Source organism: Brachypodium distachyon, chromosome 4 (genome assembly GCF_000005505.3).
Source record: "Brachypodium distachyon strain Bd21 chromosome 4, Brachypodium_distachyon_v3.0, whole genome shotgun sequence".
NCBI classification, from domain to species: Eukaryota; Viridiplantae; Streptophyta; class Magnoliopsida; order Poales; family Poaceae; genus Brachypodium; species Brachypodium distachyon.
This window is the reverse complement of record NC_016134.3, coordinates 11,685,685-11,756,822: the sequence shown is the minus strand read 5'-3', so window position 1 is coordinate 11,756,822 and position 71,138 is coordinate 11,685,685. Positions and strand designations below refer to the sequence as shown.

The 71,138-nt window shown below is 46.2% G+C and overlaps 5 protein-coding genes and 1 long non-coding RNA gene across 8 annotated transcripts; 4 read left to right on the top strand and 2 right to left on the bottom strand.

Annotated features, from left to right (window-relative positions):
* The first annotated feature begins 18,774 nt into the window (after positions 1-18,774).
* On the top strand, positions 18,775-21,446 carry LOC100841979 (laccase-19). The gene is made up of 2 exons (XM_003577246.4): positions 18,775-18,998; positions 19,405-21,446. Exons 1-2 carry the CDS (start codon positions 18,894-18,896, stop codon positions 21,073-21,075), a joined length of 1,776 nt encoding a protein of 591 aa, XP_003577294.1. The 5' UTR covers positions 18,775-18,893; the 3' UTR covers positions 21,076-21,446.
* A 1,222-nt stretch (positions 21,447-22,668) lies between these two features.
* LOC100841676 (laccase-19) lies at positions 22,669-25,214 on the bottom strand. The gene is made up of 2 exons (XM_003577245.4): positions 24,998-25,214; positions 22,669-24,670 (listed from the first exon to the last, which is right to left on the bottom strand). The coding sequence occupies exons 1-2, from the start codon at positions 25,100-25,102 to the stop codon at positions 23,000-23,002; spliced, it is 1,776 nt and encodes a 591-aa protein (XP_003577293.1). The 5' UTR covers positions 25,103-25,214; the 3' UTR covers positions 22,669-22,999.
* Positions 25,215-33,202: 7,988 nt separating this feature from the next.
* LOC100841469 lies at positions 33,203-48,259 on the top strand. The gene is made up of 4 exons (XM_024454536.1): positions 33,203-33,217; positions 35,282-40,493; positions 46,826-46,988; positions 47,980-48,259. The coding sequence occupies exons 1-2, from the start codon at positions 33,203-33,205 to the stop codon at positions 36,638-36,640; spliced, it is 1,374 nt and encodes a 457-aa protein (XP_024310304.1). The 3' UTR covers positions 36,641-40,493; positions 46,826-46,988; positions 47,980-48,259.
* LOC100834426 (probable LRR receptor-like serine/threonine-protein kinase At3g47570) lies at positions 42,644-46,064 on the bottom strand. Of its 2 annotated transcripts, XM_014903004.2 has the most exons (3): positions 44,266-46,064; positions 43,321-44,187; positions 42,644-43,194 (listed from the first exon to the last, which is right to left on the bottom strand). In XM_014903004.2, exons 1-3 carry the CDS (start codon positions 45,971-45,973, stop codon positions 42,806-42,808), a joined length of 2,964 nt encoding a protein of 987 aa, XP_014758490.1. In that variant the 5' UTR covers positions 45,974-46,064; the 3' UTR covers positions 42,644-42,805. The 2 variants fall into 2 exon arrangements, with proteins under 2 accessions (XP_014758490.1, XP_003575766.1); XM_003575718.4 differs by having other exon boundaries at positions 43,321-46,064.
* A 12,495-nt stretch (positions 48,260-60,754) lies between the features above and the next one.
* On the top strand, positions 60,755-61,779 carry LOC112272501. The gene is made up of 2 exons (XR_002966414.1): positions 60,755-60,921; positions 61,261-61,779. It is a non-coding gene; the product is annotated as an uncharacterized LOC112272501 (long non-coding RNA).
* Positions 61,780-66,505: 4,726 nt separating this feature from the next.
* Positions 66,506-69,714, top strand: LOC104584466. Of its 2 annotated transcripts, XM_014901984.2 has the most exons (3): positions 66,506-67,817; positions 67,899-69,117; positions 69,187-69,714. In XM_014901984.2, exons 1-2 carry the CDS (start codon positions 67,240-67,242, stop codon positions 68,245-68,247), a joined length of 927 nt encoding a protein of 308 aa, XP_014757470.1. In that variant the 5' UTR covers positions 66,506-67,239; the 3' UTR covers positions 68,248-69,117; positions 69,187-69,714. The 2 variants fall into 2 exon arrangements, with proteins under 2 accessions (XP_014757470.1, XP_010237486.2); XM_010239184.3 differs by having other exon boundaries at positions 66,512-69,117.
* The last annotated feature ends 1,424 nt before the right edge of the window (positions 69,715-71,138 follow it).

The following is a 71,138-nucleotide window of genomic DNA, read 5'->3' as shown; positions in this document are numbered from 1 at the left end:
TTCTGTGTATCCAGGACCTAGCTCAATCAGGTTATGGGCAGCAGCGCCTCTGCACGTCCAGCTAGCCTAGCAGGCGGGCGCGCTAGGCGGCGACGGCGGCAACGACACACGCCAAGGCGAGGGCCAGCCGGTCAGGCGCCGGACCTCGAGGCTGCGTGTCCAAGGCGGCGGCAAGCTCCACAGGCCCGCGTGGGCAGAGCAGACCTGCTCATCGATCCAACATGCACGAAGATCAGCGTTGGAGATCAACACTAATCTCTCTTACGTATACTTGTTGCTCTCCTAGGTGCAGCTCGTCTTGTTTCTCTCCCAGGTGCAGCTCGCCTGCATGCATGGCAACACATGGTGCGGCTGAATGGCGGCCACTGCCCGTCCATGATGTTGTGGCCTAAACCACGTCCAAGATTAACGATGGCTCTTTATAGGGCTATGAATCTTTATTTTTCAGGGTACAGAGAAGAACCATACACACCATCCATCATCCACTTTGACCAGAGCCAACGGCTGTGCCGTTGGCATTGCCGTACACACCGTCGGGATTTGGCAGCTTGTTCGGCTGCGCTACCAGCATGCCCATTTGTCATCAGGCGAGACGCGGCCGCTCACGGCGTCCCTCTGCATGGTGTCCATCGAGACACCGCCATACACGGTGTCATGCTGGACGTCGCTGCTCCACGCAGGGCAACGACTACGTCATTGACACGTAGCCGTCTACTCCAACATCTACGCCGACACTCTTCCCCAACATCGTCCAAGCACCAACGAGGCGAGGCTTTACTCCACCGACGACTGTCCTTCTCCGATGACGTAAGTATGTTAGTTGCTTGCACCGACGAGGTGCTGGCAAGTCATCTCGTCCGACACTGGTAAGGCGGTCATCCCAAGGCCTGGCACCGACAAGGCGAAGGCCACCCATCCTGTACGTCTAAGCCGATGAGGCTTAGACATCTTCTTCATCAGACAACGACAAGCCGGTGGTCTACGGGTAAGCATCGTCGGAGCCTTGGTATACCGTCCCACCCCTCCACTTCGCCTCCACGTCCGTCTACACCAAGCACACGAAGAAGACAAGACTCGAAGACGACGACCATTGCAGCAGCTTAATCGAAGGTGTCTCGCGGCTCGAGCCATGGGAATAATTAAGCGGGAGCTTTACGAGGCCCCGTGAACCAAGATACCACAATCGCCCATGTCATATTGGCCGCGCTTGCAGGTCACGAAGCGCACTTCATTATGGGAAATTGTAATGTTGTTTCTCTAATCGAGATTAATAAAATGCATATTTCTCTATGTTTTATTTGTGTATTTAGGTACACTGGCATGCCCGCATTTTATTTTCACCGGCGCAAGAAAGATACTTCTTAAGTATTTTTCGTGTCAAACAGCCAGACAAGCTAGAAATCGGTGAAGTCCACAAATCACAATGTACTGGCTGAAAAGGGAAATATGACACATTGTCTGAAAGTTTGAAAGGAAGACGGACATTTTTGCCCGCACAACAGGCATGACAAGTGTGTGATAAGCTACGAAAATTACACGAACTGAAAGATCTAAGTATGCTAGATAGGTTGGTTCGTCCAGGGTGGCCAAGACGCTGGTGCCAGAGATCAGTGCTGGTGGCGGCATCAAGGCTGGTAGCAGTGGAGGGCGCCGTGAACGGGTAGAGCTCCTCGTCGGAGTCACATCGGAGGATAACCTGCGCGGGTTGGTACGTTGGTCCTTAACAGAAAAACCAGCATCGTCAAACTCGACAGAGATAGGGTTATCACGGGTTAGTCTACGAACAGAAAGAAGATTCTTGACAAGAGATGGAGAGACGAGGATGTTGGGAAGGGAGAGAGATGTGGAGTTGGTGGGTAGAGAAAGGGTGCCTGTGTGAGTGACCGGTAGCGTGTTACCATTACCAACAACTATGCGAGAGCGAGAACTAGACGAAGACGGAGAAGAGACCATACCAGAGTGCGACGCCATGTGAGATGTGGCGCCGGTATCCATGTACCACTCGGGCGCAGGCTGCGGCAGCTGCTGCTGGAAGGAGAGGTTCTGCAGGGCGTGAATAAGCCCTGCCTGGTCCCATTGCGGAGTCGAGGAAGACGGGCCGGCAAACATGGACGCGCCAGTAGCACTGGCATGGCCGGCGAATGCCGGCGGAGGCGCGGCCGGCGCCGGTGGCGCCTGTGCGCCGTATGGACGAGGACCGAGGACGCCGGCGCCGGCGCCAAGGGACCGGCCATGCGTGGACCATGCCGGTCCAGGGAACCTCAGGACGCGGCGCGCCGTATGCCGGGGCCGGCGAGTAGAACGCCGGCGCGGGCGCGTAGCCAGGCGGCGCCGAGGCGTACATGGGAGGCTCCGGAGAAGCTGCGGGCTTCTGCTTGCCCTTCCCGCGGTCCTTGCTCTTCTGCTTGGTGGGCGCAGGGGCCGGTGCGGCTGGGGCCGGCGCGACACCGGCATGGAAGACGGCGCCCGTGGGCACGACATCCTCCTTGGCCGCGCGGGTTTCCTCTGCCAACAGAAAAGAGCGCACGTTCCGGAACGAGGGGAGGGGTACCTCGCGCGTCAGAACCGGAATCAGGTGGCGGAGATCGCGGTGAAGGCCGCGAAGCGTGCTGTGGACGAGCTCCACGTCTGACACCGGCTGGCTGACGTTGCGCAGACCGTCGGCGATGGTCTTCAGGCGGGCCCAGTAGTCGGTGACGCTCATGTTCCCCTGCTGCAGATTGTGAAATTCGGCGTCGAGGTAGACGGCGCGCGTCGTCTTGTTGTCGAGGAAGAGATCCTCGATCTTGAGCCACACGGTGCCCGCGGAATCCTGAGGCGCGATGATGATGGCGAGGATGTCGGAGGAGACCGTGGTGTAGAGCCAGGAGACGATGGTGAAATCATCTTGGAGCCACTTCGGGTCATGGCGGTGAAGGGGAGCGTGATCGGCGGTGTGGTCCAGAACAGCGAACTTGCCGAACACCTTGCGGAAGAGGATGCTCCAGAGGTCGTAGTTGTCCTTCTGAAGGCTGAGAACTTCCGGTACGTGCTGCTTGATGATGGTGTGGGTGATGTTCTCCCGCGGTGGCGGCGCCGCGGCCGAATCCGCGACAGGAACACGCAGGGACGGCGGAGCGTTGTTGTGCGCCGCGAGCATGTCGGCGAGAGCAGACAGGGACGCCATACGATCAGCGCGAGCAGGAGGGGAAGAGATGGAGCACCATGGCCGGGCAGTTGCGGAAGCTGGGCTCACGACTCACGGGAGGAAGATCGTGAGGGAATCTGATACCATGTAGAACAGTGGAGAGATTGAGCAATGCACCTTAGGTGCTTCCTGTTGTATTCATCTCATATATATATATAGTACAGCCGGATGCAGTTACAAAAGAGAGAAGAGGCAGGAGGTGGCCATCGTGTGATGGAGAGTGGGGTGACTAGACTATCGTGCATGCTACGGTGTACAACTCTCAACAGCTCCTCGTCGCCATTTTCCTCCTCTTCCGGGCTAACCGCGCAGCAGCTGCCGCCGCGGCGCCGGAGTGAGTAGGGGCGGCTGCAGACGGGCGCGCGGCAGCGGAGGCGGAGGTCGAGCTCGAGCCCCGTGACGTCCGCCCACCTCTTCAGGGCGACGCGGAGCGCGCGCAGCCGCCGGGGCGCGGCGGCGGCGGCGGTGTGGCGGGCGAAGAGCGCGGCGGTGAAGGGCGGCTCGTCGGGCGAGCGGTGTCGCCGGCCGTAGCTGCCGTCGTGCTCGTAGCTGGGGACGGGTCCCTCCGGCTCCTCGAGGGAGACGGAGTGGACTCCGGCGGCGGTTGAGTCCAAGTCGGGGTCGACATGCCAGGCCGGCCAGGGTCATATGGGCTTAAATGTGTTATCGGATTTGAAATTGGCAAGGAAAGAAATAAGAGTGTGTATACGAATTGGCCGAGGTACTGGAGTCCGGCCGAAGCCCACTTAGGTGATTAAATCACGGCCCATTGTTTGTGTTTTAGAAAACAGGGAGCTCCTCCCGGGCCCATCTTTATTAGACGAAACCACCCAAAACAGGTTCACAAATGTGTCCACTTATCAAACTGCTACGTTCCTCTCAAAAATAAAAGTAAAAATCAAACTGCTTTGTTCTCAACAAGAAAAAAAGCTAGAGCAGCAAAAGAGAGAGTATCCGTATTCAATTCCACGCATCCCTAGTACAGTTTTTTTTTGCCGGGGGAAGGGCGTTTATATATTACTCAAATAACTCGTCAGGACTGGATCCCAGCCAAACCGCTGTTCTCCCATCAAGCCTAGCAACATTGGCTAAAGTGTGACTCGCAATGTTTTAGCGCAGTTTTAGCGACTCAACGGGCATAGGCACGAACCCTAACCGCCGAAAGAGAGCCATTTGTTATCTTTTGCTGATACCCCTAGTCTCTGATCGCTGTTTTGACAAATCAATGTCTGGCAATAAGTTTGTGTACCTTTTTTGTGAGGTTTGAGTGCTCTTGGTGACGGCGCCATAGCGCGGAAGGCTACGGCGTATGGCATAATGGTTCTCCCGGTTTCATCCTTGTTCCGGTGTAGTGCAACGATACTTCATGGAGCTAGCGGCTCTCATGATTCATACTTTTGTTATTTTGTCTTCCTCCTCGTCAGTTCGGTGACAAATCAATGGTTGACTACCTGCCTTGTAAGGGGTGTGCCTCGGTTACTATGCGTTCAACGATCTTAAGTTCTCATCATTCGCCGTTCGGGGTATGAGCGACTCACGCGGCTATTCAAAACTTATGAGGTTAAACTTGGCTAAAATTTAAGAAACCTGGTCAAAATTATTGGGGACTGGCCCTCCCAATAGGAAATTGTAAAAAAAATACGAAAATAAAATAAAATAAAATCTCAGTATCATTGGCCCCTTCAAGTATTGAAAATACATTGTTTGCCCCCAAACAATATTGAAAACTTGGGTTCGCCAATGTTCCTTCTTTTATCATGCCCCGTTATCAAATATTATACTTTCTACCAGAGCAGAGTAATTGAAGAGACAACAAGAGTTGACCCACACATACAAAGTTTTCACATACTTTTCTACCAGAGCAGAGAACTCAGGTAAGTTCTAAAACAAGTTCTTAGCGACTAATTTAATCTCCTGAGGGGAAGACTACTAAGGTTCTGTTACTATTTCTGGATGAATTAGCCATCCATCTTTCAACCTTGCTATTCATGCATGCATCCTCCTATTTCCGGCGTCAATGCGCAGCTCTTCGAGAGCCATGGCATTCTTGGCGAAGAATTTGATGGGCTTCATCCCAAAGCAATTCGACTTTTCCGGGCGGAATTTCAAGCCCACGCATCTCAAGCTACTTCGCAAGCAACGGAACGATCGCCTACTCAAAGCAAGGAGATCGGAAACCTCTTCATCATCACCGTCGTCATCATTGCCGTCGCCGTTACTCCCTCCTTGGAGGGATCCTACCCGCCCATGGACTCGTCGAGATCGTCTCGAGATTTCCTTTGCAAGAACTCGTGCACGTGCCGAGATTCTTTGGATGACTCGCCCTCTGCTGTGTTCAGGTTGATCCGGAGGTCACGGAGCACGGGGCAGCAACGGAGCAGGTTGGCGATGGCCACCGCCGCGGTCTTGCCCTTGGGCTTGTGCACTCCTTCCAGCTCGAGGCACACAAGGTCGTGGAAGCCGTTCTTGCACAGGAGCTCGGTGCGCTCCGCTGCACGGACGATGGCGATATCCTTGAACCCGCGAACCGCCAGCTTCAGCTCCTTGGCATGGCGGAACTCGTAAAGGAGTTTCCACAAGATGGCCGTGTCCCCGGGTTGAGAATCCTTGTTTAAGTCGCCGTCAGAGATGAAGCGTAAGTCGGCCCGTGCCAACGGCGTCGCCCGACCACCGAGCCTGCAGCCGGTGAGGTCCAGCACGCGGAGGGTCTCCCACGGCAGAGAACCGAAGCAGAGGTTGCAGGACGCCAAGCTGTGCGACGGGTAGGGCTCGTAGTTGCGCGTGAAGCCGCCGCCCTCCACGGCGGCGAGCCGGAGCTCCTGGACCCGGCGCGATGCCCGGTGGGAGAGCACGGCGGCAAACACGTTCGGGTCCAATCGGTCCAGAAACGCGCTGATGCTGTCGCCCCAGCAGGCCTCGACGCGGAAGGTGAGCCGCGTGACGAGGACGCCGTCGGCGGCGGCGGCCTCGAGCGCCGCCATGGCCGCGGAGAGGAAGCCGGTGTGCAGGGCAAAGAAGCGGGCGTCCTCTTGGCCTGAAGTACGGTTGTACCGTTGGACGTCCCTGGGGATGCGCGCCTCGGGGTTGACGGCGGCGGAGGCGCGCCAGAGCGAGCGGAACCGCCGCGAGAGCGCGCCCGTGGACACGGCCTCCTTTGAAGGGGCGAAGTGGAGCACGCGCCGGAGGAGGTCGTCTGGGAGCTCCGAGAGGCGGTCGCCGGCCATCGGCTGCTGCGGGAGAAGGGGATCGATCTGGACGGAGACGATGGGATCGGAGGGATCTCTGTGGGTGGGCTGCAGCAGGCCCATGATATGGGGCCGTTTCGGGTTGGACTCTGAGTCTGAGTCGGCTGCATTTGCTGCAACGGGGCGAATCGAAACGGGCTGCTCTGTGGGCCTCTATATTTCTTCGACGCGGTCCACTTTGCTTTGGGCCACGTTCAATTGGTTTCGGCCCTGGCCGGTCTGGTGTCACATGCAAGGCCTATGTGAAAAATGAGTGCCAGGTGATTAGATCTTGCAAAAAAGCAACGTTGTAATTAGCGTGGGAATTTGTCGTTCCCCTCGCCTCTGGTTCTATCTCGGCGCTACGAGGTGGGGGGGAACATCAAATTTTCCTACACGTTTCAAGACTTTAGTTTTATAGATTGTGCGTTCCTCGTCGGCGAAGTTATGGTGGAGGATTCGGCGTCGTTGAGAATAAAGGTACTCTGGTTCTTCCTCTTCTGCGACGGCACCTTTGCGGGTGATGCCACAGAGTCAGAGAGTTTTTCCATCCGCACGTTCGGTATGTCCGATCTCCGATCTTGTGAGATTTGTTTGTGTACTCGCAGACCTGTTCACACGGATCTAATGAGTTTTTGTTGGTGTGTCGTAGTGCTTTTATTGGCATTATTTTTTGTGGCTTTGGATTTCTTCTTTGGTGTTCTGATGAAGATTGTGTGGTTTGACGACTTGTACCTGCAGGGGGTCATCCCCGGCCCAAATACGTTCAATGCTCATGGCTTCTCATCTTTTTTGATGAGCGACTCAAGGGGCTTTCTCAAACCTTTAAAGGTAGTCAAGTTGGTGCAGGTGTTCGAATAACAATGTCGTTGCTCCAGTCTGATTGCAGTATCTTTACCGAAGCCTTGGTAGTACTTTGTGTTGCGAAGATTGATACCATGAAGAAGAGTTATTTGAAAGACTTCAATGTAATTTTTAGTTATAAGAGTTACTTTGTAGTTTTTTGGGGTTTTATCCAAATCATTGTACCTGTAATGGATGTTGAATCTGAATAAAATTACAGGTGATTCTCAAAAAAAAATGTGAAAAACGAGTAAAAATGTTTTTTATTTTGCTGATAAAAAGTACTCCCTCCGATCTTAAATTGTTGTCGAAATATTACATGTATCTAGACGCTTTTTAAGAATAGATACATCCATGTTGGCCAAATTTGAGTCAAGATTTAGAATCAGAGGGAGTAAAAAAAAGCTTGCTGGTAGTTACTGAATTGTCTGGCTGGGGATCCATTGACAATTTTTTTTTTTTCCTGCAAGACTTGCATGAAAAAGGGTCCCCACTTCAGCTAAATTAAATAAGCTGCTAGAACCATTGTGCATGCATGGCCAATATACGGATGGAATGAGACGCAATGAAATTAAGCTGATTAGGGATTCTCGTCTCGTCAATATCTCTTGTAGATGGTGGCCGGACACTATACCTTGACTAACCGTAGTTTTAATTATTACTTTTGGTGAAACAAGTCAAAGTTAATTACTCCCTCCTTTTCATACTTGTCTCAAATTTGACAAAAAATGGATGTATTTATTACTAAAAAGTGTCTAGATACATCTAATATTTCGACAAGAATTATGGAACGGAGGGAGTAGTTAAGAATTTTTTTTAAAATATTTCTTACAAAGCTTGACGTATTTGGTTTCGTTAAGACAAATAACTCAAGTGATATGTAATTATTGATACGGAATCATTACTGTAAGAATTTTAGAAGAAGAATTTATTGATATAAATTCCATGTATGCAAAAAAAACACATATTAATTTAATATTTTTTTTATCAAAAACTTGTCTTAAGGAACCAAAATATGCCAACCTTCATGAAATGACTAACTGAGGGAGTAGTAACTTAGCAGCAGTTTAATTTGACCTATATGATGAAAAATATAATTTAATCCGAATCACACTAAGTCATAAGTCATGTGGGGGACTAATATACATGGTGATGGAAAATTTCAATTCGACGCCAGCAGTAAACTGACATCTAAAGTGCGTACGTATGCGCAGATGGACTAATTTGATTCTCTCAACGGATGAACCTTTTCATCTCTAGTAGTCTTCTTTTGTTATAAATCCGTAGAGAACGAGTTGTTTAGAACAATTAAATGTAACACATTATGAGTTTATTGTTCAGAACAACCGCAAACTCTTCAGGTCATGTCATGACGCGTCTAAAATTTCAGAAATCGTATTTGATTTTAAGAATTTCATTATACACAGAAATCTTTTATATCTAAGTAGAAGTAACCCATTACTTGATTTCTCTAAACATACAAGCATGCCAAATCATCACATAATTAATTTGTTCACACTTATTTAATGAAAAACTCATACTTTTGCACATGCATGCATGTTACTTCCATCAAGCTATCCCCACTAAATGAACAATGTACAATTTTATTATATGTTTTCAATTTTGAATACTTTATGTTAACTAAAAATTTCCGCAATAACGTGCGGGGCATCATCTAGTTAAGTTAAACGAGGTCGAACATCTGGCCAGGCAATTTGAACATCGGTCAATAATTGCCTACACATTGCGGAAAAATTTAGTAAGATTATATATGTCATCTTTATTTCCTGCCTTCGAGAAAAGAATGGTTACGTAGCTAAGAACGACTTGACTAGATCATGTAGTACCTGATCTATCCACTATTTCTCCGTTTTGACTTGTTAAGTACATGCTTTTTGCCGCCACTACGTTTGAGAAGACATGTTGCCGCTGGCAAATATCCATTCGTATCACGTAATTGCAGCATATCTCTCAGAACCTTTTCTTCAACTGATGTGACACATCGAATTATCACGACTATTATCCACTGTTAAGCACATGTGGACCCATGGAGAGGAACCTAGTGTTGGGGTTGCTTGTTGTAATGGAGACAAGAGAGCCAACGGGTATGGATATGGTGTACGTGTTGACCATATCCATCGGTCATGGAAGCATCTTGGGGGCGCCAGATGGATGTGGTTGAAGGAGACATCGAACATCTTTTTCCCCTAGAAAATGGATTATGAAAAGTCTATGCTATTTTTCCACCAACGGTATTTGCAAACCGTCTGTACTGGCGGAAGATAACCCGTTCAATTGATGGAGGTTTGTCCGTGTAACGTACAGTGAGTTAATTAGTCGCGGACAATGTTTTGGGCGACACACGTGCTATAATATTTGTTCCTGCATGTGTAGGAATATTTTGTCAATCTTGGAGAAAATCTGATCAATTTGTATTTTCATCAGTTTTTTCCATATGCAGAACGACAAAAACAGTGCTGTTCCGATTGAATTACAGTATCAAGTTGACAAATTACTGTCGAATTACAGTAAGTAATATTTCGCATTCTCATGCTTTGAACCGGCGCGGCAATTCTATAACATGCATGTACATACGGAAATACGCATGTGTACATACATATGAAATACAGTGTTTATATACCCAACATGCTTTATGTTTTTCCTGGAATTTTCGCTCACGGGCACAAAATTAATGATCAGTAAAAGAGCAAGTGTGTAGACCTACCTTTATTAATTAGGGTTTGCTTTTCTCGCTGAATTTACACAACATCCGTGACGCAAGCACAAAGACGAACCTAGCTAGCTAGCTCGTTGCCTCTCGGACCAAACCTTTTAACAAAGTTGACCGCTTAATGTTAAAATGCTGAATCAAAGCTAGCTAATTATATACTCCCTCCATCCCATATTAAGTGTCTCAAATTCTCCCAAACATGGATGTATCTATATCTAAAAAACATCTAGATGCATGTAATATTTTGACACTTAATATGGGACGGAGGAAGTATTTTTCATAAGTCAAAGGTATACATGGTCCATGGGATATCATCCTCCTGCGTACGTGTCTCAGCCCGGTTTAATTTGACTTACCTATGGTGAACACAATATTTTAGTCAGACTAACCAAGTCATGTCGGGCCGGCACATCTGCATGCATATGGCAGCTGTATACTAATTTTGACCACGAAAAAATCAGAGTGACTATATTGTTATAAAGAACAACTAATCACTTTGACTATCGATCGACCTGTTTATCAATTGTTTTGACTCGTTAAGTACAGTTACTCCTTAATTTGTGCTGGCGCAAACGTTTTGGGCATTGATTCAAATTAGTGTATTCAGACAATTAATGCAGGGACGGAAAAAATATTTAGTTACAGAGGAAATAAAGAAAGAGCATTTCAGATTTGAAGTGCGAAAGTGGGCACAAATATTAGCAACAATTTCACCATTTCATCCGGTAGAAACAAAAAAAAAGAATAAATATGCATGTTTGAACGTCTCAGTGCACAAAATTCAGCATTTATTTTCCCATTGCACGTTTCGTGTAGAGTACTGTCATGCTATAGAGATATACGGTTGAAACGCTAATACTCCCTCAGTCCAACGAAAGATGTTTCAAGTTTGTCAAAATTTAGATGTATCTAGACATAATTTAGTGTGTAGATGCATTCAAATTTTGTTAAAATTAGACATCTTTTGTTGGACGGAAGTAGTAGATTCAGTCAAAAATTCTCACGGTCCACTCGATCAAAACCGATACATGTACATGTAACCCCAGATATAACCTGTCCAAGCCAAGCTCACAACGCAACAACAGAAGAAAAATAAATTCCACGGCAACTTTTAGTATTAGCATCCATTTAATAGATTCAGTCAAATTAACTGGTGGTTTGCATCGATCATTGCTGAACAGTTAACACGTACACGGATCAAACCGGCTTTCAGTGCTATCACAAATTTTCAGGTTCACATGATGATCGTGACTGATCGAACGTGATGGGTTTAGCTCCCAGGCTGACACATGTAATTACTTTTCTGCTAGCTAGCTTGCCCCTTGCCCACGATGACACATGCATTATTATCACATGCCAATGTACAAGTTCAGCTCCCAGGAATGAGGCTTGCTGGTCACCCATTTTCTATTGAACCGCAAAACGACATGATGCATGTTGCTAAGATTGCGAAATGAGGCTTGGCGGGTAAGTTGCGCCGTCGAACGAGAACCGTACGAAGATTAACTAACAAATACTATATTGACCAGGCCAAATGTCAAATGACTAGATCATCAACAGATAACCGGCAGTATTAGCTAATTCATGATCCATTCTTACCTTAGACACAATCAACCTACACATCACCAATCTGATGCTGAAACTGCACTTGGCTAGATTCTACGGTATATATCCATTTGGACTTGTAGGCGAAGCACTAGCTAGCTAAACAAGTCAAATTTGCTGAAGTAACTAAATTCTCCAGCTGTACGTATGTATCGGGTGAATAAAATGCGTATTCCTGTCAACGTGAAACATCCTGTCCCGTACGGTATCCGATAGCAAACAAAACATCTTATCCGTACACTTGGAATTAATTAATGACCACATTGCTGGGTTGGTACATCGGTAGGTCAAAAAGTCTTTGATTTACCTTTCAAAAACAGAAGAAGTCTAGTCCTTGCTTATTATATTCATTTTCTATTGAAAGGAATCGATCAATTGTCCCTATTACATTACCAGAAATATTATTGTACCCTACGTAACCAAAGTTAAACCGAAGAAATGATTAATTCCGCCTATTTCTCGCTATGTCCATTATCATAGATGGCCAGGATATGATTTGATCTTACCAAAGAATTATTTCAGCCATTATGGGTGACGGTCTCCTCGACGACTTGAGTCTGCTTAGATTTGCTATTTTTTTCTTAATTTCGATGTAATAAATATTTTGTATGGTACTTTTGGCTGCATATGTTTCGGTGCAGAGCCTTACTCATCGATATAACTTGTGAGATCAATAAAAACTTTCATTAATCTTCTGAAAAAAAAGTATTCGACCTGTTACCAAAGTGCCTCCGTAATATATTTCCCCATGTCTAAAGTCCACCAGATCCCGTGTTAATTAACCCCGTGTGTGAAGTACATTTCCTCGGCGAAATAGTCATTTCGTGTAAACTCTAGCTAGTTTACCAAACTCAATTACATTTACATTTCTCCGATCGAGCGATCCACACTTGTCTTGTCGTTCTCATCAAGAGTAACTAAGCTAACCTCTCAAGGCAAAAAGGGCTAGCCAAAAGCCATCCTCCTATCCTAATTGGTGCAACCAAAAAAGTATACGTGCCAATGATGCTAATCTTCCTTTGACATGATCTTTCCATGAAGCAGCAGCAGCTAGCTAGCTAGCGAAACACCAACGGCGGGGCGGGCGGGTAGACCGAACCAGTATCATCGAAAGCGCCTGGACAGAGTACGTGTCTGAGTTGGCTTGCCACGTCAGCCTAGGAAGTGGGACCCATCTATCAGAATGGAGGGGATTCGGGTCCAATTTTAAATGAAGTCATTGGTGGGAAAATTTTCGTTAAATACAATCAAAGATATATAAAAAAAGGACTTGTCTTGGTCCAAATACACAAATCTGTAAGAGATATTTGTGGAAAGGAGGAGTAGCTAAAAATAATTAGCTTTGACTAAATCGGAGCAGTATACCTGATCTATCCACTATTTGTTCGTTTGACTAGTTAATACATGCTTTGTGCCGCCTCTCCGTTTGACAACTGCTGGCAAATATCCAATTGTATCACGTACTCACGGGAATCTCTGAAAAGTTTGTGAACCTTTTCCCTGTGCAATTTCTTCAAATGATGTACCCGAGTCGAAACGACGACTATTAAGAGTTTAAATTGTTCTCCGGCTCTTAATTAAGTCAAAGGCATCCACTGTTTGAAATTAGAGTGCCTGGAATTCTCATCGTCCACTACTCCACTTGACCGAACTATACAATTCTTAGAGACAAACTATACATGCATGAACCTTCCGGGGCATGTGCAAAATACAAAGGGAGAGTTAGTATGTGGCCGGAACGGCTTCGGCCTTCTTCTATATAAAAAATAGGCACAGTTTCCAGTGTGTTTTCCTACAAAAACACGTATTCGCTTTGGATCTGTTTGTATTAGTTCTCACAATAGGTCCGAAATCTGAAAAGGTTCTGCTCAGAAGAGGTACGTTTTGTCAGGGTGTGCGCCAACGAACAGTTCTCTGTTAAATACCCTAGATCTAATTTGCCAGAAAAGGTTATTTTCAGCAAAAAAAAACACTTCAAAATGCAACTAGAACTAACTAAAAGGCATAGCTAGCTATCGGAAGGCGGATGCTGCAGTGTACCCTGATCGACCGTGACTTGGTACTGGTGTCCTACTAAAACAGTAAAAATAAGCAAGTCGTTATAATACCTTCGGTCAGCACATATACAGCTTAATATGATCTACGGAAAAACATATTTTAATCTATAGCAACTAAGTCATGTCGGCATAACACATGTACATGGTTGAAGGAGAAAAAAAGGCAACGTATCCAGTGAAAATGGCTATTGGGTGCAAATCTTCAAATTTAGTCCGTCAGCCATCGGATCCAGAATAGACGGCACAGATGAAACGTGTGAACCAGCCGGTCACTTAAACTCGATTTTACAAATAACCCCCAACTAAAAACACCGATCAAGTTTTTCTCTCGACTTCGGTCTTCCATAAACGTTTCGTCTTCAACCTTCACTGCCATGGAGAATCCGGCCGGCCGCGCCAGCTGCCCCCTGCCCGCCGCCCATCCCGGACCACTTACGTCTGCTCTCCTGGACCACGGAGCGGTGTCCGCCCGTCCTCAACGGCCGCCACGCGTGTGTCCTAGCTCTCCGCGAGGCCTGCCATCCAGCGCACTCCGTCCGGCGGCCGTGAGACACCGGCCTCAGCTGGGTCCGAAAATGATGCACTGTCCTCCAGCGGCCATGATTCTCCCTCACGAGCACGTGTCACTGCTGCCACTCGTAAGCGGTGGCCTCTGCTGCTCCTCCGTCCCTTGCGCCCTGCGGCCCTGCCATGAACAAGACCGGAGAGAATACCCACTGAAACCACGTAGAGGTAAAACTACGATCAAGATCTAGTGACCTCAGCCTTCTTGTTCCGCTATAACCTACCAAAAGAGCCATCAGCATCACCTCGAATGCTTAAAAAAATGAATTCAACATGTTCTTAGAACAACTACAGTGACATAATTCAGGTAAAGTTCTTTTCAATATCAGAGAAGAAAAAAAAACTGAAAGATAGATGAACTGAAGACCATCTGTTTGAACTTTTCATTTGCATGATACACTGAATTCAGATTCATTGTCATGATGTAACAAAACTACTTTAACATCCACAATTTCAATATGTACAACAACAACACAGCAACAAAGAAGCATCAATTTGCCTGCACATCCACCATTCAAGAACAGCAAAGCAAAACATTCAGGTTCAGGTACAGAACATTTTGTCCCAAACAGCAGACTGCAGCTTCAGGTTGAGGTACCGGAACAGGTGGCCGTCGCCACGTAGCTTCACCCAGACCGTCGGGTGGCCGTCGCAACGTAGCTTCACCCAGACCGTCGGGTGGCCGTCGCATGAAGCAGTGCCGCGGCCAGCGGGTCTCTGTTGCGTTGGGGCACCGCCATGCCAGGTCGCCGTTGCGCGGGCCATCGTCGTGCCTGCCGGGCCTCCGTCCCGTGAGGGAAATTCCTGGTCGTTCGTGCATGGGGATCCGACGCCTTGCGAGTGCCAGGGCACATGCGCGAAGGTGGTTAAGGGTTGGTGGACGGCGGGGGTCGAGGGTAGGAAGACGGCGGTGGTCGAGGGCGGGCGTACGGCGGTGGTTCTGGCCGAGGAAACAGCGGTGTTCCAGGGCGGGCGGACGACGATGGTCCAGCGCAGGCGGGCGGACGACGGTGGTCCAGCGCAGGCGGGCGGCGCTGGTGGAGGACGGGTGGCGGATCTCCATCTGTGAAGGTCGAACTTGAGTTTGGAAGGAAAAACTTGATCGGTGTTTTTAGCAGGGGTTATTTGTAAAAGTGGGTTTAAGTGACCTGTTGGTTCCCACTTTTCATCCATGCCGTCTATTCTGGATCCGATGGCTGTTGGTCGAAATTTGCAGATTTGCACTCAGTAGCCATTTTCACTGGATACGTTCCCGAGAAAAAAACAGCGCGTGCTAGCTGTAATTTGACCCACAAAAGTGCAAAAAAAAAAAGTGTGTGACAGCGTACATGAACTTCAGTTCTCTGACTGGTTGAGCCCTTTTCAGTTTTTTGCCGGAATAAATATTTTGTTACATAATTGGTTTTGTTGTAATCCACAGAGAATGAGTTGTATATAAGTTTAATACGACAGGGCAATTTCTTTCAGGGTAAACATAGGGATTTTTTTCTAGAATACAAACATAGGGAAATAATTGTAGGTAATAGGTCGAGTAATTACCTGCAAGATAGGTGTAGGGAAATTGGTAATAAAATGAAATAAAAGCTGAAGTATCAGATAGTCAAAACTAATTAAAGGGAAAAACGTATATTGCTATATGACATTATATATGAACAAGGTAAAACTATCACAAATGAAAACAGGGACAAGATATGTAATAGTAAGGCTGTGCAGGGTTTGGTAGTGGGCGGATTATGATAATTATCTAACATTTTCAACTATATTTTTCCTATTTTCTCATTTATCTAACAATCTTTTATATGATTTCTTGTAGTTTTCTATATCAGATAATAAAATAAGTTCAGCAACAACACAAAAACTGAGCGTAATTCTTCTTAAAAAAAAGTAAAACACTAGTCCAGAAAATGGATTGTGAAAATATCTATGATATGTTTCCACAAAGGGTATTTGTAAACCGGCTAATAACTAATAAGTTGCGAATGAGAACCCCGTACGATTAATTAATAATGTATATAATAAGGTTTTTCCTATTAGTGGCAGGAAAAAAAACCAACACTGTGATGCGTGTTCCATGCATGTGTAGTAGGAACATGTGCCAAAAAAAAATCCACACGCGATCATCGTCCGCGTGCAAATCACTGTTCACAGTACGTAATCTTTTCGCATTTGCTTCTGAACCGGCGCCGCGTAACGTACGGAGCTGTAGCGTAGACCGTCGAAGACGTCGATTGTCCTTGTACTGTAGCGCAGAGCCGACGACGACCGACGACGACAACGATGACGGTTCTATACATACGTACACACGCATGCATACATAAGAAAATACATATAATAGTTAGTCCCCTTTAATTTTCCTATGCCCATTGATCAGCAGACGTACAGGTCAATTTTAGATACAGTACCTGCTAGCTAATTAATACGGATACGTCACCTGCAGGCTGACGATTGACTCCTGGTATCCCTGACGGGTACCTCCATAAATTTGCTAGTAGGAAAAACCTAACCTAGTTTACATCGATCTCTAAATGAGTCAAAATAACCTAGCTTACTATTTTATTCTGAGTAACCAAGTCATGTCGGGCCGGCACACCTGCATGCATATATAGCAGCCGTATACTATAATTTTGACCCAGAAAAAACAGAGTAATTATATGGTTTAATGAGCAAAATTCAGCATTTATTTTTCCCATTGCTCGGTTGCACGTTTCGTACGTACTTATGTCATAGTACTAGAGCTATAGGGTTGAATCTAGCTAGACCCAATAATTCTCATGGTCCACTCGATCGAACTCGATCAAAACCGGTTGTACGTGCCTAATCGAAGAGAGAGCCTCTCCAAGCCAAGGTCAAAACGCAACAGTAAAAAAATTCCACGGCAAACTTTAAGTAGTGGCATCCTGTTAATAGATTGAGTCAAATTAACTGGCGGTTTTGCGTCGATCTCTCTCCGATCATTGCATCAGCCGGGTTTCAGTGCTAACACAATTCACAAAAATTCAGTTTCACATGATGAGCATGAGTTATTGACAATAAAGGGTTTAGCTACTCCATCCGGCCAGAATTACTTGTCGTTGATTTGATACAATTTTATACTAAATCTAAGAGAAGTATTTCGGACCGAAGGGAGTATTTAATTACTTTTCAGCTAGCTATGCCCCTTCACCAAGCTGACACATGTATCGCATGCCAATGTACAAGTTCAGCTCCCAGGCTGGGCCTGGATATGCCAAGCTTGGCACGAGAGCCCAATCCATTTTTCTATTGAACCAAAAAACGACATGCATCATCGACTACAACCGCACAATGAACCTACTTGGCGGATAAATTGCGCCGTCGAACGAGCATGCACCAAGATTAACTGCATTAGACCATGAATTAGTATGCTAAATGTCAAATATCTAGATCATCTCAACCGGCCGGCAGCATATACTAATTCATGGTCTTAGAAACAGTCAACCTATATATTAGTAATACTTACCAATCTGCCTCAAAAAAATACATTACCAATCTGAACTGAAACAAGATTCGGCTAGAATCTACCGCACGGCATGCATGGTCACCTGTCAAGGAAAGGTTAAACTAAATAAACGCTGGTGCTATCCAATTTGACTTGTCAACAAAGCACCAGAGAGCAGCATAAGTCAAATTTGCTGAAGTAACTAGATTCTCCAATTATACGTACTTACGTATTCCGTTACGGAATACCTATTCATTCCTTTCAGCATAAAACATATCCTGTGCTGTACGGCATCCGATACCAAACAAAACATCTTGTGTGTGCACTTGGAATTAATTTATTAATTAATGATCGTCACACCCAAGACGAGTGCTGGGTTGGTAGAGGTAGGTGAAAAAGTCTTTGCTTTACCTTTCAAGACAGAAGAAGTCTACTTGCTTATATTCATTTTCTATTGAAAGGAACTGATCCTTTATCCTATTACATTACCAAAAGTATTATTGTACCGTCCTTTATGAATTAGATGTTATTAATCAGCTACTCGAGCTGTTAGCAAGATGCCGCACCAATATATTTAACACCCTCCTCAAGTCTAAACTCCACCAGATCACGCGTTAATTAACCCAATACATTTCCTCGACGAAAGAGTTGTTCCGTGTGAACTCTAGATAGTTTACCAAACTCGATTACATTGGCATTTCTCGGATTGAGCGATCTACACTTGTCGTTCTCATCGAGATTAATTAACTAAGCTAACCTCTCAAGGCAAAGAGGGTTAGCCAATAGCACTTTCCCTCTCAAGGCAAAAAGGGTTAACCAATCGCCATGCATCCTCCTTTCCTAATTCTTGCAACCAAAAAGTATACATGCCAATGATGCATGCTTATCTCCCTTTGCATTGATCTTTCCATGAAGCAGCAGCAGCAGCAGCTAGCTAGTAAAACCAGGTTGCGTGTGTGTGTTTTATTTGGGTACGAAAAGTAGTACGTATAGTACGTAGGGAGATCGATGGGGTCCGGTCAACCATTGCAGCCGACCGTTGGATCCGGACGCCTGCAGCTTGCCCCGTGGCCGGGGGTCCATAAATAGGCCACGAGGCAGGCTTAGCAAAACCATCCTTCCATTAAGTTAGAGAGCTAGCTACTGGTAGCAGCTAACCATTTGAGAGTGGTGGTGTACACCAACTAAGCACATCGATCGATCGATCTCACTGAGTTTGTAGAGCATGGAGAAGCTCTCCATGGCCACGGCCATCTTCTGCGCCGTGGCGGTCGCCGTTCTTGCGGCGGCGGTTGGCGGCGAGGCTGCCGTTGTAGAGCACACCTTCGTTGTAAGTATAACATACTATGCTTGACTATTTAGTTATGATGTGTTGTTGCCTAGCTTGTTGGTCACTTTAATTTCATGGTCAGTTTTGCTTTCTAGAGAAGCTGGCTATTTGGTCTTAGCTTTAGGACTTATCTGGATACATTTTGATCCGGCTCAATCCCTTTCGGTGGATCACAAATTAATCGGAGGTTGGATTGGATTGGATATAGTCCCTTTTTGACGAGGGCAATGAGCCTACTTGGGACGCATCCAAAAAGTTAGCTTAATTAATGATTTATCAAAGGAAAACCATGTATCAGTTATTGTCTACTGACCACATCGCGTAAAGCTTTCTGTATAGACTATACAAGTTTAAACTAACTAGGTGACTGAGCACTAATATTCAATATGCTGGCAATGGCATGCAGGTGCACGAGATGAACCAGACGCACCTGTGCAACACGACCAAGATCTACGTGGTCAACGGGCAGCTCCCTGGCCCCACGATCGACGTCACCGACGGCGACACGGTGGTGGTCCACGTGAAGAACCACCTCCCACACGGCCTCACCATCCACTGGCACGGTGTCCGCCAGATCATGAGCTGCTGGTCTGACGGGGCAGGCTTCGTCACCGAGTGCCCCATCCCTCCAGGCGGCGAGCACACGTACCGCTTCAACGTCACTGGCCAGGTCGGCACGCTCTGGTGGCACGCCCATGTCACTTGCCTCCGCGCTACCGTGGCTGGCGCGCTCGTGATCCGCCCTAAAGGCAACAAGTACCCGTTCCCGACTCCCGCCAAGGATGTCCCCATCATCATTGGCGAGTGGTGGGAGCTCGACCTAGTCGAGCTCGACCGTCGGATGCATGACGGAAACTTCGATGACAACCCGCTGTCTGCCACCATCAACGGTAAGCTGGGTGACCTCAGCAACTGCTCGGGTGTCCCCGAGGAGAGCTTCGTCCTAGACGTGGCCCGTGGTGAGACCTACCTGCTCCGGATCATCAACACTGCACTCTTTTCCGAGTACTACTTCAAGGTGGCAGGGCACACTCTGACGGTAGTCGGTGCCGACGGCAACTACCTAACCCCATACAAGACCGACATGGTCACCGTTGCTCCGGGGGAAGCCATTGACGTCCTCATGGTCGCCGATGCCAAGCCAGCACACTACCACATGGTGGCACTTGCCAACCAGCCACCGGAACCCGACCCTCAAATCCCAGGGTTCGTCTCTCGGGGCCTTGTCCGCTATGCCGGAGTTCCCAACAACAACAACGGCATGCCGGTGCCGACACCCCTCATGCCCAACCAGCACAACACCATGCCATCCTTCTACTTCCACAACAACCTCACCGGGCTTGCCCACCCGGACCGACATCGTGTCCCCATGCACGTCGACGAGCGCCTCTTCGTGACGCTCGGCCTCGGCTCCATCTGCAGGAACGGAAGCAAGACGTCATGCAAGCGCCGGAGAAGCAACGAAACAATCGTGGTGGCCACCATGAACAACGTCTCGTTCCACCACCCAACCAAGGCGTCCCTCTTGGAGAGCTACTACGATGGGAAGCCCAACAAGACCCTCTACACGGAGGACTTCCCGGACAACCCGCCGCACCCTTACAACTACACGGACAGGGCACTGATCCCCCCGGGCCCACTCGAAGAGGCCCTGGAGCCGACCTTCAAGTCGACCAAGCTCCGTCGATTCAAGTACAATGCCTCGATCGAGATCGTGTTCCAGAGCACGGCGCTACTGCAGAGCGACTCCAACCCGATGCACCTCCATGGGTACGACTTCTTCGTGCTGGCCCAAGGGATCGGCAACTTCAACCCGAGGACGGACCCCAAGAAGTTCAACTACCATAACCCGCAGCTGAGGAACACGGTGCAGGTGCCTAGGACAGGGTGGGCTGCCGTGAGATTCATCGCCGATAACCCTGGCGTCTGGTACCTCCACTGCCACTTTGAGTTCCACATCATCATGGGGATGGCAACGGCCTTCATCGTGGAGAACGGGCCTACCCCAGAGACAAGCCTGCCACCGCCGCCGCCAGAATTCAAGAGGTGTGGTGCCAATGGCCTCACTCGGCCATAGTTTAGTCCATGGAGCTTCTACCATGGATGAGGTATATATTAATATATATATACGGTCCTATATATTGGTACAGATGGACGGAATGGGTCTGGAAGTTTTATTATTCGCAGTAGCCGTACAAATAAGGTTCGATAAAGATGAGGGGAATTGTGTTGGTACTTAGTTCCTTCATTGCATTTGGTGACGGATGATTCTTACTGTAAAAGGTGTATTCTTATTTATTTATTTTTCGTTGTAATTTATCAAGATGTTAGTCTTCCCCTTCTTCGTGTGTGTGTGTGTGTGTGTGTGTGCGTGTCAAATTAACTGTAAGTTTGTCCATCGAATTTCGATTTACGAACAAATAAATAAACAGAGGAAATTACAGAGAAGTCATACATTTTCTTTCTTTTATTCTGAGAATTCAGAGGAAAAACTATTCATTAATTGAACAGAAACCAGATTTATTACTGTTTCTAAGTCACTTGAGAAATTGCTTCACAGTCAATCAAGTTGCGTGCAATTTTTCAATCATACGTACATATGCAGAAAAACAATCTTAGAATTAAAAACTAGCGAGTCTGTTGGAAATAATCTTGACCAGTTTTACACCATTTCATTCGTCTCGACGAGGTTTTCAAATCTAGATCTCATGTGGAGTTTGCCATATTGACAACGGCTAAATTATCAGATCCAGTTTGATTGTTATGTTGAGTAGTCTCTGTCTTTTATTTCTATGTACACAGTACACATAGGTTGACTTGCATGCATGCTACTCTCGATCTTTTCTTCATCCCAACTTACCAAGTTGTACGCAAAACGTGTACGTGAAGAACGGAGGCCTGCCGGTCAAGATGAATATCGATCATCTGAGCTAGCTAGCTACTCTCTTAATTTGGGTTAACTTCCGTAGCATGCATGCAAGTATGGTGGAAATTGAACATATATGAAGTACTTCCTTTGATGTTTTACGTTTGTCATAAGTCAAACTTCTTACAGTTTGATCAAATTTGTAGAAAATCCATTATTCTCTAAGTTAGTTTTATTAAATCTATCACCATGATGTATATTTTCACAATATTTTTGCAAAAAAAAGTATATTTTCGTAGTATACTTATTTGATACTGTAGTATTAGTATATTTTCTTATAAACTTGGTCAAACTTGACAAATTTGATTTAGAACAAAGTTAGTATTCCCTCCGATGCATAAAAAATGTCGTCCGATTAGTACAAAATATGTGACACTTTTTATTTATGAACAGAGTTAGTATGTACGTAGTTTGTCTCGATGACTTGTAACCGTGCACTGCGCCATTAACATCGATGGATAGATAGATGATCAATCAATGAAATCGGGTGATAGCTAGCTAGTGTTCTGAAATTAGTTTACTCTGTAAGTGCATTAATTGGGTGTGGCTATAAATTGCAAGGTTTGCCCTGCCATATCGGCACCAGTTCACATCGACCATGTCTTCTTCTCTTGCTACACATATATATCTTCCGTGCTCTCTAGCCTAGCGGTTGCAATGGCTTCAGATTGGCTGGTATCCAATACCGGATTACCGGTTCGCCTCAATTCTGAAGAATGAACACCAGCGACTGAAGAATAGTCATGACTTCTTGTAATTCGTCTGTTTATTTTTTTTCATAAATAGAATCTCGATGGAACAACTTACAGTTGATCTGACAGAATAAATTAAAATAGGAAGAGCTTGCTCTTTTGACACACACACATTACAATGAAAAATAAATAAAAAGAATACATCTTTTACAGTAAGAATCACCCAAATACGATGAAGGATCTATGTTCCTGCATCTTTATTTGGTCTTATTTTCTACACTATTATGAATAAAAATAATACAGACCCAGTTGCTTCCGTATGTATGTATACGAACGTATTCATATACCTTATCCAACTGGAAGAATGAAGTTCCATTGATCAACTATGGCCGAGTGAGGCCATTGGCACCGCACCTCTTGAATTCCGGCGGTGGCGGCGGCAGGCTGGTCTCGGGGGTGGGCCCATTCTCGACGATGAAAGCGGTGGCCATCCCCATGATGATGTGGAACTCAAAGTGACAATGAAGGTACCAGATGCCAGGGTTGTCGGCGATGAACCTGATGGCAGCCCACCCTGTCCTAGGCACCTGCACCGTGTTCCTCAGCTGTGGGTTATGGTAGTTGAACCTCTTGGGGTCCGTCCTGGGGTTGAAGTTTCCGATCCCTTGGGCCAGCACGAAGAAGTCGTACCCATGGAGGTGCATCGGGTTGGAGTCGCTCTGCAGCAGTGCCGTGCTCTGGAACACGATCTCAATCGAGGAGTTGTACTTGAACCGACGGAGTTTGGTCGCCTTGAAGGTCGGCTCCAGTGCCTCCTCGAGTGGGCCTGGCGGGATCAGTGCTCTGTCTGTGTAGTTGTAAGGGTGCGGCGGGTTGTCCGGGAAGTCCTCCGTGTAGAGCGTCTTGTTGGGCTTCCCATCGTAGTAGCTCTCCAGGAGGGATGCCTTGGTCAGATGGTGGAATGAGACGTTGTTCATGGTGGCCACCACGATTGTCTCGTTGCTTCTCCGGCGCTTGCACGATGTTTTGCTTCCGTTCCGGCATATGGAGCCGAGGCCAAGCGTGACGAAGAGACGCTCGTCGACGTGCATGGGGACACGGTGACGGTCCGGGTGGGCGAGCCCCGTGAGGTTGTTGTGGAAGTAGAAGGATGGCATTGTGTTGTGCTGGTTGGGCATGAGCGGTGTCGGCACCGGCATGCCGTTGTTGTTGCTGGGAACTCCGACATAGCGGACAAGGCCACGGGAGACGAACCCTGGGATTTGAGGGTCGGGTTCCGGTGGCTGGTTGGCAAGGGCCACCATGTGGTATTGTGCTGGTTTGGCATCGGCAACCATGAGGACGTCAATGGCTTCCCCTGGAGCGACGGTGACCATGTCGGTCTTATATGGGGTCAGGTAGTTGCCATCGGCACCAACCACCGTGAGCGCATGCCCGGCCACCTTGAAGTAGTACTCAGAGAAGAGTGCTGTGTTGATGATCCGGAGCAGGTAGGTCTTACCACGGACCACGTCTAGGACGAAACTCTCCTCCGGGACACCCGAGCAGTTGCTGAGGTCCCCCAGCTTACCATTGATGGTGGCGGATAGCGGGTTGTCGTCGAAGTTTCCGTCGTGCATCCGACGGTCGAGCTCGACGAGGTCGAGCTCCCACCACTCGCCGATGATGATGGGGACATCTTTTGCAGGGGTAGGGAACGGGTACTTGTTGCCTTTAGGGCGGATCACGAGCGCGCCAGCCACGGTAGCGCGGAGGCAAGTGACATGGGCGTGCCACCAGAGCGTGCCGACCTGGCCAGTGACGTTGAAGCGGTACGTGTGCTCGCCGCCTGGAGGGATGGGGCACTCGGTGACGAAGCCTGCCCCGTCAGACCAGCAGCTCATGATCTGGCGGACACCGTGCCAGTGGATGGTGAGGCCGTGTGGGAGGTGGTTCTTCACGTGGACCACCACCGTGTCGCCGTCGGTGACGTCGATCGTGGGGCCAGGGAGCTGCCCGTTGACCACGTAGATCTTGGTCGTGTTGCACAGGTGCGTCTGGTTCATCTCGTGCACCTGCATGCCATTTCCAGCATATTAAATATTGGTGATCATTCACCTAGCTAGCTTAAACTTGTATAGTGTGTAAAGAAAGCATGACCGGTGTGATCTAAAAAACACAAGCAAACTACTACAAGGTTAGTAGACAACTGATACAAGGTTTTCCTTTGACAGCGCCCAAAGCCAAAGAGATTCAGCCGGATCAAAATGTATGCAGGCAAAGTCCTAAAGCTAAGACCAAAGAGCCTTTTTCTCTAGAAAGCAAAACTGATCACCGTGAAATTGAAGTGATCAACAACAGAACACATGAAGACTAAATAATTAGGCACTTATTATACTCACAACGAAGGTGTGCTCTACGACGGCCGCCTTGCCGCCTACCGCCGCGGTAAGAACGGCTACAGCCACGGCGCAGAAGATGGCCGTGGCCATGGAGAGCTTCCCCATGCCCTACAAACTTAGTGAGATCGATGTGCTCAATTGGTGCGCACCACCACAGTTAGACTCTCAAATGGTTAGTTAGCTCTCTTAGACTTAATGGAAGGATGGTTTTGCTAAGCCTGGCTCGAGGCCTATTTATACACCCCCACCGTGGGCAAAGCAGGCGTCCGGATCCAACGGCCGTCTGCAATGGTTGACCAGACCACATCATCGAGCAACAGGAGACGTACGGACCGATCTGACTAGGTACGTACGTATATTACTTTTCCTGCTGCTGCTGCTGTTTCATGGAAAGATCATGTCAAAGAGAGATTAATTAGCATCATTGGTCCCTTCAAAAAAAAAATAGCATCATTAGTCCCTTCAAAAGAAAATAGCATCATTGGCACGTAATTGGTCGCACCAATTAGGCAAGGAGGATGGCTATTAGCTAACCTTTTTGCCTTGAGAGGGAAAGGAAGATGGCTACTGGCAAACCCTCTTTGCCTTGAGAGGTTAGTTTATTAGTTAATCTTGGTGAGAGTGACAAGTGGATCGCTTGTGGTAATGTAAATATAACTGATCTTGGTAAGCTATTTACACGAAACGACTCTTTCACCGATCAACGAAGCGTTTACTGAGTCAATTAACGCCGTCCATGAATGCTCAACGCGAAAGTAGATGGAATCATAGCAGTTTTTTTTTGAACAAACAGCAGCACTTTATTGAATTGTAACAGGGTTTGCATCAGAAACAAGTAACTGAACAATATCAGGAGGTGGATCATCATCCCAGATTCTTGGCGGGGCTGACTTTGATATAGCAGCAACAGTATGCGCCACCTGATTCGCCTCCCGATGGCAATGATCATACTCAATCCTAATGAACTCAGTAGAGAGGCCCAAGCAATCCTCGTACATAGCAGCGGCTAGGGTAGCCGACTGAGCCCCTTTCTTCATGCATGGTATCGATAACTTCCAGGTTGTACGCATTCACCACGAGCCTGTGACAACCGTAAGAAAGTGCCAGCTCCAATCCCAAGCGCAGGGCCATCGCCTCCGCGACATGAGCATCGGGGCAGGAAGGGATGCTCTCACCGGCTGCAGCAATGAAATGTCCTTTATCATCACGGATGACAGCTCCCATAGATCCAAATAAGGAATCCCAATCAAAGAAGGCATCCACGTTCAGTTTCACCAGACCCAGTGGTGGACAAATCCATCCCTGGCGTTTGATGGAATCATAGCAGTTTATTAAGACTTTGGTTATGAAAGGAAATAACAACAATTTTGGTAGTCTAGCTAACTAACGCGGGATGGGAATGTCAGAAGGTCAAATCTAGCCGTTCATGAACAACGGGCATCACGAGAATTAGACGGAATGATTAAGACTTTTATTAACATAATAGATACAAGGATATATTCCTTTCAATAGAAAATGAATATAAGCAAGGACTAGACTACTTCTGTTTTGAAACGTAAAGCAGAAAAGACTTCTTCACCTGCCTCTACCAACCCAGCAGTAGTCATTAATTAATTAGTTCCAAGTGTACAAATAAGATGTTTTTGTTTGGTAGCGCACGGAAACCGTACAGGACAGGATGTTTCTTGTTGGAATCAATACGTATTTTGTTCACCAGATACGTACAACTGAAGGATCTATAGTTACCTCAGCAACTTTGACTTGTGCTGCCAAGTAGTACTTCGGCTGTACAAGTCAAAATGGATAGCACTACTGTCTATTTTGACCTTTCCTTGAGACCTCGGGAGAGGTCAGAGCTGACCTTGCATGCAGTAGAATCTAGCCAAATGTTGTTTCAGTTCAGATGGGTAACACGTACTAGTATTGATTAATTAATACATAGGTTGGTTTTTTCTAGGGTAAGAACGGATCATGAATGTGCTAATACTGCCGATATTTGACATTAATTTAGCTAGCCTGGTCAATATTGGTACTCTATTTGTTACTCAATCTTGGTACGTTACTGTATGCTCGTTCGACGGCGCGTCTTAGCCGCCAAGCATTTCGCGGATCGATGACGTATTGTATTTTAAGATCTCGACCATGTACATATATATACTGACTCCATCGATAAATATAAGAATTTTTACTTTTGTCTTAAATCAACATCTTTAAAATTCACCAAGTTTATAGGAAAATGTACCGGCAGATACTACTCAAAATCAGTTTTTAAAAGTTCTATTAAACCCACTATGATATATAATTTTTAAGTATACTTATTTGATATGTACATGTACGTTAATTAGTAGTTTTTTTATAAAGTTGATCCAAATTTAATTTTTTGATTTAAAACAAAGGTAAGACTTCTATATTTAGAGACGAAACCACGGTTCCAATGATCGGAGAGATCGATGCCACAGTACAAGTTAATTTGACTGGATCTACTAACTGCTAAACATTACCGTGGAATTTTTACTGTAGCATTTTGATCGCGCTATCTCTTGGACAGGTTATATCTGGGGTTGGGTATAGCCGGCCGGCGGTTTTGATCTAGTTCCAATCCTAGACTCCACTCCAGCTATATATAACAACAATGGCGACGGCGCTGACCACAACTACAAATTCTTCTGTACCACGGCCACGCATGCAGCTGGGTTTCACTCATTGGCAGTATGGGAAAAACACGTTGCACGTGCCAGAACCTTTGGCAACATTAAATTTTTACATGTCGAAATCTTGCAATCGCTTTAATGTATATGGTGAATGACATGTATGACTGCGTGCATCGGTCTGAGGCTGGGATTATCCTCCTTTAAAAAAGTGATGAACGACACGTAGATTAATTGTGTGTTTGAGAATTTGAGATGGCTAAAGTGTTTTTGAGAGCATCTCCGACAGCATATCATATTTTGGATACTCAAAATCAATATGGGTAGGAGAGAAAAAAATTAGGTACTCAAAACTAGTCCTACTTTTGCAGCATCCCTAAATTTGGATACCCATATGCCTCAATTTCTGTCAGGCCCACCTGTCATTGACTAGGCCCTTCTTCTTCCCCTTGGCCCCTTTCTTCTCCCCTGCCCAATCCCAAATCCCAATCCACATCGGAGCAACCGAGCCGGGCACGAGCGTGGCAGCGTGGGGCGTCGGACGGCGCGAGCGTTGGGCCGCAACGGCGGGGGCTGGGCAGAGCTCGCGACGGCGTTGGACCTCGGGAAGGGAACCGGCAACGACGAGGGCTGGGCGGCGGCTGCTGCTGCGGAGGGGATGCACCGCGGGGCGGGCTGATGGCGGGGGTGCGAAGGGAGGAGCGGCGGCGGTTGCACGCCAGGCGCGCTACAGCGGGGCCCGCGCCTCCTTCTTCGAGAGCGCCCGCGCATGAACTCCGGCAAGGGAGTCGGGATGGACGACGGCAAGGGCAATAGGAGGTCGGGAATGGCTGGAATCGGCAGCGGGAGGTTGGGACAGGGCGGCGGTGCATGAACTCCGGCAAGGGAGGGCGGCGGCGGGGCATCGGAACGAAGAGGGAAGGCGGCGGCCGGCGCTGGTTCGAGGCGGATCGACGCGGAAATGGCAGTTACTGTGCGCGCCAAGAATATGGGTCGTTTGGGCCGGGAATACCCATATTTGGGTATTGGGAGTTAAAATATGGATAGCTACCTAAAAATATATGGGTATCCAATTTTTTTGGGTATGCTGATGGAGCTAGATTTGGGACAAAATATCCATATTGATAGTTTTTGAGTATTCTTTCAAATATGGATATGCTGTTGGAGATGCTCTGAGGTATTAAGCAGTAGCAATGTAACAAGTCAAAACAATGGATAAACCGGTCGATAGTCAAAGTGATTAATTGTTCTTTAACTATAGTTACTCTGATTTTTCGTGCTCAAAATTTGTAAATGATAGAGAGTACATGCACGCAGATGTGCCGGCCCGTTATGACTTGGTTGCTAAGAATTAAATAATGTGCCCACCATACGTAGGTCAAATTAAACCCGGCCTGTTGGGGCACCTACATAAAGACGCTACTACGTTTGACTTCCGAAACAAAATTAGCTTTGGTTTGGAGACTGCATTTTGCCAAGAAAATTAACCTGTAAACATTGTTGTATCTAAATTGACCCGTCTCTGCATTCTGAACAGCAGAAACCGGTAGCGGAACCATCACATCATGCATAAGGAATAAAGGAAGGCAAAATCTAACTGGCACTTAATTAGTCTTAGCTGTACGGACTTACTTTCGTATGTACGTGCGTGTGTAAAAACCTTCGTCGTACGTTATTATAATTAACGTGACAGTGATTTGGCAACTTGCATACCACTGCATAGGATGTTGATCAGCTTGCAACGGGGCATTTGACAGTGAAACGCTCCCTTGGATATTTTGGCAAAATGTTCCTACACATGCATGGAAGGTAACAAGGAGCATGGCTGTCTCCCAACTATGGACCCATTTAATTTTCCGCAACTAATTACTGCTACGTAACTCGCTTTTCCACGGACAAATACTGTATTACGGGTAGAGGTGCAAACAGGTGTTTTGAGAGTATCATCTGATCATACTTAGTTCTACCAAATCAATTAAATTTCAAAATCACGTCACTTTTGAAAAACTAGTTCATCTGTTTAAAGGGTGCCCACAGAGTCAACTTTTTTCACCTCTAATTACAGAGCTCTAGTTCATTTGTTTGATGTAGATGCCCTGGAATTGGAGGTCATATGTATGTGTATCTCTGGGGTCAGGTTAGGTAGCTAATAATTGTATACTTTGATCAAGATAGTATAGATACCATGAGAATTCCAGGCACTCTAGTTTTCAAACAGCAGATTCCTTTGACTTAATTAAAAGCCGGGGAACTATTTAAACCTAGTCGTTTCGATGTGTCACATCAATTGAAGAAATTGCACAGGGAAAAGGTTCACAAACTTTTCCATAGATTCCCGCATTTGACATGATACAACTAGACATTGCCAGTACCAACATGTTTTCCTCGATTACATTATGTAAGCACATCACGCGTATTATGCACTAAGGCAGCGTCTACGGAGGCGCTCAATTGGAGGCTTCGTATGTGGACGGATATGCCACGTACCACTTAAGGGCCGGTTCGTTCGGGTTTTTTCCTGGATCAAGGAGGATTGGAAGGAACTATGGGAGAAATGAACTAAACTCCCTCTCAATCTCTGCCGTCCCCATGGTTTTGTGGGGAAATGGTTGAATTAACAAACGGGGCTTAAAGGATAATCCGATTTAAATTCAAAAACAAACTTTTCTGATCTACGCGGTGATACTAATATTGGTAATGTAACCACTCATTTCTCAAAGCCAAGGAGAAAAAGAAGATGACACGATTTTAGTAACCTTTTTGCATCCCATAGGTAATTATTGACCGATCTGCAAATTCGGATCCATCTTTGACCTTTGTATGTCTAATATTTAGGTCAAATACGATGTTGGAAATTTTACAAATCATTCTGATCTACGGATTATAACAAAAAGGCAGGTTACGATATGAGAATGGAAATGTGAACAAAAGGTCCAACCATTGAGAAGGATCGAATTAGTCCATCTACGCGTACACGTATGTACTTTTCGAGGTCAAATTACAGCTAGCTGGCGTTGGGTTGAATTTTTCCTTCACCATGTATGTATATGTTCCCAACATGACTTGTTTTGATCCGTATGTATTAAATTATATTTTCACCGTGAAGGTCATATTAAACTGCCGAGCTAAGCTAGGTCTTAACTCCTTGAGCTAGGCAGCAAACTGGCTAATACGGAGTTAAGAAAAACTAAAGCCACGGTTGATCAAGGTACAGCGTCCGGCGGCCGGCCGTCCGAGGCTTCAAAAGGAAAATACCGTGTCTTCTATCATCGAAAGGGTACCAAAATAGCAATAGAGCCATTTTAAAAAACATAGCAAGATAGTCGAGTATGAATATTCAGAGAGAAAAAAAAAAATGCATGCATTGTATATGAGTATATATATTTTAAAAAACCAAGTACTCTCTCAAATTCATAATAAGTATCGCTGATTTAATACAAAGTTGAAGTTCTACTTAAATCAACGACACTTATTATGGATCGGAGGAAGAAGTATATTTTATTTAAAAAACCAAGATGTATATTCAGTGAGAAAACTGGAAGATTTCCGTACATTTCTTGATCAGACAGTGAAATCAAGGAAATTTCACAGAAGCATATTTAAGCATGCAAATTAGGCCTGGGCTGCACGCTGTCTATATTATTTTAGACATGTAGGAGCCAGGCTTCCGATTTCAACACCAATGAAATCAGAGCAACAAGATTTAAAGTTGAAGAGATTCTGAATCCACGGCGTCTATATCACTATATTTATCGATGTTGACGTATATATAGCTCCTTTTCCGCAAAAAGATACTACAGCCCTATTGCGCCCAAAGGTGATTTAAATTATTATTTTTTGAGCTGTAAGAGTGATTTAATTTGATCGATGAAATCCGAGGGTTTTTTTTAGGGCGAGGTGGATCGAGCAGACCGGCCTGGGCCGAAAGCACTCAGAGGTGGCCCAAAGGAGACTGGACCGTGTCGAAGAAATATGAAGGCCCAGTTAAATAAACATGTCATCCCTTAAAAAACAGCCCGTTTCAGTTCGCCCCGTAGTATCACGGATGGGCCTTCCCCTAAAAAATAATCACGGATGGTCCTGTTGCAACCCCGCATTGATCATCCTATCAGCGCCCTCGATTTCCTTAAAAAAATGCGAACATAAAGAAACTAAACATCAATTTTACATTCTTACTAGCCGAAATGCCTTGCCACAGTCCGCTCCACATGTTTGAAAAGATTTTGAATTTGGCTATGAAAATAGTTTATTGGCTCAAAAATATTTCATTCAACCTTTGTCATTTTTCGTTTATTTTTCTGGCTGCATTTGATTTTGAATTTGCTCTAATTTTTTAGTTAAAAGGAAAACAATTTCATTGCTTTGGGCCATCACGCATCGTCTTCTTCGGTTGAGAGACACATAACAGCACGCGCACGCGACTGCAGTTCCAGTGCACGCCGCCCCCTTGAATTCCCCTTCGATTCTCTCGCCCCGACCATTTCTTCAAAATCGAAACCGCCAAATTAATTCTCATCACCTCATGGATCGATTCGGGTTTTCAATCGTCTATTTCGTACATTTAATCTCCCCGCGCGGCGCCCTTGCTCTACTCTGCTCCTCGTTCTCTCTCTGTATCGTGTTAACCCAAGCTTTGAGATCCCAATCACGGCCCTAAGACCGGCGCCTCCAGCCAAGTCCAACCACAAACCATATATGAGAAGGAGTCGCGCTGGTAGCGGTGAATGAGGAGCCGGCGGCGGCGCGGGAGGGACGGGGATGTGGCGATGTGGGAGGGATGGTGCCCCTGCCATAATCCATATCACACAGCTGCGGCACCTGGAAGAGGCATTTTTTTTTGTTTGAGACACGTGCGAGAGGCGAGAGGGGCGGCCGCAGCGTGTTGGATCGGAATTGCCCACGGTTTGACCAAGGCGCTCGACGAACGAGTAAACTGCGTGGTGAAAGGAACGGTTCGTATTTTTAGATAGGTATAGATATAGATTTATTTTTCAAGCATGGGAAATTATCCATCAGTAGCTATGCGAATTTTTTACCTTTCCAAAGAAACACCAACATGTTATTTACACGGATTGAATACGAATGTGTGGGATCGCCTTCGTGAGCGCGGCCTTGAGACTGTCCACGTCCCAAGTTTTAGGCTCTTCCTCATGCTGACAACTGTCGGCGGACTCAAGTTCATACTGAACTCCGGTAAAGTCTTCCTTCTTGTAAATCGCTGCCTTGCCGCTTTGCTTCTGCGTAACACTCTATGGTGAGGCTCTGAATCTTGTGCATTGCCCCTGCAGCCTGGAACACGAGGCAAGGCACTTCATTTCTGAAGAAGAAATCCTTGAGATTTGGGAAAGATGCAGTGTGGATGACGATGGCACCTTCCTCAGGAACATTCTTTTTCCTAACGTGCAGTGTAAGGTGCACCAGCCAGGTCAGCCTAGCAAGAGCCTTGTCAGGGAAACAAGTTGAATTTTCAAGCTTGTGAGGTTAACCAAGCTGGTGAGACCCAATCTGAGACTGAGACAGTGGATAAGGGGAGTCCGAGCACATGTAGTCTGCGAAGATGGCAGGGAACAAGGTTGAAACGAACTGGGCTTAAAGAATAATCTAATTTATTAAATTCATTGACAACTTTGTTGGAAATATGTCCCAGAGTCAATAATAAATTTGTTATTATCATGTTTACCTGTTCTTGATAAATGTTTATTATCCATGTTATAATTGTATTGACAGGAAACTAAATACATGTGTGGATAAATAAACAAATACCGTGTCCCTAATACACCTCTACTAGATTAGCCCATTGATTAAAAGATGGTTAAGGTTTCCTAACCATAGATATGTGTTGTCATTTATTAACGAGGTCATATCATTAGGAGAATGATGTGATGGACAGACCCAAACCTAAGCATAGCTTTTGATCGTGTCACTTAAGTTTAAATTGCTAATGCTTTTATTATGTCAAGTATCATTTTCTTAGACCATGAGATTATGCCACTCCCTAGTACCGAAAGAATACTTTGTGGACATCAACCGTCATCTCGTAACTGGGTGATCATAAAGGTGTTCTTCAGGTATCTCGGAATGTGCTTGTTGGGTTGTATGGATCAAGACTGGAATTTGTCACTCCACGTGACGGAGAGATATCTTTTGGCCCTCTCGGTAATATAACATCCTAATGAGCTTGCAAGCATGTGACTAATGTGTTTAGTCGCGGGGATATTATATTGCGGTACCAGTAAAGAGAACTTGCCGGTAACGAGATTGAACTAGGTATGGTGATACCGACGATCAAATCTTGGGCAGGTAATATATCGTGAGACAAAGGTAATTGGATACCGGATTAATTGAATCCTCGACATCGTGGTTCAACCGATGAGATCTTCATGGAATATGTGAGAACCAATATGGACATCCAGGTCCCACTATTGGTTATTGATCGGAGAGGTGTCTTGGTCATGTCCACATGTTCTCGAACCCGTAGGGTCACACACTTAACGCTTAATGTCGCTAGGGTTTGATGAGATAAAAGATGGTGATATCGAATTATGATTCGGAGTTTCGGATGGGATCCAGGACATCACGAGGAGCTTCGGAATAGTCCGGAGATAAAGAATTATATATGGGAAAGCTGTTTCAGGGTTTCGGAAAAGTTCGGGATATTTTCCGGTATGGACCAGGAATGTTCTAGAAGGTTCCGGAAGTTCTCAAAAGGTTATGGAATTTTCAAGAAAAATCCTGAGAATTTAAATCATACTCTATAGTAATTAATTAGAGCAATCTAATTAGTTATCTCCTAGGCCCATTAGGGGAAAGAGAGGAAACGTGGGGACTCTCCACTGTACGGTGGAAGTCATGTACGTGGGGGGAGGCCGGGCAGAAGGAGGAATCCTTCTGGGACTCTCCTAGCCGGCCCTAGCCTCTTCTTGGAGGAGGGAAAAACCCGGACCACCACCCCTATATAAAATAGAGGGGAGGGGTAGGGGGAGAGAACACACCAAGCTCTCAACTGGATCTCTCTCCCTTAGTACCTCTCCTTCTCTCCCGTGCGCAACGAAGCCCTGCCCGTGGAGTTCTCCACCATATCCTACACCACGCCGTCATGCTGCCAGGATCTCGTCAACCTCTCCCATCATCTTGCTGGATCAAGAAGAAGGAGATGACATCAAAGCCGTACGTGTGGATACTAAGGAGGTGTCGTACGTTCGGCATTGAGAGCGATCTCATCGAAAGTACCACGACGCCAACAACGATCCCGTGATCGTAACGCTTTGTGGTTTACGAGGGTATGATGCTCATTATCCCTCTCGTTACTTACATCTACTAGATATGATCTTTGGTTTCTTCCGCACATCTCGTAGGATTTTTTTTTTATTTTTCATGCAACGAACCCATCAAACTTTTCCAATCTACGAAATTTATGATAGAAATAGTGGATAACGTACGTAACCACTCATGTCTTGAAGTCAGGGAGGATCCGACCGGAATTACTTGTCGAAATATTAATGTATCTAGACCCTTTTACATATAGATACATCTGTATTTAGGCAAATTTTGAGAGTACACAATTTTACTCAACTTTTCTGCATCCCGTAGGTAATTATTGCTGATCCGATCTGCAAATTACAATTTTAGTTTGTAGTTTAACTGTGATTTTTTTTTCGTACATAAACGAGGAAGCCCAGAAGTATATGGCTTTGAGGCGGTTGAGAATTCTGGCCAGATCTCTGCTCTCGGCATAGCCCAGAGGGAAGCGGCCCTCGTTCAGAAATCAAGGCCCAGTGCCCCAGCCCAAAATCGACTCAGAATCCCCATCGAGATCGGTCACCACCATGGCCGGCGGCGGCCGCCTCTCGGATCTCTCCGACGACCTCATCGGCGCATCCTCCACTTCGCCCCTTCAAAGGCGGCCGCGTCCACGAGCGCGCTCTTGCGGCGGTTCCGCTCGCTCTGGCGCGCCTCCGCCGCCGTCAACCTCGAGATCCGCGTCCCCGACCGTCTCCTCGACCTCCCCAGGAACGACCGAATAGCCCGCATCCTCTCCCTGCGGGACGGCTTCGCGTCCGGCGCCAGGTCGGCGCTCGACGCCGCCGCCGACGAAGAAGGAGAAGACCCGGTCACGAGGCTCACCTTCAACCTGGACGCCGACAGCAGCATCCTGGCCAACGACTTCCTGTACCGCGACGGCGCGGGCCGCTGGTCGTTGCAGGAGATCGACGTGGTCGGCGGTCTGCTCTCCCGCCCCGCGGCACGCCGGGTCGAGGAGCTCCGTGTCGCCGTCACGCACTACGGCATCGCGGCGCGCCTGGTCGAGGAGCCCGGTTCCTCGTCCGACATCGGGCTCTGCAGTCTCGGCCTCGGCGCGCTCCCGTCCGAGACGCTGCGCGTGCTGGACCTTACCAACTGCGAGCTGATCCGGATGCCGATGCCGATGCCGGCCGGCGGCGTCGCGTTCCCGCGGCTGGCGTCGCTGCGGCTGCTCCACTGCGTCGTGCCGCTGGGGCACCTCCAGGAGCTCGTCGACGCCGCGCCGGGCCTCGCCGTGGTTCACCTCGAGTTCGTCCTTCTCGCGGCAGAAACACAAAGGAAGAATGGTGAGGGGCAGGAGGAGGAAGAGGTGCTCCGCCTGCGCTGCCCGGCGGCCACGGCGCCTGTGCTTGACCAGTGCGGCTGGACGCTCCGCGGCTCCGGCGTTGCTGTCGCCGTGGAGATCGACGCGCCCAGGCTGCGGCGGTTCAGGTACAGGGACTCTTGCGGCGGCTCTCGCTTTGCCCGCCGCCGCCGGACCTGGCACGGGCCGACCTGCGCTTCACCTCTGAAAGCCCATGCTTCCATCATAGGCGCAGCGATGATCCACTCCGGGCTCGGAACCGCATGTTCTTCTGGCAATTCCTTTCCGACATGGTCAGCGTCAAGGAGCTCAAGCTGGCGGTGTACCGCCTCGAGGACATCGCCGTCAACCTCCCACCGGAGACCACCGAGTGCATGCGCCCGGCATTAAATGCCCTCGAGCGCCTCGAGCTGGAGGGAGTGCACAGGCCCAAGGGCAAGACCGCGGCGGTGGCCATCGTCAACCTGCTGTGGACCTCCCCCGTTCTCCGCCATCTCCGGATCAACCTCACCACGACGAAAGGGGATTCTCACAAAAACAGTCACTATGTGCGAGAGTTTCTGGGGAGGAAATCTCGAGACGATCTGAGCGGCTCCATTAGCCATTTCCTTGGCCGCTGAAGATTGAACCATATGGTTCCTCTCGAAGGAGACAATGGCGATGCTGGTGAGTATGGCGAGGTTTCTGACATCCCTGCCTTGAGTGTGCTAGTGCGAGATAGCTTAAGACATGTGAGCTTGGAATTTCGACCCGAGAAGACGAACTGCTTCGGGAAGAAGCTGGTCAAATTCTTCGCCGAGAACGGAATGGCGCTGGAAGAGATGTGTGTGGACGACGGGAACGGGAGGATGCATGAGCACATGAATCGCAAGGTTGAGACCTGGGTGGCTAATTAAGAAGGAAAGGGAAACACAAGCTTGATGGTATTGCCCCGGAACCAGGAATGCCGTCGATTGAAGTTTCAGATCACCGGCGGTGACGACCGCATCAGTAAGCTGGGCAACAGCGTGCTGGGCCATGTCGTCTCCTTCCTCCCGGCGCAGGAGGCCGCGCGCGCAGCCGCGCTCTCGTCCCGATGGCGCTACACTTACGCCGCCGTCCACACTGTCTCGCTGGTGGAGAGGGAGAGCCCCATCCTAACCTACGACTCTTCTGGCCGCCTCAGGACCACAGAGGACCCCAACCCGCCGCCGCCATTCTCCGACACCGTCACCGCCGCACTCCTCGCACGTCATCGGCACCGGGCAGGTTCTGGCGGCGGCGCATTGCCACTGCGTGCGCTCCGCGTTCACAAGTACAATTACTGCCTCGATGACTCGCGCACGGCCGACCAGTGGCTCTCGTATGCTCTGAAGCAGGCCGACACCGACCTCCAGCTCGACCTCCGCCTCTACAGCACCGGCCTCTGCAGCTACTCCCTACGCCGCGCGGTTTCCTCGGAGGAGGAGGACGGGGAGGAGCAATCCAAAATCTCGGAATGCAATGATTCGCTCCTCGCACACTCCATCGGGGAGCACGACGACAACACCGACGAGGACGTTTCTTCTGCGGCAGCGACCTCTGAGTCTGACGAATGCAGCGAGTATGATGAGGACAACTCGCTCCGGGAACAAGACGGCGCTGATGTTATCGCTGAAGCAATCTCCTCTGCCTGGGAACACGCTGATGACGCCGTCTCCTCCAAAGACGACGAGACCACATCGCTGCCGGAGCCCGAGTACACGGTTCCGAGCGGGCTCTTCTCCTGCGACGTGCTGTGAATGCTCCGCATCGGGCCCTGCAGGCTCTCGCCGCCGTCCGCCATCAGCCTGCCGTCCCTCCAGGAGCTGCTCCTCGTCTACGTCTCTGACGAGATGGAAGAAGTGCAGAGACACGTATCCGCCTGCCCGCGCCTCGCCGATCTCACGCTCGAGGCCTGCCACACGGTGACCGTGCTCAGCACCACGTGCCTCCGCAGGCTCGCCCTCCGCTGCTGCCACAACCTGACCAGCGTCGCCATTGACGCGTCGGAGCTTCGCGCCTTCGAGTACCACGGCGCCATCCCCAACACGTCCTTCCTGACCATGCCCGGCAGCGACGACTCGCGGCCATTGTCGATCGCGTCGTGCAACGTCGACATCTGCAGTGAGGAGGTCACATCAGAGGAGGAGCTCACCAGGCTCAGGGAGTTTCTGCAGCTGTTCGTAGGCACGAAGCACCTCCACCTGCAGTCAGCTCGCCTGGGCTCCGGCATTGACAAGGCCACCTTCATAAGCCTCCCGGTATTCTCGAGCCTCCGCCACCTCAAGATGAGCGGATGCCTGCCACACAATGACGATGCCATCGTCGCCACGATGAGCAGGATCCTCCAGCATGCCCCGAACCTGGAGGTGCTCACGTTGGTCTTCCAAACAGAGCCTCCGCCGCCGCGTTGGGACAGGTGGCTCCCTGGCCGGCACTTGGGCTGCAAGGAACGGGAGCTTCACGACGTGCACCATCTTGAGCACTACAACCCCTATGAAGTCCTCGACGCACCGAGCGCCATGATTCCTTGCTTGGCAGACCAGGTGAGGGAGATCAACCTGGTGCATTACCATGGCGGCACGGCGCAGAGGACACTGGCCAAGTTCTTGCTCTGCAATGCTCCGCTTCTTGATGAACTCTACTGTGGATTCGTCCCGGGGCCGCTAAGGATTCAGACTGAATTGAGGCAGGAGATCGAAGGTTGGGCGATGAATAAACCGGAGAATAGGATCTTCTACTAGAATATGGATGGATGGATGATATGCGCAGATAATAAGTTCAATTTCAGCAAATTTGTTTGCCTGGTTCTGATAAACTATTTTGTTTGCTCTGCTGTGCCGATGTTGCGATCTTGAGCAGCTTTCTGTTCGTTCTGAATTATGAAGTTGATCCTGAACTATGAGTAAAATGAATTTTGCAGTTTGCTTTTTAATTATGGTACTCCAAGTTGCTCCAAGTTTTCCTAGTACTAGTGGAGTATACTATATACTATCGCAGATGTAGTTTGTCAATTCAAAGTTACAGAGTTCTGGATATAATTGCAGTCTTGCAGCTTCTTGGTGTTGCAGTATAGTAGTAGACTAGTAGCAGCAGCAAACCCAAGTTTATTTTCTTGGCTCATGCATGCCTGCAGTTTCCTCATGGCTAATTTGATTTGTTTTAGGCCTGAATCTGAACTATTAATCCATGAAAGTACGATCCACGTATTCTTCCATTATTCCATATTTTGTGCCCTGTTGGTGCTTGGTTACTCTGCTGTTCTAGTGTTATTTCTCACTGAAATTATGTTGCACAGCCCTAAATCTGCTGACAGGACCCTAAATCTGTCTGATGATGGCGAATTAGGAGCAAGAGCATATATCCCTGAAAATGAATGGCTGGAGGTTCATGTCCCGTGAAGCCGTGATTACTGTTATGAATCCTCCAAGGCTCAAGAGTCTGCTTTTATGTGCCTATCGTTCTGAGTTCATGTCCCGTGGCATAAACTTTGTATTTGCTCTGTAGCAAAACTGGATGCATCATGCTGCTTCAACTTATCATCTACTACCATTATGGAAGTACGGGCCAGATGTTTTGTAACATGTTCGTTGCGGTATAGTCTTTATATTTTTTTTTCCTTACTAAGATAAGACAAGTGTGATGGGCCATATCCAAATAAGAGACAATATTCCATTATTTTCTTCTAAATTAGTTAGGCAAGAGAATAGATTGGATATATTGAAATATGGTTTATCATGAAAATAAAGATTAGTTTTTGGCCAATCATTGTACATCTATGATTCTCTCCTATCCCATCTCTCATTTTTTTTTGTAACTCAAATCGGAACCAAAAGCGGCGAGGTGCGGGGAGCCAGCGGCGGCCGGTCAGCCGCAGGACGACGCGAGCGTGGTCCGCTGCGGGGCAGCACGCGGGTGATTAGCGGCGCCGCTAGTGAAACAGGCAGCGGCGACGGGAGGGCAAACAAAGGCTGCGGCTCCCTGCGGCGGCGGCGGGTGGCGGCGCAGAGGCGATTTGGGGCTGCCCAGGGCGGCCGGCAGGCGGCAGTAGCGATGTCGGGGCGACCGGAGGCTGCAGCGCTTGTCAGCAGCAGGGGGTTCCGCAGAGGCGATTTGCGGCGGCCTAGGGCAACCGGCAGCAGCGGCGTGGGGGCAATCAGAGGGCGAGCTTCCACAGCAACGGGTGGGTCGCAGACTCGCAGGGTTGAGATCGGAGAAGATGCATCAGTGTTTGCGTTTCGAGGTGAGTGATTCGTCATGTTCTGTTTTTTGATTGTTTGCTGTCGCATTGTTAGTACTTGCGTTACAAACAACCAATCCAGTTCCTACTCCATACAAGTGATTCATCAGGTCCTACTGTTTGTATTAATCATAAGAACCTGGCTCCACAGGGTAGGCATTAAATTAATCCTGATGCTGAATGCTAGAAGCAATCCATACATGCCCCTTGCCCCCTTGACAACAAATAAGTTTCTGATTGGATTTGGCCCTGTGATTGTTTTGAGCCAGAAGAATCTTAGTTATACTGGTGTTTGCTCTTTTATTCTCCTCAAACACACACCATGCCTTTTATGTGTATGCTATTATTTCTCCATTCCGTTACTCTGCTAATTTCTGCCAGTGTTTGCATATAGAAATGCGATCTTAATTCTGTACATATACATATAGCATCAAGGAGCGCATAGCGTCAATCAGTATGTATGTACTAATAGACTTCCCGTGTGCACATGTAAATGCTCTATTGGTTCTAATGTAGATGGCTTTTCTCTTGCTATGTTGACCAAAAAACTATACATATCTTTGCAGAAACAATCAATTACTAGAAGCACTAATCGCTCAAACCTACATTATGTTCATAAGAAGGGAACAAAGTTATTTATAGCGCTCTGACATGAATTAGTTGGTATCAACATTTCCTGTTTTAGCATGATGAGATATGAAGCAAATTGGTAGAAATAACAACTAAGGCTAGGGATAAACATGTTCTGGCAGAATGGTGGTGCAATCAAACTTAACAAGGAGTGACATTCTAATTATGAGAAAGGATGGGCATTAACTAAAGCTAGGGATAAACATGTAACTCCTATTGAATTACCGTTTCTAATTATTTTGTATTGCATTACCCAATGCTCCAACTGTGGGAAGAAACAGAGTGCATTTGCAGCGTTTTTAACTTTAACAACAAGGTAGTTAGTTTTCATGAATATTGATGGAACAAACATTTTGCAATTGGGTCTTTCAGATATGAGAGATTGAAAAAAAAAGTTGAGTTTTCAGATTTAGGAGATACCAAAAATAGTTGGCTCGGTCTTACGATTGGAAGATACGGAAAATCTTTGTCTCCATTGATGGGTCCTTGCGCAATTTAGAAAAGATACTATCTCACTTTGGCATGGACGAACTGTTTCTACAATTTCAAACACCATATATATACCAGTGTCGCACTATTTAGCATGATCATATTTCCATAATTTTAGCCAATGTCTATACAGTTCAATTTCAATTTGCATAATGTTGTATACTTCTGTACATTTATCTTAGGCTCTTAGCCATCAGCCGGTGAGAGCTTTTATTTCGTAGCAAACTCTGCTATAAATGATGGTACCTTTCCAACACGTTGTGCGTTTTCTATGTTGTATACTGTACCTTTATTCCATCGGTTGTTAAGTGGTCAGCTTTATTTTTGTTTGGGATCTGACATGCAAGCTTTGTGTCTGGTGTCCTCAAGTTGTCCTGTTGCTATTTTGTAACTTAAGAAATACCAGTATAAATAGTGGGGAGAAAAAAAAATCCTTGACTCAAACTTCCATAGTAGTATTAGAATACAGTGCCTATTTTTCTGCCAGTGATGATAGCTTACAGATGTTAACTAAAACATTATCGGATATACAAATTACAAAACACCAAGTGCTCAGCAAATTTCATGCAGGTTTAGATTCATTGTTCTCCATTTCTTTTTTGAATATCATATGTTAAAATATCCAGTGAAACCACGGTTAAAACTTCATTAAAACCATTTGCATACGAGGCATTGTTATATAAACATGTAAAATTCCAATGTAAAACCCAATTTCTTTTATAAGCTACAAAATAACTTTAATTAGCATGTGATTTTTTTATTGTCCACTACTATTCATTATATTGTCCCTTTTGTACATATCAAATCTGATTGACCTTTAGCCCCACAGTGTATCAGCAGCTGTTTCCACAAGATATTTTGTCTTATATTTTGCATCATACAGTTTTTCAAAATGCTAGTTAAAGAAACAGAGTATTTATGTCACATGGTAACCTAGGTTAAGGTCCACAGACCAGGGTTAGGGCACTCACCCTCATCTGCATGATGAAAGCAGCGAAACATAGCTATGAGGTTTTCCACCGAAGCAAAGTTCATTTTGACAATATATAAATATGCCTTTATTTAAGTCCAGCAAACATCAATGCATAATGATAGTACCATTATTACATAACTATCTAACTTTCTAAATTAAGAAAGTTTTAGAGAAAATCAAAATAGGTGAGGCACAAATCTATATTCTATATTTCCAACCTTTTTCAGTAGCTATTCATAGAGAAGAATGCTTCTTTTATTGCAATTACCTCACTATAAATTTCATGCATGCTTGGTCGATCTTTCGGTAATTCTTCCGAGCATATCTGGCCAAGTTTAAGGAGTTGGAGGGCACAGACACCCATCCGTGTAGTTATTCTGTATTCTTCTGCTTTTGGGGTATGATCAGCATGTGGATGTCTCATTTCTGCTATAAGGCTGGGATGAAGAATGTCTTCAACTTTTGAAAGTGATGCCCCTACATACTTGCGGAGTGTAAGGCCATCCCTGAACGCCTCATCAGTAGGTCGTCGCCCTGTTAGCATTTCCAAAATAATAATGCCATAGCTGTATACATCACCCTCAGTTGAGATTGGACTTCCCATGCCATACTCTGCAATGTTTGAAACAAAAATTTCAGAGAAGCAAAACAATGAGAGATATTTTCAAAAGATATACTTATACTAATTCAGATTAGTTTTGATATATATTACGGGTGCTCAATATTAAACCTACTCACCGGGAGCAATGTACCCAATAGATCCCCTTGGTCCAACTGTGCTTGTTGAGTTGCTCTGAACCCCAGATGAATAACCACGAATTAACCTTGCTAGCCCAAAGTCACAGACATATGCAGTATCTTCGTCATCAAAGAGTATATTGCTTGGCTTCAAATTGCAGTGTACAACTGGTGGGATGCATTGGTTATGAAGGTATTCCAGTGAAGAAGCAATGTCAACTGCTATGCATATCCTCACCCCCAAACCCAAATCAGCATTGTGCTTGTGGAACTTAGCATGAAGCCGGTTTTCAAGGCTACCGTTAGCCATGTATTCGAACACTAGAGCTTTGAACTCATTCCCCATCGGATCATAAGTGGAGCATGCAGTTATCACCTTCACGAGATTTCGGTGACGGATGTTCTGCAATGCTTTGCACTCAGCAACAAAGCTACCAACTGCACCATATTGATCAAGCTTGAACACTTTAACAGCTACCATGGTGTCTTCTCCATCCATCTGGCCTTTATACACTGTCCCAGATTGCCCAGAGCCAACTATATTGGCTGGAGAGAAGCTGTTTGTTGCCTTGCTTACATCATTATATGTTAGCCTTTTCATCTCCATGTATGTGTGGTCAATCGATTCACTGGACTTCCGCTTCTTCTTCCTCAAAACATTGAAAACAGAGAAGAACAGCCTTAAGATCAAAGCCACTCCAACAAGACCTGACAGAGCTGCCAACAATGGAACAATGAACTTGTGCTTTCTTTTAGATACCAAAGTAGAGCACCTAGGAAAATCATTGACTCCAACAGATGAACAAAGGTGTGGATTTCCTTGGACAGAAGCATTGTTTGTGCCGGTAAAGACTCCACCTGTGGGGACTGGCCCCTCAAAGTTGTTGAAGGACATATTTAGGTATTGCAGCGAGGTGAATGTCTGAAGGAATTCTGGTATCTTACCGGATAAATTATTCCTTGAGAAATCTAGCACTTTGACCCCCTTGAGGTTCGCCAGTGATTGGGGAATGCTTCCTTGCAGGAGGTTTCCTTCTAAGCGAAGTGATTCCAACCGAACACAAGCACCAAGAGTTGATGGGATTTTGCCGGCGAGTTTGTTATGCGAAAGGTTCAAGGAACCAAGGTTCATCAAGCTACCAAGTTCTACTGGTATGGAGTATGTGAATTGGTTGTGCGATAGGTCCAGTAACCAGCTCAGTTGATTCAGCTTGCTAAACATGAGACCGCTGATGTTCCCAGTGAGGGTATTACTAGATAGGTTTAGAGCCACCAATTTCTGGCAGCCGGCTAAACTTGTTGGTACGCTTCCACTTAACTGATTTTCTTGCAAATAAAGTTCTGACAGTTGATTCAGGTTACCAATTGAAGGCGGAATTTCTCCGGAAAACATGTTCTTTGATAGCTTAAGGATAAACAAATTGTGCAGCTGTCCAAGAGTAGGAGGTATAGGCCCTGTGAAAAGATTGTCATCAAGATAAAGCAGGGATATTTTGGACAGGTTACCAATCTCCAGTGGAATGGTACCAGAGATGTAGTTAGACTGAAGAGTCAGACCGTCCAAAGTTTTGGGCAGGTCTGCTACAGAATTGACTGGAAAGTCCCCCCTTAAGTTATTTCCACCCAAGTTCAGTTTCTTCAGCCGTGTACAGTTTGCCAAGGATGAGAAGAATGTCCAGTCTCCAGCTTCCAGCTGATTTGAGTGCAGCATTACGACTTGCAAATTCATCATGGCGCCAAAAGAAGGAATCACCCCACTCAGCGAGTTGTTTCCGAGATACATGAACTCCAACTTGGAGGCGTTGGCTAGCGATGCAGGGATGTTACCCTCAAAATGATTATTAGACATCATTAGTATGTTGATGTTAGAGAGGCTGTTTCCCATATCAGAAGGCAGTGTTCCTCCAAGATTATTGTTGGCCAACCCAAGAAAAGTCAGCAGTGACAACTTGTAAATGGATGTGGGAACTGTCCCTGATAGACTATTATACGAGAGGTCAAGGAATTGCAAGCCTGATATCTTGGATAGATCCGGAATGTTTCCTTGCAGCTGGTTCTGCGAAAGCAGGAGCGCTGTAAGGGATGAGAGGTTCCCCACCGAGGGCGGCAAGGTTCCGGAAAGCTTGTTGATGGCCAAGTCAAGATAGGAAAGGTTGCGAAGCGCACCAAGCTCTGGCGGGATGGCACCTCCGATGGAGTTTCTGCTGAGCACCAGGACCTCAAGACCAGCGCACGACGACAGCGACACGGGGATCTCGCCTGTGAGCACGTTGGTGCTGAGGTTGAGGTACCGGAGCCTGGTGAGCTGGCCGAGCTCCGGCGGGAGATGGCCAGAGAGCTGGTTGTTGGGCAGGTGGATTCTCACCAGAGAGGTCAGGTTGGAGATGCAGGGCGGGATGTCGCCGGTGAGCCCGAGTGCTTCCATGTCCAAGGCCATCACCTTGGCGGCCGCCGGAGGTTGCGTCGTCTCGGTGCAGGTCACGCCGCGCCAGGTGCAGAAATCCGGCGAGGTGGTGCTGTTCCAGATGGAGAGGCGGGAGTTGAGGCAGAGCAGAGCTTCTCGGTTATTGCTGGATTCATCGGCTAATGTCGCCAAAATCAGCACGGTGGCTAACAGTGCTAGAGCCTTAATGCACACAGATGCACTGGCCATCTCGTCTAGCTAGTCTGGCATGCATCGTCGGATTCTCTGCTAATATGTTTTATAGACGCCAACTCAACTCTGGTGCTTTCTTCTTCATGGCTGGCCAATATGTTTGCGTGTTGTTTTCGGGTTCAGAACTAAATCTTTTCAACGCACCAGTATGAACCTCTTACAAGTATGCATGACTGGAGTTTCATGGATCGGTGGTGACTTTGATGCTGTCCTTGGAATGATCTGGATTCTCTTCCCACTTGGAGGCACATCAGAGCTTTTCAATGCATGTCCACATTGAGCGTGGAATTCACAAGTGTAGGCTTTGATTCTGTCCTTTGAATGACCTGGATTCTCCTCACACTTTGAGGTCTTGCCAAAGTTAGTTTAGACTTGTTTTCCTGCAGTCTACATGTTCGATTTTCATGTGAAACTGTAACAGTTTTTGTGAATTTTCTACACGGTTGTTGGCTTTGATTCTGTCCTTTGAATGACCTGGATTCTCCTCACACTTTGAGGTGTTGGCCAAGTTAGTTTAGACTGCTTTTCCTGCAGTCTACATCTTCGACTTTTATGCGAAACTGTAACAGTTTCTGTGAATTTTCTACACTGCTGTCGCGCTCGTGCCAAGGAATTACTTGTGAATAAAATGAGGACAGGCAATGAGACGCAAAGTCCTGACGACACGTTCAGTTTCTCAGTCCGGCCAGTCAAAGTCTTTGTTTTTTTCGTTGAACATCCCAGTCCTGTCAAAGCAAGCTAGTTGTTTGTTGTGAACAGCTTGTCTCAATTTTCTTTGTTGTATGGAGAAAAGGCTGCCATTGTTGGATATTTTCTCTAAGTTTTTCATTTGTCACACTGCATGTACAGATCCTTTATATAGACAAAGACGAAGCTCTGAAACAACCAAAACGAGTTGCACTTGACTTCACCTCTCCTCTCGTGATGATGGTTTGGAGGTACCGCTTGGTTCTTGGGCTTGTGACAGCGGGGATTATTCTGCTCATTATCATAAACCCGGCATCGGCATCGTGTACGTGCTCTACCCTTGCTAACCTACTAAAGTCTGAAACTGAGATCCGTGTGTTCCCTTTAGTGCAGAATGATCAGAAAATAGAGCCGTCTGTTTATGTATCTAGCAAGATCGACTGTTTTCTTTTCTTATTGTTGCAGTAATATCTACATACAACGTAGGAAGAGATATTATGTCTTTTTTAATTTCCGGGAAGAATAGCAAGCATGATGAAATACCGAGCACAAGAAATTTCTAGTAGTAACATGTTCATTTTGCTGGGCTATACACATATCCTATATACCTATTGAATCAGACAAGACATCTAACGTACTGTTTTGCAAACGCCAAATCAAATACTCCCCACATCTCATGATATTTCGAAGGAAAAAATATATGTACTTTTCGTCCCCAAACAGTCGTGACATTATAAGTTTAGTCAATCATCATTTTTTTCTTAGAAATTTCGTTTCTCAGTTGTTTAAACTAGATAGATGCTTTTGGCCCCTCGAGCCACAGATGTGGCTATTCCACTGCGTTAGTGTTCGGGGTTCATGTGGCGCCCGTTCCCCCAGGAGAAGCACCAGTTGACATTTCGGATTCTTGACACGGGTGACTCCAAGGAGGAGGAGATCGATGGCCCCGGTGCATGCTAAGGATGGAAAGGAGCCGACGCTGAACCGCTAGCGAGCACTGGGAGCCTGGGATAGCTAGATACACGATATATGTTATACCCTTTTGATTTTCGCAGGAGACACGCAACGCTCATCAAGTAATAGGCTACGTTAGGCATAATCATCGAAACGATGTAAGTTGTAGCCCCTTCGATTGGCCAACATGGAGCTCGTTCAATTCCATTGCAAAGTAATGAATGTACTATGCTTTGTGTCAGAATCAGGATTACATAACTTGGTCTACCAATCACTCCTATATCATAGGAATGTGCTCCAATTTATTACCATATACTTATCTCCGTAGCATATACATAACCATGTCCATGTCTTTCTTGCAGATGCCGGACCCGTTTGTCCACCTTGTACTTGCTGCCAACATCCATGTAGCTGCGGTCCATCGTGATTGTATATTTCTATATCACTACCAGGCTTTGCACGGCGCGACGTCTTTTTAGCTCTACTTTGGGGTTAAATATCATTAGATTATATCTACATGATCTTGTATGTGATTATAGTGTTGCTAAATCTGGAAGAGATTTTATTAAATAAATGCTTGAGAGAGCCCAGATGTTCTTTTATTCGCCTTTGATCCATGATAAAGCATCATACTTACGAGCATTGCAGGCTTCTGATTTAAAGTGATCAGCATATTCCTTGACCATATTGTTACTCATTCTGGCAGTATCAACATCATTTCTGTTTTCTGAAAATTGATTTCCAGTGACATCAGCTCAAAGAAATATAACAACCACTTTAGCCTCTTCCAAACCGTCCCACTCAAACAAAATTTATTCATTTCATACTGTAAGATAGCTATATATACCATGCATGATCAACTAAGCAAGGAATCACACCAGTTAAAGCCTCATTGTTCTTAGCTGGTTGTACCATTTTGGCAATAGTCATCTGGCACATAATGGAGCCCTGATTGTACCTTTTTTCTTCTAAATTTTTAGAAGTTTATATATGTTGCAGTACAATTGCACTTTATAATGTAGCATCGGAAATAAAGTGACTGAAGCTTTAGAGACATTTGAGTCAACTCAACCTCGATATAGTCCCGAATTTAAATCATGCCAGGAGACGAAACACACGAAGGTCAACGAGTAATTTTGCTCAGCATTACTAGCTAGTTGACTTACCAGTAATAGCATCCGTCTATTGTTTGGCATGGCATGATGCACTTCCGTTAAAAAAAGAATTACATTATGATGAAATATGAAAAAAAGAGAAGGAAAAATGAAAAAAAAGCAGCTTGCCTAGTGTTTTTTTAAACACTCTCGGGGAGAAACATTTCAATATTTTTAATTTCATTGCCCAGTGTTTTTCTAAAAACATTGCCAAAGCCTGTTCAACAGTCTACTTTTCCGATTTGATGTGTTGCATCGTTGGTGAAGATCTTTGGTGTATGATAAGTTGTCCAGCTTGTGTTTGCAAATGCTATCCATGTACCTGTCCTTGTAGCTGTGGTTGATCAAGTTGTTGCTGAGTTTGGGAGAGAAACAATTAAATATAAACGCTTGAGAGAGCTCTGATGTTTTTGTTTTGTACCATTTCTATTCATTGACAAAGCATCATAATTTTAGAGTTGGCATATGCATGTATTCACGAAAGCTTCGCCGGCTTAAATATAGAGAGCAAATTCAAAACAAAACAACTACTCCTACTAGCTTTGACCGGACTGAGATGTTCATAAGAGAAGATTACATTGACTGGTCTGAAGGTGAGAAATTGAAGGCATCGTCAGGACTTGCGTGTGGCTCTTGTCTCGTCATCTTTTGCTGCAGTTACCTCTGTTCTGGCGTCAATTCATCTCTACGTCCTGCTCATCTTTTATTTATTTTTGAGAATACGTCCTGCTCAAATGGGGTGTCCTTTTTAAGACCAGCAAAAACTTCAACGATCTCGGCAGGACATGCCGCAGATATAGGCTAAAATCGAGTCATTCTTGCAATAGTACTGCCAGGCCTGGCCCAAGGGAGGTCGGGACAGCGCGAGCGGGCAACTGGGAAAGTCGCCTTGGGCCCATGAAAACACGGGCTAGAGGTATGCAAGTGTAGGTAGCCTTGTTATTCTATACTGGATTCTCAAAAAAAAAAAATGTTATTCTATACTGGACCAGAAATGTTGTTTGAAATCGGCCTAGAGCAACTCTAACATCTCTCTTAAAAAACTGTCCCGTAAAACTTGGATAAGGTTCCGTTTATGCTTTTTGAATGGAGTACGGCCGAAAAGTTTGCGGGTGGATGGGAAAAAACTTGGATGAGGTAAATCAAGAAAATCCACTAAAAAGTTTTTAGCTACCGTGTGAAACCCTATATTCAGACACCTGCATTTCGATAGTTTTTGATAGTTCAGAACATCCAAATATAACAGCAACTTAAATCAAATTTATGAATGTGCGAACATCAAGAATACAACAATAATCCAAATTCAAGTGTTCAATCGAAATAATTAAACGGATAACAAATGGTCCGGAATGCAAAGAATTGCTCAAACCACAAATCACAACATGAATAAGAATAAATTGGAAGCCTATCTCCCATATAACTGCCATTGATCATTTTGAAGTGGTGCGTGCGTGCCACTTTCTTCAATCTGCTGGTATGCATGAAGAAATGCTTGGATAAACTGGTTAATGCCCCTTAAGGGAATTATTGAATATTACATGAAGGCTTGGATAAACTGGTTAATAAAACCAAGTTGGCTACTTTCTTTAGCAGCAATTACTGTGCAGAGATTAAGGTTTCCATGCACACTTGTCCTGAATTTGTATCAGAAGCTTTAATGGAAAAATATACAGGGTTCCCCACAACCTTGGGCAAGTCGATTGAAGGGGACTTTTGAACATACCCCCTAGAAGATAAATGGAGAAATTAAAGATAATTCAACGGATAAAGTGTGAACACTTTGCATATGTAATAACTAAGGTAAGCTAACTGGAGCAAATTTGCACATCTTTTATAATACGGAGACGGGGGACCCAAGCAAGAGGGCCACTCCCGTACCATGTGTGCACACTAGTTCATCAATGACTTGAACGACCGAGCTTTCACGGGCTTCTTCGACCTCTTCTTCCCTGGGATATTCCTCTTAATGCCGCCATTGACGCCTACAACTTGGGCTTCATCACTGCTCTCCTTGTCCCAGCCAGTGATCCCGTCCATTTCGTCGCATTTAACAGGTTCATTGATGTCTGTCGCAGCTTCGTAGTCTGCATCATCAGCTTGGGCTTGACCTGGAGTAGGAGTAGCATTGTCTTTGGGTGATGCCGGCTTCTCTTTGTAATTCGGTAGGAGGAGATTCATGTTGTTCAAAAATAGGTGGAATTTCCTCCAGGTGGAATTTCCTCTAGGATTCTTGGTGTTTCGAACTCTATCTTAGGTGTACTTTACATAAACTACAAGGAGTGTCGAGGACTTGAGGGTGATTGGAAAGTGTTATTGACACATGCCCTTTATAGAGTCTAGTGTGTTTATTGACACCTGGGGCCTAGCCGGTTAGCCCAATAGTTAGGCCAATGTTACGTGGCTTACATAGTACAAAAATACTCTTATGTGTTGGCACATTTTAAGAGGAAAGTATTAATTCCCTACCTCCGATACTAAAATTCTCTTATGTGGATGACCTAGCACCGACCGAATTGCGACTGACATTTCTCTACCTAAGCCAGTTGGTGTTGTGGTAGTCGCTGCTGACAGATCAATTTAGTGACCCATCAACGGCTTATTCGGTGGAACAGGCACGACATTCCATTGTCGGACATGGGCAAGACGCAGTTGCACGCATCGACGCGACTTGCCGGCTACAACGGATCAGGGGCTCGGGTTAATGGATAGGTGCATGGGAAGGAGGGGCTCACTGTGGAGATGATGGCAGTGACGGCGAGCTTGGGAAAGACTCTTGGAGGCGACAATGGCAAGGTTGCAAGGAGGCAGTGGAGCGGCGCTAGGGTCGGGGAAGATAGGAGGTGACATCACTCATGTGTTCTGCGCTCACGCTTGTGTCAGGAGGTGCAGATGAGACGGCGAATCCGATGCATGGGGCATAGGCGGTGACTTCTAGAGGCTTTGCCTTCGTTGGTGACTAGAGAAAACGAGAGAGAGAGACGGGGAAGGAGAAAACATGGGCGTGACCCGTGAGTGGGTTTATGGCCTGGGTGGTTGGAGGCTTTCATACAAAGAATCCTAGGTGTCAGCTAGCTGCCGAATGGCAAATGCGCGGTGCAATGTTGAAGTACCTCTTGGTGCGGGATGGGCTGATCCCGTCATAATAATAGTATGCTTCGTTACCTTCGTATACGTCGACGGCCTTCTTCTTACGTGCAGGCTTCGAGCTCTTGGAGGGCTTGGAGACCGCTGGTTGAGCCGGTGGTGCCGCCGCACTCTTCCGATCGGCATGGTACATACGAGTAGAGAAAATTGGGCTCGCTCACTATCTGTTTACAGAATCACCTCCTGCCATCATTCTTCTTGCATATCCAGACTCGTTTTACTCCTCTGCAGCCATGCGCTTGTCCTCCTCACTCTGAAGCATTGCCTTCTTCTTTGGCTCCCTCTCAGTAGCCTTGTCTTCATCCTCAGCCAAAATATGTTCCACAATCATCTTCTGGACAATTAACATTAGGTCGAAAAGAATCGGGTTAATTAGCTAGAAGAGCAGGCGACACGAGACTCTATAACTGGCATTGAAGCCGAAGCTTGGTAGTCTGCATCATCCATTTGGCTTGACCTGGAGTAGGAGCAGCATTGTCTTTGGGCGGTGTCGAATTCTCTTGTTGTAATTCAGTAGGAGGAGATTCTTGTTGTTCAACAACAGGTGGAATTTCCTCCAGGATGCTGCTGCCGTCTAGTACATCTTGGTGCAGGGCGCTAGTTTATCAATGAATTGAGTGATCGAGCTTTCACAAGCTTATTTGACCTCTTCTTCCTTGGGATCTTCCTCTTGATGCCGCCGTTGACGCCTACAACTCGGGGATCACTATTGAAGCCAAACACATCATCAATTCTCTCCTTCTCCCAACCAGCAATCGTCCCAACCATTTTGTCGCATTATATTTAACAGGTTCATTGATGTCTACCATAGCTTGGTAGTTTGCATCATCAATTTGGGCTTGACCTGGAGTAGGAACGGCATTTTCTTTGAGCAGTGTTGGCTTCTCTTGTTGTAATTCAGTAGGATGAGATTATTGTTGTTCAACAACAGGTGGAATTTCCTCCAGAATGCTGCTGCAGCCTTTGAAGTACCTCTTGGTGCGGGATGGGCCGAACCCGTTGTAAGACCTTCCTCTTACGTGCAAGCTTCGAACTCTTGGAGGGCTTGGAGACTGCGGGTGGAGCCGATGGCGTCGGCGCACGCTTCCGATCACCGTGGTGCGAGTAGAGTGAATTGGGCTTGCTCACTGTCCGTTTGCAGAATCACCTCCTGCCACGTTCTTCTTCCACACCCAGACTCGTTTTGCTCCTCCCACAGCCACACCCTTGTCCTCCTCACCCTCGATCAAGCATTGCATTCTTCTTTGGCTCCCTCTCAGACAACATTACGTTGTCTTATGCTGGTTGGGATGAGACGACCAACCGAGATGTCGACACCGGCGTAGTAAATTTTGTTGACGAAGTCCTCATCCTAATCAACCAAGATAAAAAATAGAGAGGGGTTAATTAGCTAGAAGAGCAGGCGACACGAGACTCTATAATTGGTACGTGTCAATACCACTTTCCAACTATACTCAATTTCCCAACAATCCTTGTAACTTATGTAAAATACATTTAAGTAGTGTTTCAAAAAGACCAAACCCATTAGTGTGTCATGTCAGAAGTTCCATTAGAACATCTCCCACAATTGGTGCCAAGATGAAGATGCTTTAATTACCTCCTGAAAGGAGAGAAGGCATTGTTAATTCCGTGTCGCCACGCCCCGTGGGTCCTTCTTCATCATCGAGACCATGCCAACAGTCCTCTTACGTGCAGGCTTCGAGCTCTTGGAGGGCTTGGAGACTGCTGGTGGAGCTGGTGGCGTCGCCGCATGCTTCTGATCGGTATGGTATGAGAAGAGCGATTTGGGATTGCTCACTAGATCCATTTGTAGAATCACCTCCTGTCATTGTTCTTCTTGCACAACTAGACTCGTTCTGCTCCTCCCACAACCACGCCCTGTCTTCCTCACTCTCAATAAGCATTGCATTCTTCTTTGGCTACCTCTTAGTAGTCTTGTCTTCCCCAGCAGAAATTTATTCCAGAGTCATCTTCTGGACAACATTAAGGCTTGTGTAGATATGAGAAAAAATTTATATGCTACGGTGTTCGTGTAGCTTGGATATATGTATGCGGGTATGATATATTCCCATAAAATTAACAATGCTTACGTGTCGATCTAGGGGTGAAAGCTGATACACATTAGCTTGTTTTCTTTTCTGAAGCAATTACCAGAAGGGGAGTGGTTCTGTTGCAGTATCTGTTCTGAGATATGCTCCTCCTTGGACAAGATAATTTCCGATGGAGCTCAGCCTTTGTCGGAGTCAGATATATATTGATATCATAAGAAAGAAACGAAGTGGTCTTTGATGAACCTAGGTGAGCGATAGATAATTTGGTCACCAAAAACGACAGTTCTCCATTAACTATTACGCGTAACGGAGAACCGAGATCTCAGAAAAACAAAGTGCTTCTGAAAAGCTCAGAACGAAATCGAAAGAAGTCTACGGAGATCAGATCGATCACGTAAGAAATATCTAACATCAAAGATGGAAGTGATTAATTACTAAGCGTTACGGAGAATGGGGATCTCCGAAAAGCAAAGCGGTTAAGAAAAAAAAGTCGAAAGAAATCTATGGTAAACATATTGAGCGAAAGGCAAAACATCCGGATGACCAAACTCACATTAATTGCTATGCATAAAACTGAGAATCGAGATCTCGGTAAAAAGAAAGCAGTTATGAAAAGTTCAAAACGAAATCGAAAGTAGTCTCCAGAGAATATATGGAGTGAACACCCAGAATTAGATATCGAGACAATCGCCATCAATTCCAAAGTGTACGGAAGACCAGGATATCGGAAAACAAAGAAGTTACGAAATATTTGGAACGAAATCGAAAGAAGTCTATGGTAAACATATCGAGCTAACAGGCAGAATGAAACACACTTTAATTTAATCAGATCAGATTCTTCATTTGCTCGATATATATGTTAGCTTGATATGTTTACGAGACTTCTTTCCGCTCCTTGGAGTTTGGTGTTTCCAACTCTATGGTGTACTTTACATAAACTACAAGGAGTGTCCAGGACTTGAAGGTGGTTGGAAAGTGTTATTGACACATGCAGGCCCTTTGAGTCTAGTGTGTTTATCAGTAATTGGCTAAATATGTTATATTTAGGGGAAGATCTCGAGGCTGAAGAGGACCCCGACGACGTAACCGTGCAGCACATGTCGTGTTGAGCGAAGTAGACCTGCCTCATCGATCCATAGGAATGAGTACGTACGTACATAGGTCAGCACGCTGATGTAGCTCGCCTGGTACGTGGCACTACCCCGTCGCACGCTCCACACCAAGTGACACCGCCACGAGCTCCAGTCCACCGAACAGTCCGCCACAGTGGGTCATAATGTGCTTTACGCCTGTAAGACCTGAGCAGGGAGGAGAAAAGCAAGTGCCTGCAATGTCGTAGAGAAGGAGACAGGCGTAGGGCGAGAAGAACATATCGAGCGCGTAAGAAATATATCTAACATCAGAAGATGGAAATCAGTAATTACTAAGCGTTACGGAGAACCAAGATCTCAGAAAAACAAAGCGGACGGCAGTTATGAAAGGCAAAATCGAGCGAAAGGCAGAAAACAAGTCGAAAAGTTCAAAAAAAAGTCGAAATAAGTCTATGGTAAACATATCGAGCGAAAGGCAGAACATCTGGACGACTGAACTCGCATTAAATGCTACGCGTAACGGAGAACCGAGATTGCGGAAAAAACAAAGCAGTTATGAAAGGTTCGAAACGAAATCGAAAGAAGTCTCCAGAGAACAAATCGAGCGAACAGCCAGAATTAGACATCCAAACAATCGCCATCAATTCTGCAAGTGTACGTAAGACCGGGATCTCGGAAAACAAAGCAGTTACAAAATGTTCCAAACGAAATCAAAAGAAGTCTATAATAAACATATCGAGCTAACGTGCAGAAGGAAACACACCTTAATTCAATCAGATCAGATTCAATTGGATCAACTCGAACTATAAGCACCAGGAGTCACACACCTTAATTTGATGGCAACTACATGTACAAAGTCACGGCCAAGAGATATGAAATTTGCACCCTACAGGCTACTGATTCAACCAACACTCGATCACTCACAGGCCACGGTTTCTAGCCTGGCACGCATCCACAACAAACCCTCCTTGCCTAACAACAACAAACTGCAACTAGCTAGCAGCGCAGGAGGAGAACAAAGAATAAGAAGAAGAATCTCCAACTAAGTCTCTATGGGATTGGTCCGTCAGAATTTCCAGATGTCGTCTGAGTAGTCCAAGATTTTCTTCTTTTTTACACCACGGATGCGTACAGTCGTATTTTTTCAATCGCACCGGTTGATCATCATGCCCAAATTAGAGAGAAGGCAGAAAGGAAAGATTGCGTGCGTGTGTGTGTTTGTGACATTTTGCTGCTTCACAACACTCTGACATTTTGCTGCTTCACAACACTCGACATTTTGCTTGCTCACTTGTAGCGCTTGCACTCGTTAAGAAGCTTCAGGTGCGGCGGAAACTTCTGAGGTCCATGGTGTAGTTCATTGGCCTGGTGCGCTCCTTTTTTGGGGAAAAGGTGATATTGTGACAAATTTTAAATATGAGCTCAAAAATAATCTCGTGACAACTCAGCATTAGCATTGTGCAAAGAAATAAACAGTTGCTTTTCCACAATTTCTCAATTATAGAATTATAAACTTTATATAATTTCCTATTAATTTGAAAACATATAATAACTTAACTGAAGTTAATAAAAGAATCAGCGACTACACCATCTATTTCAGATAGAAGGGGGGGGGGGGAATTTTATATATCATTGCATGTTGAGGTTGCAAACATTAAATGAATTTTAGTGGGGATCAACTAGACCATCTATTTGGAAGAAAGACCAAAGACATTTTACCCGTCACTAAATTGTTTGACACTCAGATATCAATAAATAGGGTTGTGGTAGCTTTCACCTCTCTCTACCCTCAACCCCCCCCCCCCCCCACACCCCACCCACACACACCCCACACACACACACACACCCTCACACACACCCAAATAATGGCAGTACCTTCCGAAACAGCCACCACGCCCCGTGTATCCTCATCATCATCGACCACAGCCGGCCAGCACCCCAACCCTCCTCTTTTTTACTTCCCTTTCTTCCTCCTCCCATCTCCTCCTTCGTCGCTCATCAACAAAAGTTTTACATATTAATAACTAACAAGAAGAGGGGTTTTGAATAGAGTTCGAATAGCATTCATCTGCTGCCGCACCCATTTGTAGGAACTTGCGACGCTTCGATGGATCTAAGCTTGTGGAGTTGTCAGCATTTCTTCGGTGTAGAGCTAGGTGCAGGCGCTGACCACATCAGTTCCGGCCCTCCCATAGGACTTTTTCTCCTCCTGGTCCTTGCCTGCTTGGGGTGTGCTGCCACCGTTGCATGCACCAGCATCCTCTCCCGCTGGTGGCACGGCCTCTGGGCTGGCCTCCATAAGTTCGATATCCTTCTTTGACGTCACATTTCCCTTGCTCGAAACAGCACTTAGCCGCATCTCTCCCGTGGTTTCCCTCCATAAGCTCTCCTTCCTTGACCTCAACGTATTGCTGCACCACTCTCTGATGGTCCACTCAGCATCGTTGCAGGAACTCGTGGTGACATCATCGGCACTCTGTGTTGAACTGATCGATACCCATCAACTTAAGAAATCAATTGACGATGTCCTTATTAGCCTTTGAGGAGACTAGCATTTCTGTTGTGGCACCAATGGTGGAGAAGCTCTCATGGTACTGCCGCTATAAAAGGGTACTATTGGGTTTGGTCTATGGAGGCTCGACAAACTGAAGTTGTAGACGACACAGAGACAGTGACAACTCCCTTCTAAATTTGTTCGAGTACGTGACTAAACTGAACTTTATAAATGATATTTATCATGCCAAATTGTTTTGCGTGACTCGTTAAATTTTCATGTGGAAGTAGATAACTTTGTGCTGGAGATACAGAAGCATATGGTCTCAAAATTCTCTGTTTTGGAGCTACATATCATAACAGTGTGGGGCATGCTTTTGGAGCACGTACTGGTGTTGATTCTCCTTGAAATGAATCAGATTTGTACCGCAATGAAGAGGCTTAAGGTCAATGTACATGGATCAATTCAAAGGGTAATTCTCAGTTCTGCTTATACGTGACACGCAAATGAGAGAAAACAAAAAAAAATGTGTGTGTCCCACACAAATAAGAGATAAAGCAAAAAATACCAAGAAGTGTGTGCGTGCGACACACAAATAAGAGAGAAGCAAAAAAAAAGTGAGTGTGTATGCGTGACACACTAATAAGAGTGAAAGAAAAGAATGTGTGTGTGCGACACACAAATAAGACAGAAAGCGAAAAATTAAAAAATGTGTGCGGGCAAGCAAGAAAAGAAGTAATGTGTGAGTGCGACACACAAATTAATAAGAGAGAAAGCAAAAAAAAAAGAAGAAATGTGTGTGCCACACACAAATAAGAGAGAAAGGAAAAGAAGAATTAACATGTGTGGGTGACACACAAATAAGAGAGAAAAAAAAGAAATGTGTATGTGTGTGCGACACACAAATAAGAAAAAAATCAAGAAAAGAAGAAATATGTGTGTGTGTGACACAAAAATAAGAGAGAAAGCAAAAGAAGAAATGTGTGTGCGACACACAAATAAGAGAGAACTCGAGAACGAAGAAATGTGTCCGTGCGACATACAATTAAGAGAGAATGAAAAAAAAGAATTCGTGTGCGACCCACAAATTAGAGATCAGAAAGCAAAAGAAGAAATGTGTTTGTGCGACACAAAAATAAGAGAGAAACCAAAAAAAAAAGTTTGTACGTGTGTGCGACACACAAATAAGAGATAAAGCAAGAAAAGGAAAAATATGTGTGTGCGACACACAAAAATAAAAAATATGTACGTACACGTCGACGCACAAATAAGAAAAGAAGGGAAGAAAAGAAGAAATGCGTGTATGAGACCACATGAGGCAGACCTGAAGCATCTTGTGTCGGCTTTCGGCGAGGACGACCAGGCGCCGCTGATCATCGCCGTAGTACCACATGCATGCCGGCTCCTGAGTTTAATTTAATTTAATTGGTTCCCGGATAAGATCTGTCTCTCCCTCGATCTACTCGGACGAGACAAGAGAGGGACGAGGAGATCGAATTCTATCCTGTTAATTAGGGGATCGTTATTTTAGATTTGATTTCGTTGCACCCGTTATGTCTAGATCTAGCTATCTGGAGGACCAACCGACCCCATACATGTTCTCTTTGGTTAATTTTGCACTTGCCGTGGAGCATCAATTCAAAGGGTAATTCTCAGTTCTGCTTATACGTCTAAATGGATCAGATTCTGTAATTCACGTGTTTATTTTTCTTTTTTACGTGGAAGCATTCCAAGCAAATTGTCCATGTGAGCCCATGAAATGAAGAGCCCAAGGTATTCCTTGATGGCCCTCGAATAAATGGAAATAAGAGGCTTCAAAGGAGACGTCCATGAGTTTGTTTTCTGGAAAACATATACAAATGTTGTTTTTGCAGCTTTTTTTTTTTGTGTGTGTGTGTGTGAGAGACACAAATGAGAGAAAACAAAAAAAAGTGAGTGCGACACACAAATAAGAGAGAAAGTAAAAAAAAGAGGTGAGTGCGTGTGCGACCCACAAATAAGAGTGAAAGAAAAAAAATGTGTGTAGGAAAGCAAGAAAAGAAGTAATGTGTAAGTGCGATACACAAGTTAATAAAAGAGAAAGCAAAAAAAAAGAAGAAGAAGAAATGTGTGTGTGTGAGCGCGCGCCACACACAAATAAGAGAGAAAGCAAAAGAAGAACTAACATGTGTGTGACACACAAATAGAGAGAAGAAAAAATAAATGTGTATGAGTGTGCACCACACAAATAAGAGAGAAATCAAGAAAAGAAGAAATGTGTGTGTGTGTGTGCGCGACACAAAAATAAGTGAGAAAGCAAAAGAAGAAATGTGTGTGTGCGACTCACAAATAAGAGAAAAATCAAAAAAGAAGAAATGTGTGTGTGCGACATACAATTAAGAGAGAATGAAAAGAAAATTGTGTGCGACACACAAATTAGAGATCAGAAAGCAAAAGAAAAAATGTGTGTGTACGACACAAAAATAAGAGAGAATCCAAAACAGAATAAGTATGTACACGTGTGCGACACACAAATAAGAAAGAAAAGCAGGAAAAGAAGAAATATGTGTGTGCGACGCACAAAAAGAAAAAAATACGTACCTGTGCGACCCACAAATAAGAAAGAAAGGAACAAAACAAGAAATGTGTGTATGAGACCACATGGCGGCCGAAATCAAGCATGGTGTGTCAGCTTTCGGCGAGGACGACCAGGCGCCGCTGATCATCGCCGTAGTACTACACGCTTTGCATGCCGATGCCTAAGCTTAAATTAATTTAATCGGTTTCCGGATGAGAGATCTGTCTCTCCTACTCGGACGAGACAAAGAGATGGAACTGACCCCAATACGTGTTCTCTTTGGTTAATTTTGCACTTCCCACTCTGATCTATAGGGCAACGCCGCCATGGAGCATCAGCTAGTCTTGGGCGGTGGCGAGCTACGGAGTATATAGGAAGGAACTAAAACTGGAATGCTAGCACGATCCAGATGATACGATGCTACTAGTACGTATATGGCACTCCTCTATCGGGTAGTAGTGATTGTTGTTGTGGCCGGCCGGTGATGATAAGGATCAGTTGGAATGGGAAAGCATCAAACTCCAAGGCCGCGTTCTCTCTTGGGCGTGCTTCGATCTTGTATCCAAATAAGTAGTAAGCGGTACGCATAGGTCGACACTAGTGTTTTATTTACTTGTCACACATCACATAGAAGATAGAACCGGCCGGCATGGTACGTAGTACTAGTTCTACTGGTCCATGTTTACCAGGAGTACATATATAAACTCATCCCGCTAGAGTTTTGCTTTTTCACGTTCCTCCTTGCATGTCCGGGGTGCAACCGCGCAAGGCTAGCTAGCCATGTTTTGGAAGAATCAAGTGAGCCATATATGTGTATGTGCGTGCATGTCATGAGCTAGGCTAGCTATTCCTCTATCGGTCTTGTGTTCGCTCATGCATGTATGTATACATGATTAGTTGAAATCAGGCATTATCTTATTGCATCACAATGTGTGGTAGTCTATATATGCCCCAGTTTGGTATCTCGGCATTTTTAGACTATTGTGAGAATACCACAGTTTTTAAAATTACTCTGGTTTCAAATACTTTGAGGTGTTTGGATACCACAAAAAATTGCAGTATTAATACAAATTCAAAGGGTAATTCTCTGTTCTGCTTATACGTCTAAATGGATCAGATTATGTAGTTCGCATGTTTATTTTTCTTTTTCAGGTGGAAGCATTCGAAGAAAATTGTCCATGTGAGCCCATGAACGGAGAGCCCAAGCTATCTCCTTGACGGCCCTCGAAGAAGTGGAAATCAGAAGCTTCAAAGGAGACGGCCAATGAGTTTGTTTTCTGGAAAGCATTGTATCGGTGTTGTTTTTGCAGCTTGTATATGTATGTGTGTGCGACACACAAATGAGAAAAAACAAGAAAATGTGTGTGTGTAACACACAAATAAGAGAGAATGCAAAAAGAAAAAAAAATGTGTGTGTGCGACACACAAGTAAGAGAGAAAACCTAAGAGGAAAAATGTGTGTTTCCTTGCACACACAAATAAGAGAGAAAAACTAAGAGAAAAAATGTGTCTTTCCTATCCTTATTGCTACAACGTCTGTAATATACCTGAGTTGGTAGGCTACATCACTTAAAAACTTCAGACACAACAGCATTGGCACTTTAGAAACAGAATCGGCCTATTCGTGTCTTTCCATGCTGCCAAAAATATATCTAATAAACGCTTGCATAACACAGAATGCAAATTGATTCAATTATGGATGACATGATATAGTTTAACTTATCCCCTGTTGAATGTCACGTTGGCTAGTGACCGAGGTGACTAGGTGAAGTTCTTTTGAAGAACACCCCCGAATTTTTAATACAACATGAAATGAGTATGACTACTATGGAACTTGAGTACGTATTCAGTGTGTTTTCAGCTCTGTACCTCAAGAAACCCTGAATATAAGTTCTGCATGAACGATTTACTATGACGACCATCTTGAGCAGTCACTGTGTGTGGGCTATGATCTACACCTTCTCTTAAAAACACACCTATGATTTGCTTCTTGGATTAAAAATTCTACACCAACGCTGAAAATATTGTGTCACTCTATATCTTTCAAATTCATATCTCCAGAGAATGCTTGTACAACTTCAGAATTGGTTGGCATCAAAGAAATACTAGGATACATCTACTGTTGGACAAAAGACGTGTTTAATCAAATATATTATGCAAGCTGTGCCCACTCTGGTGGTTATTAAACCTAGCTAAATGAATAGCAGTCACTGATGCACATGTACATAAAAAAGGTACAGATTCCATGTCTATGCCTGTCCGCGCGTAACAATAAATATCTCAATCTAACGAACAACTGTAATTTACCTTGGCAGGGGGTATGGAAAATCCAAAATCCCAAAAAAAAAATACAGAAGTTGCCTCTCTATTTGCATACAGATTCAACATTTCCGGTTGTTTCCGTTGCGTAAAAACATAGGCGGTATGAGGATCTAAACATGCCTAGAACGAATAAAATGCGACGCTGGGGATGCAACTAAAGATTATGGGCCAGCCCGTACGAAAAGATGGTGCGAATTCGACCGATCCGATATTGCGGCATAAAAGTCCGATTTAGAAATTCTTTGTGGGCTGATTTGTCCTCGGTGGCCTGGCCCACGGGCCTCCGTGTTCTGTTCCTGGCGTCAATTCATCCGCAGATAAAAAATAGACGTCCAGTCTGGCTATCGGGAAGAACTGCGAGTATGTCGATCTGATAAAACAGCCAGCTGTAGGTGCAGTACAACTCCCATGGTAGACTAGAGTTTGCACGACACAGAACAGCAAAAGCAGAGCCATGTTGCAGGAACAGAGCAAGATGGAGAAAACGCTCAGGAGTATGGTCAACTTTTCCTACTCATAAAACTTACTGAGTAGTACTTATTAAACTAGACGAGATGGTACACATTCTTAGTCTCGAGGCTCTAGCACTGATAGCCACCATGCATGTTGATTTTGGCAACATTAGCTGATGAATCTCTGGCCATAACTCAGGTGCTCTGCTCTGCCTCTCAACTCCCGCCACTTCATCAGGAACATGGCAGGCGTCACTTGCACCAACACGACGGGGGAGGACAACGTTTTTCAGTAGCTGTTCATAGAGAAGAATGCTTCTTTTACTGCAATTACCTCACCATAAATGACCTACTACTGGTAGCATCCATCCATCCATGGATCATCCATCTCACATTACATGAACACCGTCTCGTCTGGCTCGATCTTGTCCACGGCCCAGCCTCTGATCTCATCCATGAGCTTGTTCTGGATCCACAGCGGGCCCTCGGCGAACCCGCAGAAGAGCGCGTCAAGCCGCCCGACGTTAACGAGCAGGAATTTGGCCAGTGTCCGCTGAGCGTCGCCGCCCTGATAGTGCACCAGGCTGATCTCCCTGACCCGGCAACTCAGGCATGGCGGGGGGAGTACCACAGCGGCAGCCGAGTGCGGCGCTTGGCTGTCGTACCGGAGGTGGTGTGCGTCGAGGAGCTCCTCCTCCTTGTAGCTGCGGTAGTAGGCTTGCTCGTCAGACAGCTTGTCGGGGGGCTGCGGCTTGAAGAAAAGCGTCAGCACCTCCAGGCTCGGGGCGTGCTCGAGGATCCCCACCACTGCCGCGAACACGGCACCGCTGGTGTCGTCGTGGGGCATGGAGCTGGTGAGCTCGAGGTGTCGGAGCGTCGTGAACACCGGGAGCCCTGAAAAGGCAGCGCTGTTGATGCCGGAGCCGAGACGGGCAGACGTCAGTTGCAGGTGCTCTGTTTTCGCGAATTGGCAGAGGAACTTGCAGAGGCCGGCGTGGTCCGCCTGCGACATGAGCTCCTCGCCGCAGATGTCGACGCTGCACGACAAGAGGCGGCGCGGGGCTGGGCGCATGGCGAGGAACGATGGCCCCGGCACGGCGCCGCGATACTCAAAGGCACGCAGCTCCGAGCCGTCAATGGCGACGGTGGCCAGTTCGTGGCAGCACCGGAGAGCGAGCCTGCAGAGCGGCGTTCCGTCGAGCACGAGCGCCGTCAGCGTGTCGCAGGCCTCGAGTGTCAGGTCGGCGAGCCGCGGGCAGCCGGCGACGAGACGGTTGATCACCGCCCCGGAATCGGCGACCTGAATCAGGAGCAGAGTCTCGAGGGACGGCAGGAAGCCGGTCGCGCCGGGCGGCGGGTCGAGCTTGCAGGGGCCGAGGCAGAGCGTGCGCAGCGCGGCGCAGGAGAAGACGGCCCGTGGGACGGCGTACAGCTTCCCTTCCTTCTCCTTGTGCTGCTGCCATTGATGACGACGGGGCGAGCAGTATGCGCGGGCGCAGATCTCGCCCTCGCGGCGGAAGCGGAGGTCGAGGTGAAGCCCGCCGCCCTCCGGGGCGCACTGCTGCACGGCGTAGGAGATCCACTGGTCCACGGCGGAGGCGTGGTCGGCCATCTCGTACGCGTAGCAGTCGAAGGCGACGCGGAGGGCGCGCATCGGGGCGGCGGCGCCGCGGCAGCGGTGGCGGGCGAGGAGCGCGGCGCTGACGCCGCTGGCGAAGGGCGCGGGGGAAGGGTCGCCGTGGCCCTCGCCGGGGCGTGATCTGTCGTAGCGGTGCCCCTGGTAGATGACGCCCTCGGGTTGCTGGAGGGAGACGGTGTGGACGGCCGCGAAGACGTCGCGCCACCGGGACGAGAGCGCGGCGGCGCGGGCGGATTCCTTGGAGGACGGGAGGAAGGAGAGGATGCGGCCCAGCACGCCGTCGCCGAGCTTGCTGAGGCGGCCATCGATTCCGGCGGCGCTCGCGTTCCTCGAGTGATCCATTGCGGCGGCTGGAACCCTAGCTAATTAAACCAATCCTTCCCAAATCGATCGGGCGAACGGTGAACCTATTCAAAGAGATGGCGGGAGAGGTTTTTGTTTCAAATTTGTCGGAACGTTACGTGCCTATTTTAAAAAAATCTAGATACATTAATATTTTGATAAGACTTATAAAAAAAAGTATAGTATTTGTTTATCAATTGGCACAAAAGCCTCAATTTGATCTCTTAACTACTAAACCAGAGAAACTTTTTTCTTGATATAGAAACAAGAAAAACTTAGCTCTGCAGTAAAGAATACCTTATACTTTTAGTCGTCCCTTACCCATATTTGGCGATTACGTGGCTGGCGGGGCTAGTCTCAACCTAAAACTCGTCGGCTTGACTAATTGTTGACTGCTATTCGGTGTCATGTGGTTCGCCTTTCAGAAGAAAAAAAACACACACTGTCGCTTACACTCTAGATTCTAAATTCTTGTCGTTGTTTTGGTTTGGTACAAATTTATAATAAAATCACGACAAAAATTTAAGATCCGGAAAGAGTACAATGCAAGGTGCTTAGAAAGATGCCCATAGAAAATAAACAGATTTTTGTTTAAGCACCGACGCCTATTCCTACAAGATAGGTGCTTAATTAAGTTCCTTTGGTTTGGTGTATAAATAAGCAAAAAAAAAATCATCGGTGCTTTAAATAAAGATGCTCTTTATTCGACCTCTCTCTCCCTTCCTCTTTCTCTCTCTTCACTCAAATTTTCCAATCCTTATGAACCGTGACTTGAGATATCATGAGTCATGATCGGTAGAGAGACAGGAGAAGAACTCTAGCCATCTAGAAAAGCCATTGTTCCATCTTTATCGGTTTCCCTTGCCACCGTCGGCCTATATATTTGGCGACAGGAGGTGAGAGAACCATGGATAAACGTCTTGGCATATTGTTTTAGTACCTTTGTTTCAAGTTTTTGTGTGTTTTTAGGTGCAGCGTCCTCACGGTGAAGACGGTGGCGCACTAATTAAAGGCGTCACGACTCGATCCACGTTCTGTGTTACTATCATGATATACTACATGGAGTTTATGAATCTCTTGGCTCGTAGTTTCATGATTTTGGTCATCTTCCTTATTGGTTTGGCGGTAATTTAACGATCTCACAACCTATTTTGCGGTGGTGTGTTTCCTGGCTATAATGGGTTCAACGATCTCGGGTTCTCACCGGCTGCGGTGGACGCCTCTTACGTCTTTGTAAAATTTACGAGGTTAATCTAGCTTATGCAGATTTAGTTTCTACGATTTCACATTAGACATTAAGGTGTTCGCTTGATGTTTTTTTTTTTGTAACTTTTGGTTTATTTGAAATCTTTCTTGTCGTTTTATTTTTATTTTCTTCACAAAAATCAATTGTATTAGTTCTGCCAATTAAGGGACGAAATGGGCAAGAGAAAAAGCTTGGGACCAAATGCCTCCTTTCGTGCCAACGGAGGAAAAAAAACACATATATATATGGACATAACACATGTTTTGATATTGGAACAACGATCTGACTTCACGAACAGAAAACAAATTTATTGATTCGTATCAATACACGAACAGAAAACAAGAACATACTCAACGAAACTAAGCTGGATCGACCTTGGAAAGCTTCGGATCGGTAAAACCGTAAAGTAACTCGGCCCAGCCCATTATCATCTACGGAGGAGTAGCTAGGTTTGGGCTAGCACGGCGCCGCCGCCGCGGTCGTCCACGATGGCCAGCGGCGACCGCGTCTCCAACCTCCCCGACGACCTGCGACGGCGGATCCTCTACTTCGCGCCGGCCAAGGAGGCAGTGTCCACGACGGCGCTCGCGCGGCGGTGGCGCACGACGTGGCTCTCCTCCGGCGCCCTCAACATCGAGTCGCGGTACGCCTTCACGGGATGTTTCTATGACCGGGAAAGAGATGATCTCTGGCGCTACACCATGGCGGCTCTCCATTGCCGCCTCCCCGCCCTCAGGAAGCTCACCTTCCGTCTGGAACTGGAAGCGACCAGGCCCGTCGCAGTCTGCACGCTCCTGCGTCGCCGCCAAGACGGATCGAAATCGGATCACCACCTGCTCGACGATTTGCTCGCTCACCCCTCGGTCCGCTGCGTCGAGGAGATCCGAGTCGGCGTCCATGACTCGGCGGCGGCGGAAGACCGTGGCGTCTGCGAGGTTCGCTAGGACATTGCTCCCTGGTTCTGCGAGCTCCGCATCGGCTCCCTGCCGTCCGAGGCCCTCCGCGATCTGCAAGTCACCAGCTTCTGCTGCTCTGCGCCAGGCCCAGGCCGCGCCGCCGTCCTAGCGTTCCCGCTTCTGGCGACGCTGCGGCTCCACAGCTGCGCCGTCTCCGTGGAGGACCTCCAGGGCATGTTCGACGCCGCGCCGCAGCTCGCCACTCTGCACCTCGACTCTGTCTTCTTCCGGCACGACGGTCCGCGTGCTCGTCTCCGATGCCCGGCGGTCACCGCCCTTGTCATGGCGGACTGCGGCTGGGAGCTCGAAAACGGCAACGAGAACACTGGCGTGGAGCTCGATGCCCCGGCTCTGCGGCGGTTCAGATACAAAGGATTGGTCCGGCGATTCTCGCTCGTATCGCCAGCGCCAGACTTGATGTGGGTGGATCTTCACCTCGGTGCTCGTGACGATCGTTACCAGCAACTCTTCTGGCAGTTTGTCTACAACTTTAGCAACACAAAGGCCTTGAATCTGAGAATGGAGTTCTACCTCGAGGACATCGCCATTACCGGCGACAAGATAAGTTATGTTGAGCTCCTTGGCAATAACAAAAAGTTGTTCTCCAACCTCGAGCACCTTGAGCTTGGAGCACCGTGCAAGCGCGGATGCGAAGCCACCGGAGTGGCGATCGCCAACTTTCTTCATTGTTCCCCTGCAATTCGTGTGCTCCGGCTCAATCTGAGCACGGTGGGAGGTGGCCATCAGTCTGAGTATGTATTTCGGCAACCTTTCTTACGAAACAAATATCAGCAAGACTTTGGCAAGTCCGTCGATTGTTTCTTGCACCGCAGGTTTAAAACGATGATGAATTCATCCAACGATGATGTCAATGAGGTTTCTGGCATCCCGGGGTTGAGTGGGCATTCGTTCAACTGCTTGCAGAGTAGCTTAAGATCATTGAGCTTGCAATTCAGACATTCAAGTTTGGAATTCCGGATGGAGAAGGCAAACTGTTTTGAAGTCCGACTGGCCAAATTCTTTGCTGAAAATTGCATCGTCCTTGAAGAAATGAAAATAGACAATGGTAATCAAAAGTTGCATGAGCACATTAACCATAAGGTTGGAACGTGGGTTGCTAATTCATCCAAAAGGAGAAACTGGCCCAGTACTACAGTTGCAGTCGTGCCCCTTGAACGATGAATGTCAAAGTCTGGATCGGCAATATGTGAACAAAAGGGTGTACTCCTCTCATTCTGTGCATGCAACCATGAACATGACATTCCAGTCTTTATTACTACTATTTCCTCTTTTATTTATGCCTTACAGAATCCATATTTTCCTTTGACCTTTTCTTTCTCATATATAGTCAGGTAAAGATATGGCATTATGACACCATTGTAGCGTGCTTCATTCAAGGAGCTAGAGTTCATCATTCATTTGTTTATTTATGAAAGTGAGGTTATTTGTATCAGCTGGGATTAACTAGGGCTTCAGTTGCTGAAATGAAAAATCGTGAATCATTTGTGAAGTTTTTGACAAATGCCTGCTGCTGATAATTTTGTCTGCTGTTTGGTATTCAGATGTAGAGATGGTATTTTCCTTTTGTCTTCTTCAGTTCAGCCCCGGGTCTTCAGAAACCTCTACGTCTAAAGAGATATCGAACTATGAGACTAATTGTTGAGGCACGTTTTGTACGATCATGTAGTACATTGTGCTTATTCTATGGTACATTGCACGGATCAGAATAGTTCACTGCTAAAAAACGCCATAATTTTCTTGAAACACTTTCTAGTACTATTGTATATTGTGGTTTTATACATTTTTGTTTCAAAGACAACCAGAGTTAAATCAGTTCTGTGAAACTTACTGTTTTTGTTTGACTAAAGTGTAGGGCATCTTTGAGTTAGATTAGGTATGGTCCACTCATCGGTGAGAAAACAGTATCATAGAGGCAGCATACCCATGGAGCTTACCCTTGAAGCTACCACATTATCATGAGCTGATTGCTGCTTTTGACATTGCCATTTCACATGTTTGCAGTAACTTGTACCACCAAGAACTCCAGTTATGGTAACGAAACATTATTGAGTTCGTTCACTTGCCCAGCAGCCCTGCTCCTCATAGTTGATTCCTTTTCAGGCTATTCCAAGTTGTAAAGTTGTGACTTCAGATCATCAGAAGATGCCTACAAATGTTGAAGACAGAGATACCAACAACTTCAAAACTAGGGATGTTGATATTTTGCCCGTGCAATCTTCTGTTGCCTCTTCTACCCCAAGGATTGCACTCAAGAATTCTGGCGAGACAAACACTCTCAAACTACACTCTAAAGAATTTTGATAGTACCCAAGGCGATTGATGTCATGCGGCTAAGGAGTGCAAACACAAAGTCATCAGGTTTCCGCAGTATGTGCCAGTCGTCAATAACAGAGACACTTCCAAGAAAATACATATGAATGCTTCTCCGTGGTGAGACAAATTTGGTGGATAGAACTATGCGCAGGAATGGACAGAACATCACCATTTAGCTGTTTCCCATTTGATGTAACCAAAGATAAAGCGCAAATTTATAGCTATATAACCTTCTAATAACCCAAACAATATTTATTTTTAGAAGTTGGAGTTGCTTGTGAGCCAACATATATTCCAAAATTATAAGTTTGAATATCATTATTTCTACATTTGGATTGTAGTAAATTTATGTCTTGATTTCACTGTGTGATGAAAAATGAATATATTATATGTATTTAAAACACTAATGATATTACGAACTATGGTCGGATCAATGCATTGGCAAACCGGTTCGGTAACTATTCTGATTGTCCATCATGCATTAGACGACTGCATAAGTATGGTCGGATCAACGTATTTATGTATCAACATATACTACGTGGACGTGGCAGGCGAGCCCATCGCCTATGTGGCGCGTCATGCATGTTTTGATCTTAAGGGTTGATATGTGACTGTTTTGCCGGGGGCCATCCTAAGTATTTATGTACCACTCATTTTCTCCGTGTTCACCTGCTCCAGTTCCTCACACGGACCCGCAGCGGATCTGGATGGAGAAGATGGAACGAAGCAGAGGCCTCATCACCACACCATCAAGTGAAGCTTGTCTAGGGGAGGTTCAACAAATCCACGCAAAATGCACCTAGGGAATAGAAAAATCTATGCATATAGATCGCCGCCACGACCAGCTACTCGATAAGATACCATGCTGAAATTCAACAAATCCACACACAAATCAACTTCCCAGTTAGAAAAATGAACAACTCTATGGATCAGAGGGCACCCAGAGCACAACCTTAGAAGGTACATGTCCTCGACAAGCCCTCAAGAACAAATCCGCCCATAAATCCACTTACTAGTAGAATTTGAACAATTTCCCAAGCTCAGGAGAACAGTGGTTGTGGTTGCCGTGCGACCGACGACGGGGCTGAAGGCAAGAATAGTGGTTGAGGTTGCAGTGCGACCGACGACACGGGGCTGAAGGTGGAATTCTCATTGGCGACATAATCATTGACCGCAGTATGGATACATCTGGATATGGTGATCCCTCCAGATATTCCAAGACACACATCCCATACATACGGGGTTGTATTCTGTATTGTGGTTCAAACATTTTTGTTTCAAAACCCACCAGGGTTGTGCTTCATACTTTTTTGTTATGTTTGCATTGAAAGATTCTGACAGCATTGTAGGTACGTAACATTAAGTTTGAGTGAAGTGTAGCTATCTTTGAGTTAATTAGGTGTGGTCCACTCATCAATGGACAATCACAAAAGCGACAACAAACACATGATTGTCATCCCTCGAACACCGAGCCCACGATCTGAGTGAAGCGGACGAGGGCGCCGAGGATGGCGAGACGGAGGGGTTTGGAGGTGGCAGCGCAGCGGACGATGGAGACGGCGTCCGAGCGAACCTGTGATTTTGCGGACAAATTAGCAAAACGTAAACATTCATTTTGGGCGAGGTAAGACAATTAGACACATAACCTGTGGTTTTGCAGACAAATTAGCAAAAGTGGTGGTTCTGTGAGAAGGAGGCAGTTTTCTTCTGCCTCTTCTAATCCAAGGGTTGCACTTGAG

What these genes read in the sequence shown, in the direction of transcription:
- LOC100841979 (XM_003577246.4), top strand. Translation starts at nt 18,894, where the DNA reads ATGGAGAAGCTCTCCATGGCCACGGCCATCTTCTGCGCCGTGGCGGTC. An exon ending in TTGTAGAGCACACCTTCGTT is followed by an intron (nt 18,999 to 19,404) that starts GTAAGTATAACA and finishes AATGGCATGCAG; the next exon opens with GTGCACGAGATGAACCAGAC.
- LOC100841676 (XM_003577245.4), bottom strand. Translation starts at nt 25,102, where the DNA reads ATGGGGAAGCTCTCCATGGCCACGGCCATCTTCTGCGCCGTGGCTGTA. An exon ending in TCGTAGAGCACACCTTCGTT is followed by an intron (nt 24,671 to 24,997) that starts GTGAGTATAATA and finishes AATGGCATGCAG; the next exon opens with GTGCACGAGATGAACCAGAC.
- LOC100834426 (XM_003575718.4), bottom strand. Translation starts at nt 45,973, where the DNA reads ATGGCCAGTGCATCTGTGTGCATTAAGGCTCTAGCACTGTTAGCCACC. An exon ending in TATTGGGTACATTGCTCCCG is followed by an intron (nt 43,195 to 43,320) that starts GTGAGTAGGTTT and finishes CAAACATTGCAG; the next exon opens with AGTATGGCATGGGAAGTCCA.
- LOC104584466 (XM_010239184.3), top strand. Translation starts at nt 67,240, where the DNA reads ATGTTCGACGCCGCGCCGCAGCTCGCCACTCTGCACCTCGACTCTGTC.